Genomic DNA, 61,788 nt, shown 5'->3' on the forward strand with positions numbered 1-61,788 from the left:
AGAAATTGGATAAAAAGATGGAGTTACTCAGGAAAGTTCAGCAGATGCTGGTAGCCTATAGAGTAGACCGTGGTCGGTTGTTGGAAAAGATTAAAGAACTAGAAAAGGGAGAAAATATAGCAGAGGAGGTTGAAGAATTGATTCCCATCCCTATTGGTACGGTGGAACCAACAGAGGTAGAAAATCCTATTGGACCAGTGACTAGAAGTAAAACAAGAGAATTAGCTCAAGCAAACACAGTACCTTCAGAAGTGAAGTTGCAGGTTGAATCTGTGGAGTCAGAGGAAATTGGCAGTGCAGATGGTACTGACAGTCTGCCGATAAGAGACGGAAGTTCTGAAGTGACAGTTCAGGAGGCGGAGACAAGTGTCACAGTCAGTGAAGCAGTTAGTGACACAAACAGAGAAGCAGAGAAAGAGGAAAAGATCTCTACTTCTGTAGAGACAGCTTCTGTGAGTGTACCTTTAGAATCGGTCATTGTTCAAGGGTTAGAAGAGGCCGTATCACAGGTAACACAGGTAGCTAATGCATGTGATGTGGTGATCTCTAAGTTACAAAGAGAGCTACAACAACAAGCAGGGAATAGAATTCCTGCTCCTCCACCCAATGTTACATTAGCACCATATAGAGTAGAAAATCCAGTTCCTTTGGGTGGACATTTATTGGCATTCGGGCAATCAACATTGCCTAGACCCCAGGAATTTCGTGGGTCCTCTACACCCCCGTGGTATATGCTGGTATCACCTAGTGTATCGATAGAACGCCCTACCACGCCAGACTTTAGTGGACTAAGGGATGTCCTGCGTCAGTGTGGAGACACTTTGAATGTAACCCATAGACATTTCATGGAAAATTATCCTAGATACCCAGGATTATCTCCAGTGGAAAGTTTTGATGGTTCAGATGAGGAAAATGTGAATCCAGGTAGAAGGAGGCAAGGAATAGAAATTGTAGATTTAAGCTCAGATGAAAGCTCAGATGAAAGCTCAGATTCAGATCCAGAAGAAGGAACTGCAGGTTCCAATTCTGATTGTCCTGTAGCAGTTGTCACAGATATTAAAACCTTAGACCTGGTGGCTAAGCAAGTAGGAATGATGGAGGATTCTTCAGTTGCTATGCATGCACAACGTGTGCAGGAGACAGCAAAAGTGTTTGGCTTACCAAGGGAAGATTGGGTTAAAATCTTACAACTCACAGTGAATAGAGCATTGTGGAGTACTTTGCCACTTAAGTTTAGGGTAGGAGAGAAAAGTTTTCAAGAGACAGTAGCCCTATTGGAACATAATCAGCACCCAGGGCAAGCTGGAGTAGCAATTCTGTCTAACCTAAAGCAGAAACCTAATGAAACTCCACATCAGTTTCATTTGCGGTTAAGTGCAGCTTGGCGGAGTCATATCAAAGAAGAAACAGATGAACTGCCATACATCAGTTTGCTAGTTAATAATTCTCTTCCTCGGTTAAGAGAAATGGTTAATATGCATATCACTGATGATATTTCTTTAAAAAGAACATTAGCCTTACTGGCTAAAGCACATGCACAGGGAGGCTCTAAATTAGGTCGGCGTGGAGCCCCGGTTGCAGTACTTCAGGAACCACAAACTAATCCTACGGTGAGGATTGAGGGACCTCAACCTCAGCCAGGATTAGGACGAGGAGTTCCTAAATTCCCTAAGTATCAACGCTGGCAAAATGACCCTAACCCACGTAATAACCCTGGACCTTCGAGTGGCCAGGCCCCTCGACAGGGTTATGCGTTTGGATCCTATGCAGGAGCCCAGGATCGTGTTCCTTTCTTTTCAGAAGCTGCACAGAACAGTTCACGTCTGCAGAGATCCAAATCACCGCCTTTGCACAAAACTGAGGACTCAGTTGTGAAAATGTTTAAAACAGTGCAACAGACGCTTGAGGCTCAACGACGGGCTATCTGAGAACTTCATGCCCGTGTGAATGAGCTGATGATGATGGAAGGCCAAGGCTCAGCAACCTTGAACCGTCCAGTGGCCTCCGTCGATCCATCCCCTTTTTCCCAGTGGACAGCCACTCCTCCAGAATTGGCTGCCTCTGAGGAGATAGAGGAGGAACCCCTTGATTATCTGACAGCATATGCTGCATGACTACAAACAACCCCGAGTGTAGTCATAACCCCTGTAGGCAGAGATACAAGTGGAAGACCTACAATATCTGCAGTAATAGAGGGACTAGACAGGAATCTCATTATAGATACTGGAGCAGCAATCAGTATTCTCCATGTCGAGGATCCTAGATCCTCTCCTCTATCATCAGGATGTACCAAGACACTTGCAACCTTTGCAAGTAATCAGGTTACTACCACACTTTCTACACCCCTTGAAGTACAGATAGGTCACCTAAGAAAGAATCATACTTTTGCATTAATGAAGTTAGCAGACCCAAATAATTCCTTATTGGGAACTGATTTCTTATACAAACAGGGATGTGTTCTTGATTTGTGTAACCAATTATTGTGTCTTTCAGTAGAACAGGAAAAGGATGACTCTCCAGTAGTCATACCTGAGTGTGGCATGGTATCTCCAGTGGAGGACTTTGAACCTGAAGGGTATGATTTGGACGAAATAGTGGCTAAACATGCAGACCAACCTGAGTTACAGGCATTACTGTACAAACATGCAGATGCCTTTGCTAAACACAAACATGACTGTGGATGCATGGCCGTCACTATTGTTGTGGAAGGAGGAGAAATTTCAGCCCAAAAACAGTATCCTTACCCAGAACAAGCAAATCCATACATAGAAAAGACTATTAAGTCTTTACTGTCCAACAGGGTAAAAGATGGGCAAGTTTCAAATGCTCGCCTTGCTCACTGGGCATTATTACTGCAAGGAAAAGATATTGCAGTCAAACCTATTAGGACACCATCCTTGTTACCAACAGCTCTATTGTATCAGGGAGAGCCACACAAGTGTCCCAACTTTGATCAATTGGATCTAAGGGGGGAGGAAAAACAAAAGCTCTTTCAACCTTTAATCCAGGAGACAGATCCCATTAATAGGTATAAATTCTTTGTTGATGGTTCTAGTTATTACCATCAAGGCAAACCCTATACTGGGTTCGGAATCTATGCAGTTCCCCCTGAGGGGAAAGGAGAGCCTTGGGAAAAGGCATATTCATGCACTCCACATTCGGCTCAATATGCAGAATTAGCTGCAGTGGCTTGTGTGTTGGAGTACTGTGTGCAGTTCTCCATCACCACCACATACCAAGATATCTGTCTGTTTTCAGACTCTGCATGGGTATGCAATTCTCTCACAGAGTTCCTACCATATTGGGAAACAAATGGTTTTACATCTTCTGATGGCACACCTATTAGGTATGCATCACTGATGAGATATATCCATTGGTTAACAGTAATAGTTACTGTTTCAGAGCGGCCAATCAAAATAAAAAAAGTAAAAGCTCACTGGAAATTAGACCCTTATGCTATGGAAAATGAGAAAGCTGATAAATTGGCCCGTGAAGGAGCCCGATCAGGAGAATTTTGGGAAAGTAAGGATCAGGAGTATTCTGTTATTACCCTAATCCTAAATGTCCTATAGCTGCAACTAAATTGGTACAACCCAATATACCAGATCTAAAAGACATGCAAAAATTGGATAAGGACATAATAAAAGTAATTTTAGAGCTTTCCAAAATAGACAAAGAGGGATCACTAACAATAGACCCTTTGTACAAACGACATGAACAGCAGTTACAAGTCGTAGATGGAGTTCTCATGTATACAGGAGGTCCTTTCCCCGTGTGGGTAGTTCCAGCTCACCTACGAAGGGAAATGATGTACATGGTCCATGACACTCCTACAGGAGGACATCAGGGAGTGGACAAAACTGTCCAACGTCTTGCATCTGTAGGGTGGTGGCCACTTCTTAGGATGGATGTGCAACAATATTGTGAAAATTGTCTGGCATGTGCCCAAGCTAATCCTACTCCATCCAAAAGAAATGCGCCACTAAGATCCCAGGTGTATGAAGGTCCGTGGATGGCTTTGCAGATTGACTTTGTAGGTCCTTTGCCAAGGACTCAAAGAGGTAACCAATATCTATTGGTGATTATCGATCCTTTCTCAAAGTGGATAGAGGCATTTCCTCTTAAAGCCAATACTGCAAAAGCCACTGCCAAGGTCTTGGTAGAACAAGTCTTCTCTCGCTGGGGGATCCCTGCGAAGGTAGAATCAGACCAGGGATCACATTTTACTGGACAGTTCTTTAGGGATTGTCTTAAATTGATGGGAGTCCCGCAGAGACTACATATCCCATACAGACCACAGTCATCTGGGATGGTGGAACGAACCAATCGGACTATAAAAGTGATGTTGAGGAAACTGGTTGATGCCAATGGACGTAACTGGGACACCCTCATGCCTTTAATTTTAATGGCATTGAGGGCAACACCGGCTGCATCTACTGATAAAACACCTTTTGAAGTGATGACAGGCCGAACAATAAGATTACCAGAACATTTAATTTGGCAAGCTAGTGGCACTCAATTAGAGGGAATAAAAATGGATACCTACCTGCAAAATCTGCAAAAACATTTAAATCACATTCATTTGCAGGTAGCTGCTAAATTGGGAAAATCCAGACGTAAGGCAAAGGCTTACTTTGACAAAAACCAGAGAGAGAATACTTGGGAGGTAGGAGATCAAGTAATGTTATTGTCATATAAGTCACCAGAACATGGGTTGTGTAATCGATGGATTGGACCTTTCCAAATCATTGATAAACTCAGTTCAGCAGTATATAAGATCAGAGTAACAGGAGGAAAGCATAATAGAGACAAGATTTATCATGCTAACCAGTTAAAGCTGTATCGATCGTCCAGGTCGCAGGAGCAACTTCCTCCTCAGGACTTAAGTGATCAGACGAAATCGCAACAATTGGAGCCCAGCAGTTTGTAACCATGAAATTGACATTGACATTTTTGACTTATTACACCCTTATTGTTGCTCTAAGGGTAGGACTATGCCAAAATATTAAGTCTGAAACCGAACTATTGCAACCCCAGGAAACCAGACGACCGGATCACACTCAGTTGTCTGAGCCCAAGCAACAGAACATATCAACAAAGAAGGAACGGACTATTATACTTAATCCAGAACTGGTCAACAACCCGATTCAACAGGTTAAGGGAATTGGGGGGGAGGATGTTACTTTTGAATATCAATTAGTAAAAGTAACTGCACTACCCTCTAGTGGTTGGAAAAAGATGTGTTAATTGCTTTTAAAGTTAATTGCTTTAAACAATGATCAGAAAAGAGATCAGCATTTGGGGAAAGAAATTATATGTTCTGCATATGGGGAATATGTTGTAAGCACAATTACTGATGCATTGCGATCCTTAAAATTAGGAGAAGTCCCTGACTTAATTAAGGATGAACAACTAATGAGTTGGTATTGTCCCAAATGTTTTCAAAAGCTGGAAAAGGAAAGATCCACTTGTTTGGATGCATGCCAGCATTTGTCAGTGGGTGCTATGAGAGAGATAGGATCTGTGACACCTCACCCCAACCGAGACAGTTGTTTTCTTACAAAAATTGTATGATGGCACGGTCTTTGTATGTCTCATTCACGGTCTCGTTACCAGTGTTTGACCCAGACAGAGATGTGTACAGGCAATTGGCTGCTATCCATTCTATAGGTCACCTCGAAGATGACATCTACAGGGAACGCGTTAATGCACCTCCCCTGGTAGTCTATCACACTCCAACTCAGACTTGGAAGGTACCACAGATGGCCTGTTGTTCTGAAAAGGGACCCCAGTATATCTGTAGGTGTAATGTGTTTGAAACAGACACTGTTTTGTGTGGACTACAGGGAGAGAAAGCACAGAATTCATCATCGTCATGCCTGGTGAGGCTGACCACATGGAAGACTCCGATGGAGAGGGTGACCTATGCTGGAAGGAACCAATTTTGCGTGGTTACCAACCAAAAGAGGTACCAGTATGGTCCCTTGGAGTGTCCTGTCACAGAGCCAAATTTCTGTTTTACCCCAGAGCAACCCACGGTAATAGGAAATCAAGTTATTTCCCCTATTCCTATTTTTGAGAACATTACCATTATTCAGTCTAACCCTGATTACCAGAATTTAACTATTCAAAGTACACCTACTTTTCTGGTTTATATTCCACCATTAGGGTTGCAACTGAAATCCTTAATGACTCGTAAAGAGACTCACCTCATTCAAATTACTAACAATATGGATGAAGCCCAACAAGTTATTACCCAATTAATGAATGAAGGGAATGAGTCTGCAACAACTTTTAGAGAAAATTTCGGATTAGAAGTATGGATAATTATCCAAGGAATTGGGATTGTGATTAATTTCCTTATGTTAGGTTATATGCTGTATAAACGCAACAAACCCAAGCCAAAAACTAGGCAGAGACCTAGACAGACACCCAGACAATCCCCTAAACAAATGCACGGACAAGCACCATCTGGGGATAAAGATGAATATATATACATGGTGCCCATTCCTGATACCTACCAAAATTTGCCCAGGTATGAAACTAAAAAAGGCCCCACAGATATTAAGTCCTAGGTGACGGGGTTTCTTTATGTAAACCACCCCGTCAAAGGGGGGCGTGTAGCCCTGAGGATTAATCTGTTGGTCTGTATAAAATGTCTTTTTGATAAAAATGTGTAGGCTGCATAGATTAATAGAATTTGCAATAGCTGTAAATGCAAGATACCTAGAAGCTTCTAAACCAGACATCCTGGCCTATTTCCTCTGTGATGCTGAAAGCAACCTTTAAGACCCTTACTCAGAAAAGTGATAATAGGAAACAAACCTACGCAAATTGTCTAGGGACCTTCTGAATATCTGCTAACCTTTCACCTAGTTAGGTGCAAAAGTAGGGTATTTCTGCCCACAAAATATAACAAGTCTACCACAAGATACGTAGATAGTTGTCATTAGTACGTACACAAAGGTCAGCCTATGAAAACAGGTACCCTCACCTTTCCATGGGGGAAAAGCCAAATTTGGGCATAGGAGGAAAGATTTCTCCCTATAAAAGGTGTGATAATCCACCATTAGGGCAGGCGATACACCCATCCTTCTCTTCTCCATCGCCTCACCCTGCCTACACCTACGAAAGCTGTCAACTACTGATAAGTCGTAGTGTTCTGTCCTTTCACAGCTGTAAGTATGAAATAATTCTTAATTTCTACTTCACCTCTAAAGCATCTATGCTAAGAAGGGTTTAATTCATAACCAGTTTCTTTATAACTATACTTCCTCTAGCAGAGGTGTGAAATTCACTCTAGTACAATTTGCTGCAAAGTGCATTAGAATTGTGTAATATCATATCATATCTCTTAAAGAACTGTGATATTTTGTAACTTTGTAATCAAACTGCTTTTAACATTTTACATTTACTTCTTGTTTCATTGATTTTAAATAAAAGGTCTTGTTTGACTAAACTTTGTCTCAGTGTAAATTCCTGTTATACCCCAATCTCCTTGTATTAAATTCTGTGAAGCCTGATTCAAGACGAACTTTTATCTTCTGATCACACATATTGGCGAGCCATACCCATATTATTAATACCTATTAATTATTACTAACATTCTTAATTAATTAGAAAATTAATTATTAAATACAACTAAATTAAGTGGATAAATTCCACTGTCCCTACTAACCCTCCCCAAATCAGGCAACAGCTCTCCAGCTCCTGAGGCTTGTTCCCCGCTCCTGTACTGCAGAGATGGGGTACATGGGTGGGGGTAGAGGAAAACCCTGACATCAGCGCCACCCCCTCCTCCCTGTTCTGCTCAGCCAGCAGGAGGGTCCCAGGAGCAGCTGGCCAGGGGCTCTGAGGCAAAGTGCAGAAGCAACATGGCTGCATGGCTCTGCTAATTAAGTGCTCAGGATTTGATTCACTCCTGGGTGGCCGTGCGTCAATGGTGTCCTTAGCCTCTCTTTGCCAGAAGCTGGGAATGAGCGACAGAGGATGGATCATTGATGATCACCTGTTCTGATCATTCCCTCTGGGGCACCTGGCACTGGCCACTGTTGGAAGACAAGAGACTGGGCTATATGGACCTTTGGTCGGACCCAGTACGACCGTTCTTATCTATCCTTAACCCAGCATCTCCTGGTTTGCTAGCCTTTGAATGTTGAATATTCAGTGCTCCTGTTCTAAAGAGGAATGAAGAGCACAAAGCAGTGCTGACCCCCCTACAATGGTAAAGTTTTTTGCATGTGAATAATGGAAATCCTGGGAAGCTGCACTGTAGACTGATCTGTGCACCAACCACCTCACTGCTAGGGAAGAGTCAGGTGATGACGCTTCCCTTGGGATAAGAGTCTAACTATGCTGAAACCTGCCTTCTGAGAGATGCTAATATACTCTCTCTTCTCCTCCTCCTCCTCCTCTGCACAGCAAATGACCAGAGATCTAGTGTCTCTGCCGTGGCTGCCAAGGGTAAGTGAGGGGGGCTCTAGCCTACGGGTTCACTGCTCTCACTGAGGCCTCTGGAGAGAGACACCTCGTCCAAGTCATTGGACCCCGAGTCTCACTGGCCCATCCCCTCTAGCAAACCAGCTCCAAAGAGCAGAACAGAGAAGTTCTGAATCTCTTATTTCCCTTTTATTCACACGGGGGGTTCCGGAACAGGTTTGCAGCCAAATCCTCCTTGTTTTCTCTGAGATTAATTTAGGTGTGAAAGACACTAGTGAGAGGGATTTCTCTGTGGCTGCTGGTACAGCCTGGGCTGAGATCAGCTTTTGTAATGATAAATCCAACTGCTTCAGATAACAGTCTCCAGTGAAACTGCAGGGAGGGAGCAGCAGGGCTATAGCCCAGCACCTCATCTTCAGGAACACAGGATCTCTGAGGGCTAGTCTACACTTACCTGCCGGGTCGACACGGTGAGTTCGACTTCTCGGAGTTCGAACTATCGCGTCTAATCTGGACGCGATAGTTCGAACTCCCCGCGCGCTCCGGTCGACTCCGGTACTCCACCACTGCAAACGGCGGTGGCGGAGTCGACCTTGGAGCCGCGGACTTCGATTCCGCGGCGTGTGGACGGGTGAGTAGTTCGAACTAGGGTACTTCGTAGCTGAATTTGCGTACCCTAGTTTGACCCCCCTTCTTAGTGTGGACCAGCCCTGACACTGGAGCGAAAAGCTTTGTCAGCAGGTTTAGGAATTTTGTCCACTGAACACTGCAGCAGCTAGAGGGCGACCGTTCCACAGCATATGCACTTAAGCATTGCAAAACATGGCAGTTCTTAATAGACGTTGCCTGTGTTTAATTTCTGCAGCTTAACAGAGCCTGTTGGAGTCTGTGTCACAACCTGAAGGGATCCCAGAGAGGAAGACCCAGGACACCAGACGAGAGCTTTCCAGCAAGTTGAAAGAAGATATAAAAGGAGAAAGGAACACACATAAGTGACCTCACTTTCCCCACAATGCCACACCTACAAGGACTGGGGGAAAAAGACTGAACTGGGGGGGAGTTGCTGGTCTGAGGCAGGAAAGAAGGAAGCCTGCCTGTGTATGCAAAAGCTAACCCGCGTGTACTGGGTAAGACGCTGCTTGATACAAATCCTGTCTAGTGTATAAAACCTAGCTTGCAATTTTCTTTATTTGCTAGGTCATGTACTTTGGTCGGTTTGCTATCTCTTATAATCACTTAAAATTTATCTTTCTGTAGTTAATAAATCTGTTTTATATTTTACCTAAAACACTGCGTGTTGTTTGAAATGCAAAGAGAAAACTCTCAGCCCAGGAGCAAGAATTGGTGCATGTCCACTTTCCCTTGTAGAAGTGGTGAACTGGTTAATAAATTCATACTGGTCGGGTTTTGCCCAGGGCAGGACGGTACAGCTCCGGGGTCCTAGCCTGAGGAGTTTGGGGGTATTTTGGCTGTAGCCTGTCTATTGTGGGTTCATGATTGGCTGGCCAGACCATTCATGAACATAGCTGGGTGTGGTTCCTACCGGTGGATGTTGGTGTGAGTGCAAGCTTGGGGGGCTTTGCAGCTTGTCACAACATCACAGTGTAAGAGGATCCCGGATTGGTGAGACAGAGGGCTCAGCTGTGCCTCAGAACCCCGGAGTCCTGGCTCCCAGACCCCCCTGTTCTAACCCACAAATCCCACTCTGTAGCTGCTGACACAAATCTCCCCCCGACCTCCCATGGGGCTGTTCCCATCTCAGTCGCTGCTTTCCAGCCATGGTGCAGCCTGCTTTGTATCTCCCGAACTGTCTCTGGCCTGCCCGCCTTACCCAAGGAGGGACTGATGGCCAGACTGTCAGGCAAGAGAGGTAGGGAGCCTTGTGTCTCTGATCCCTGCTCAGCCATCGCACAGGGCCTGGTTCACCCACCATCACCCTGCTGCTGGCCAGCGTAGAACGGTGGGAAATGCTGGCACCAGGGTGGGGCTGACTGGGGGGTGTCGATGCCTGGTCTGCAGAGGTGCCACTGGCAGTACAAGGTGCCTGGCAGGGGGAACCCAGGCCTATGGGGATAGAGAGCCATTGGCCTGGCTGCCCCTGGTATCCCTCACTGGCAGGGCCTGCCCCAGGGTGGGACAACATGGGGGGGGGCTGCCCCAGCAGCATGTCAGTGCTAAGCAGGAACATTCCCCCTTGGATCGCTAGACTCAGCCAGACGGGAACTGATGTCTGGGCTCAGACCCCGGGCTCCCCTCAGCCCAGCCCTGCATGACGCCCTTTCAATTATAGGTCTCCCCAAATCCTGGAGTATTGCTCACCTTTAATAATGCCTCCCCCTCTCCACAGCCCCCTCAAGGCTGACGGGGCTGCCATCTGTCTGGAAATGTAACGCAGGGGCAGTAACAGGATGGTCTGTGGTGAAGCTACTGGTCTGGGGATCAGGACACCTTGGTTCAGTTCCTGGCTCTGTCTCCGACTCTGTGTGCAACTTTAGACAGGTCACTGAGCCACTTTGTGCCTCAGTTTTCGCATTTGTACAATGGGGATAAGAATCCTTCCTCTGTCTATTTAGAATGTAAACTCGCTGGGGAAGAAAGTGTCTCTATGTGCATAAAGCACACAGCTCATGGGGCCCTGATCTCAATGGGAGCCTGTGCTGCAGCCGGCACAATGGGAGCTTGATCTCGATCAGGGTCTGTGCAGCTCCCAGCACAACAGGTCCCCAGTCAGGGGCTCCAGGTGCTATTGTAATACAAATAACAACACTACAGGCAGTGAGCAGCAATGTGGAGTTTTAAAAGGCCCCTGGGAGCCCTGTGAAGCTCTGGGTTTGAGAGACAATGTCCCAGCGCTCCCCTCCCTCGGGGATGCCCCATTACAGGCGCTACTCGGATCTCCTGGGCTCAGGCACTCCCAGGCTGCAGCCTGTCAGTGGTGGCTGGAGCTGCCAGTGCCTGGGGCAGGCGGCCAGTGGGTGGCAGTTGCCGGGTTGTGTGTTTTTCACACAGAAGCAGGAACAGCTGAGCACTGTCCATGGCGCACGGGTACCTTGATGTAAGGAAGGACGTGAATGGACAGGGCCGCAGGGGCTCATGGGAATAAAGGCCTGGCCTGTCAGGAACCAGATGACTCTTAAATATGGAACCAGTCGTGTCAGTCACCAACCTGCCAGTTGTTATTGCTGTAAAGGGGGAAACTTTTCTCTCAGCTATGAGGGCTAGAAATGCATGGGGTTTTTCGTTTTTTTTCCCCCTAAATTGAAAGTCTCACATCATCCCATGACTCCAGGAGCTGGGGCTCTTAGGAAAAGGCCAAGTATTGTGAGATTTGCTATACGATAGCCAGAGTTGGCTACACTGGATCCATATTTGAGAATTAGAGCTGGCCTCAGAACCCCTCTCCAGGGGCGGCTCTAGGGCTTTTGCCACCCCAAGGACGCGGTTGGCATGCTGAGGCGTGGAGCCGCCCCTGCCCCTCTCACAGAGAAACCTGCAGCCAGGGCCCAGCCTCGCGCAGCGCAGCGCGGGGCTGGGCCTGAACTGCCGCTCTGGTCATTACAGCCCCGGGGACAAGTTCCCCGCCCCAATTCCGCTTCCCCTTCGCCAACCCGCCCGGCCGGTTCTGCCCAGCGACCGGTGACGCAGGCGGGTCCGTGCGTCGCTATTGGTGGGCTGTTCCCCGCTCAGCCAATCCCCGCAGCGCAGAGGTTCCGCGGCCGGTAGCGGGGTCTCGGGCGCCGGCAGCGCAGCGAGGTTCCTGGGGCCGGGCCGGGCCGGGAGCGGGTCCATGGGCCGAGTCCTGCCGCGCTGCGGGGCGGCGCTGGGCCTGGCGCTGCTGCTGGGGGCTGTAGCCCTGCGGGGGGGCCACTCCCGTGAGTATCGGGGGGAGACCCCGGGCCGGGGGGGCGGGGAGCTGGGTGCCGGGGCGGGGGCTGCTCTGGGCTCTGGTTATCCCGGCACCTCTGCACACACCGCCCCCCCCAGCACTGAGCGTCACTGACAGGGAACAGCGACGTTGCTATAGTGACTGGGGGGGTCCCGGCCCCCTTGTGCCAGGCGCTGCTGGGACAATGTGTGTAGTGGGGGGGGGGGCTGAGAGCCGCTGACCCGAACTGTGACCCCATCATCTAATGCCAACCGCCCCCAGCCAGGGGGTGCGGCATCGTTGGGACCAGCACCTGTGGGTGCTGCACATGCTGACAAGCCCCTCGCAGCCCCGTGAGGCTCCCAGGCAGCGGGGAAATCCCCGGTTCCAGGCGCTGCCCAGGCTGTTTCATTCCCAGCGCCTCAGGGCAGGGCGGGGTTAGTGAGAGGGAGTAAATCACCCCCCAGATAGACCAGGGTTAACTGAAGGGAAAAGGGTTCTTGGATCTCTGACCTTTAATGGCTCCCAGAAGGTTCTTTATGCCTGGAACCTGGGCTCTGTCAGCACCAGTCCAGTGACCCCACGGTCAGTGATGGGACGTGTCTGTAAGAAGTCTAATTCGAGGTGTCGGTTTAGGGAGGGGTTGTGTCCGGTCTCTGATCGTGCATCCAGGGCAAGGGGAGTCCAAGGATCTTTGCATTAATCAGGTCTCGGTTTGGGGGCGAGCTCCCGTTGCAGGGGGTGTAACAACTGCTGTTTGTGCTGTTGGGATCTCGTGTAACTGCCGGATAAAGAGCTTCAGGTGCCAGTAAGGTGGGGAGGGGCAGGCACAGGCACATCCTGCATTTCCTAGCATGGGCTTGAATCTTCCATGGCCCCAGTCTTGGCCCAGAGTTCACGGTGCGGCAGCAGCTCAGGCCCCAGGGAGCTCAGCAGCCCTTATCCAGCTGCATGAAGCTGCGGGTTGGCCTGGGGGGGTTGTGTGAAGTGGTCTCAGGCACATTGTTGCCCTTGCATCACCTCAGTAACAGGCTTGGTTTGAGGTAAACAGCGTTAGGACCAGTGCAGCCTGGGCCTGCGGAGTTTAGTCAGGGGCCAGGAATGAAAGCAGAGAAGTGTGTGTGTGGGGGGGTGTCGGGTTATCCCTGCAGCAGCGAGACAGAAGGCCCCCATCTCAGGGGGTCACTCCCAGTCCCGGTGTAACTCTAGTGGTGCAGAGCTTTGGCCTGGGACCTGCAGGACTATGTGTGTGCGTGGGCAGAGAAGGATGTTGACGATGATCACAGAGGGTCTGGGCCAAGTTCACATTTTCACTGTCTGGTTTAGCTTTTTTAATGCGTTACATCCAGCACCAGCTCCCGTCGGTGCCTGGCTGGGCCTTTGTTGAAAGAAAAATCCTCTGTGCTCAGTACGTTCCGAAGAAGTGAGCTATAGCTCACGAAAGCTCATGCTAAAATAAATGTGTTAGTCTTTAAGGTGCCACAAGTACTCCTGTTCTTTTTGCGGATACAGACTAACACGGCTGCTACTCTGAAACAGGTGACCTGAGAAGGGGGAAATAGGGTGTCCATTTCTGTTGCTTCCCAAAGGATAGCAAAGGCCCGAAAGGGTTTTTTCCCCTCCTTGTTTGCCCTGTTTTGCTGGAGGTCTCCTTGGAATATCGGACACTTGCAGTGGGAATTCTCAGTCCTCAAATGAAGGGCCCGGGGTGTTGAGTCTTTACCAAGGACAGCTTTTCTTTCTTCTGCTCGGCAGGTGCTTGATTTAAATAGGCCTTTGCTACACACAAATTTGCTCTGGTTTAATTAAACCGGTTTAGTTAAATGAGTGCAAACCCCCTTGTGGACCCTCTTATTTTGGCATAACCACGGCCTTTTTTCAGTTTAGCTTAAACTGGTTCCCAGCATCTTAACCTGAACTGAAAAAAGCGTCTCTTACATCGGAATACAAATGTCCACGTGGGGCTTTGTACAGTTTAGTTGAATCACTTGTGTTTAGTTACACTGGTGCAACTCTCCATGTGGACCAGGCCTAACCGACTTAAGGTAAACAGAAAAAAGCCATTCTTAAACTGGAAAAGAAGTGTCCATAGAGCCTCTTGCACTGGTTTAACTAAACCAGTTTAACTCACATCTTAATTTAAACTGGTGTGAATTTGTGAGTAGAGAAGGCCAAAGTGTTAACAATGAAGTTTAAACAGGTGGAATAAACTTTTTAGGGCTGGTCTATATGAAGTGTTTGTACCACTTTTGTACAGTTTGAAACCATCCTAGCTAAGGGCTTGTCTACACTGGCAATTTACAGCGCAGTAACTTGCTGGCTCAGGGGGGTGAAAAATCACCCCCCAGAGCACAGCAAATTTCAGTGCTGTAAAGCGCCAGTGTAACCAGGCTCCCAGCGCTCGGAGCTATTCCCCTCGTCTCCCTGGTTTACCAGGAGTGCTGGAAGAGCTCTCTCCCCCGTGCTCGCGGGTGACCACACTGTCAGGTCAAAGCACGGCCGTGGGAGCGCTCCTGCGGCAGCATTTTGAACTGTCTAGTGTAGACTTAGCCTAAATCACCACTGGGGCTATGTCTCCACTGCTCACCTGACAGCTACAAGGCACTCAGTGTAGCCGCTCTTTGTCGGCAGGAGAGAGACTCTCGCTGACAAAATAAAACCACCCTCAACGAGGGGTGATAGTTGTGTCGACAAAGTGCTGTCTGCACCGGCACTTTTCACTGGTAACACTTTTGTTGGTCAGGGTGTTTTTTTCACACCCCCGTGTAGCAAACATTTTACCGATGAAAGTGCAGTTCAGATATAGCCTTAGTGTGGACACAGTTATACTCAAGGCTTAAATTGCCATCGAGTATTTCCTGGAATGCCCCAAAGTTCCTTCTCTGTCCCCCCATTCAACAGCATCAGGCTGGAGTCAAGGTCTGAAAATATTTACCTGTGCTCCACTTTGGACAGCTCCTGCTGAATTTAAGCCCTGGTTATACTCATACAGATTGTTCCCCTACAATTACAGCAATAAACTACATTGGTGTAAAGCACGGCTTTACCAATAGAACTGCACTTGCACTAGGGGGTTTATTTAACTATTTTGGTAAAAAGAAACAAACAAGAACACTTAAATAGTTAAAAGCGGAACAAAAACTGGGTAGAGGTGGCATCAGCATAGGGTTGCCAACCTTCCAGGATTGTCCTGGAGTCTCCAGGAATTAAAGATTATGTCATGTGATGAAACATCCAGGAATACGTTCAACCAAAATTGGCAATTACAATAAGTGTAATTGGTTCGGGGCAGGGACTGTCACTTGCTCTGTCTGTACAACACCCAGTACAGTGGAGCCCCAGCATGATTAAGCTAGAATGTGCTACTATGACATGAAATAGTAATTCCTTCCCCTCTCATTTTCTCGGGTTACACGTCCACCTCTCAAGTTCTCCAGCTGGCCATAGAGTCTTTCATGTAAAACAGGGCCAACAAGACGGGGATGTCTCGTGGGAAGAGCAAGCCAATTTAAAAAAGTAAACCTACCTGCCCTGCTATCATCGTCATCGTTATTTATTAGTGTTTTATGGCAGCACCCAGGCGCCTCAGTCCTGCTCCTGGACCCCCGTGTGCCAGGTGCTGTACAGGTACAAAAGAAAATACGGTCCCATCGGAGTATAAGACAGGAGACGATGGATGGATATAGACGGATGGGGCATTATAAGGAGCCAGCACTGGCTAGTGTGACAGGCTGTGGTCTCAGAGCACCAGTGCCCTAATATCAGAGGGGTAGCCGTGTTAGTCTGGATTTGTAAAAAGCAACAAAGAGTCCTGTGGCACCTTAAGGACCTTTAAAGACTGTTAGTCTTTAAAAAGCCCTAATGGTTATCTAAGTTTTTAGGCACCCTGGCAAAGAAGGCCATTGAGGAGGGTTTTGGAGGATGAGGTTGGTTTGCAGCCATTTACCAGGAGCTCCTCCCAGGCGTGAGGGGCAGCATGGGACAAAAAGGGGCTTTTTTGCAAATGTAAAAAGTGGGTAATGGAGGCTGGAATCATGTGCAGATCGGAGGTGGGAGTCGACGTTTTGGTAGCAAATGAGAGATGACGGGTCAGATGGGGTTAGGCTGTGAAGGGCCTCACAGCTGAAATCAGGCAGTTTATATTTGATACAGTGGAGAAGGAGGAGCTAGTGGAGGGAGGCAAAGGGAGGTGACATGGTCTAATCAACGGGCTAGGAAATGATCTTTTCAGCATCTTCTGAATGGATCTAAGCGGGATGAGCCTGCGTTTGTCAAGGCCAGAGAAAAGGATGTTGCAGCAGTCGAGACACGAGATGCCGAGAGCCTGGAGCAGCGTTTTAGCTGTGGGAGTGGACAGGAAAGGCCGCATCTTAGAGAGGTTCTGCAGAAAGAGTCAGCAAGATTTAGACATAACCTGGATGTGAGGACCTAGAGAGAGATCCGAGTCAAAGATGACGCCCAGGTTACGGTCCTAAGTGACAGGCAGGATGGTGGCGTTATCCACAGTGACTGACAAAGGAGGTAGCAGGGAGATCTTGGGGGGAAGATTGGGAACTCTGTTTTAACCACATGCAGCTTGAGCTGATGATGAGACATCCACAAGGAGCCATCAGAGAGACAGGCCAAGATTGTAGTTTGGGCAGGAAGAGACAAGTCTGGAGTAGATAGGTAGATCTGTGAGTCATCAGCATGGAGATGGTAGTTGAATTTGTGTTTGCAGATGACTTTGCCCAGAGATAAGGTGTAGGGGAGAAGAGAAGGGGACCAAGGACGGAGTCCTGGTGGGGACAGAACCCCACAGAGGGCTGGAGGGGGGATGAGGAAGATCCTCTGATGGACATGGTGAAGGAGTGATTAGAGAGGTCAGAGGGGCAGAGTTAAGCCAAGGAGGACACGAGTTTAAGAAGAGTGGTGAATGGTGCCAGAGGCGGCTGGCAAACCAAGGACGGTGGAGCGCTGAGTCTGAGTGCTAGCTAGGAAAAGTCATTACAGATTTTGGCAGGAGCAATTTCTGTGGAGCGCAAGGCATGGCAGTCGGTGGGGTAGGGTCTAGGATGGAACCGGAGAACAGGAACTCCAGGCAGCAATTGCAGAGGCACTTTCAATGAACTGAGAAATGAAGGGGAGAAGGGGCGGTAGCTGGGGAGGCAAATGGAGTCAAAGGTCTTTCTGATGGAAGATGCTGAAGTGTGTTTGTGTTGTGAGGGGAAAGAGCCGGAGGAGAGTGAGAGGATAAAGAGGGAGGGAAGGAGGAGAGTGGGTGTGAAGGAGATCAGGAGATGGGGTGGGGTGAGTGGAAGGTTTAGGAGAAGAGCAGATGAGAAATGTTGGCATCTGTGAAGGAGAGGGAAGTGGGAATTGAAGGAAGGGAAGGGAAGGCGGGGGGGAGAGGAGGGGGAAGGTCACATTTCATTGTGCGACAGGTGCAGTCACACAGCTCTAACCCCCTTAGGGTCACACACTCTCACTGGAGTAAGGTGCTTGGCTTCACCTCCTCCTGGGACAAAATTTCAGAGCCTTCAGCACCCCCACTTCCTGCCATGAGCTCCCCTCAGTGGCTCCACCGAAATCAGACACCTGGGGAGACCTGCACCCCCAAAGGGGACAATGTGCTCCCGACTTCCGGACTCGGGGGTGACTCTCAGCCAGTGCTGTACAAACAGGAGGGTTTGCTGGGTGTCTGGAACACAGTGTAGAAAATCTTTAGTTAACGTAGAGAATGGAAAGTTACAGCAAAGACCTGGGTCATTCCAGAACCCAGAGCTCTCTCTCTAGTCCCAGTCCAGATGCTTCTCCTCCTTCCAAAAGCCCACACTTAACCCGAAGGGCCCCCACCTGCCCAGTCCTTTGTTCTAGGCAAACACTGTCACCTGGCCTCCTCCTCAGCCCTTTGTTTCCCAGCTGGTCACAACCTGCTTCCTGCAAAGGGTGGGTCTCACTAGTTGCTAGGTTCCAAATGTCCGGGCAGTCCCCACCGGCATGGGGCTAGTTTACTGGATCTCTGCAGAGTAAACAACCTTTCCCCTACCTCTCTAAGCATGCAGCTCATAGGGGAAACTGAGGCACACTCATTACAAATCATGGGGAGAGGTGATTGGTGGGTGATGCTGAGAAAAACCAGCTGATGGTTGGAGAGGGGGAATCCGCACCGGAGAGCTCAGAGAGCAGGGCTTGGTGAACTCAAGTCCAGTGCATGGCCCTTTTGGAGACTGGGGGAGCTGACCCAGGGCGGCCGGGTGAATGCAGAGGGGAGGGTGAGGAGATGGGAGCAGAGGGTCGGATGGGCCATTGCCTTGGAAGCTGAAGTTACCGAGGACGAGTGTGGGAAGCTGAGGAAAGGAAGGGAGAGCTGGGGTGGGGATCAGAGAGGGTGACTGAGAGGCAGGAGCGGGATCAGACTCTGATCCATAGTGTCCCTGTTGCTCCCATCACTGCAGTGTCCAAGGGCTGGAGCTGTAAAGGGACAAAGGTGCCTAAATCACAGAATCAGGCCCCCTGGGGTTCACAAAGTCATCCCCACCCCCGGGCTGCTGCCAAGCCCTGTAGATGCCTGAACTCACTTGGCACCTCGGGATCTGTGTTCCTGCCTCTGGGCTTGTGCCCCGCAGCTTCCCCGCCAGGTGCCCAGATGCCTGAGTCCCAGAGCGATGCGTGGACCGAGGGACAACAGGTGTCCTCCACCTAACTCGTCTGGGGGCCCAATGCAGTGGGTGTGCTCAGGCCGCTTGCTGGATCGGACCTGCACATGAGCTCACACAACAGTGTGGGAGGAGCCAAGTAGTTTGGGCATCACCTGGGGTGAGGGAGACTCCTGGTTCCAGGCCTCCTCTGACCAATCCCCAACTAAATCATCCCAGCCAGGGCTTTGTCAAGCGTGACCTTAAAAACCTCAAAGGAAGGAGATTCCACCACCTCCCTAGATAACCCATTCCAGTGCTTCACCACCCTCCTAGTGAAAAAGACTTTCCTAATATTCAACCTAAACCTCCCCCACTGCAACTTGAGACCATTACTCCTTGTTCTGTCATCTGGTACCACTGAGAACAGTCTAGATACATCCTCTTTGGAACCCCCTTTCAGGTAGTTGAAAGCAGCTATCAAATCCCCCCTCATTCTTCTCTTCTCCAGACTAAATAACCCCAGTTCACTCAGCCTCTCCTCATAAGTCATGTGCTCCAGCCCCCTAAGCATTTTTGTTGCCCTCCGCTGGACTCTCTCCAATTTATCCACATCCTTCTTGTAGTGTGGGGCCCAAAACTGGACACAGTACTCCAGATGAGACCTCACCAATGCCGAATAGAGGGGAACGATCAATCCCTCGATTTGTTGGCAGTGCTCCTATTTATACAGCCTAAAATGTCATTAGCCTTCTTGGCAACAAGGGCACACTGTTGACTCATGTCCAGCTTCTCATCCACTGTAACCCCTAGGTCCTTTTTTGCAGAAACTGCTGCCTAGCCACTTTGTCCCTAGTCTGTAGCGGTGCATGGGATTCTTCCGTCCTAAGTGCAGGACTCTGCACTTGTCCTTGTTGAACCTCATCAGATTTCTTTTGGCCCAATCCTCTAATTTGTCTTTGAGCAGGGCATTGGACTAGATCAGTGGTCCCCAACCTTTTTGTCTGGCAGGCGCCAGACGAAGGACCGGGGCGGCGGTGGAGCATCCGCCAAAATGCCGCCGAATTTCGGCAGCGTTTCAGCAGCGACGCCTCTTGATGACGCCGCTTGCCACCAACAAGCGATGTCATCGAGAGGCGTTGCTGCTGAAAGGCTGCAGAAATTCGGCGGCAACGCCGAAATGCCACGGAAATTCAGCGGAATTTTGGCGGATGCTCTACCTCCGGCCAGGACGTGGGTGCATTCATGGCGCCCGTGGACACCACATTGGGGACCCCTGGACTAGATGATCTCCTGAGGTCTCTTCCAACCCTAATCTTCTGTGATTCTATGATCTTACAAAACTGGGTGACTGGGCAACAAAATAGTAGGTGAAATTCAGTGTGGATATGTTCAAAGTAATGCACAATGGAAAACATAATCCCAACTATACATATAAAGTGATGGGGTCTAAATTAGCTGTTACCTCTCGAGAGATCTTGGAGTCATTATAGATAGTTCTCTGAAAACATGCACTCAGTGTGCAGTTTCAGAGGGGTATCCGTGTTAGTTTGTTTCAGCAAAAACAACGTTTAAAGACTAACAAATTTATATGGGCATTAGCTTTCATGGGCTGGAACCCACTTCGTCAGATGCATACACGAAAGCTTATGCTCAAATAAATGCATTAATCTTTAAGGTACCACAGGGCTCCTCGCTTTTCAATGCACAGTGGCCATCAAACAAGCTAACTGAATGTTGGGAATCATTATGAAAGGGATTGATAATAAGACAGAAAATATCATATTGCCACATCTTGAATACTGTGTGCAGATGTAGTCATCCCATCTGAAAAAAGATATATCGGAATTGGAAAAGGTACAGAAAAGGGCAACAAAAATGATTGGGGTGTGGAATGGCTGCTACATGAGGAGAGCGTAATAAGATTGGAAGTTTTCAGCTTGGAAAAGAGACGACTAAGGGAGATATGAACGTCTATAAAATCAAGACTAAGGCTATGTTTTTTTCACAGAGGTCGCAGAATTCACGAAATCTGTGACTTCCAGCAAACTCCATGACTTCAGCCCGTGGCGGCCGAAGCTGTGGGGTCCCCCTGCCACCTATAGCAGCTGGGAGTGGTGGGGGGGCTCCATGGGCTGTGAGGGGACCAACCGCTCCCAGTTGCTGTGGGCGGCAGAGGGACCCCGGAGCTCTGAGTGGCCTGCAGTTGCCTAGCCCCAGCGGGTGGTATGTGGGTCACGCAGCTGAGCTCCCCATTTTGCCATGGATATTTTTAGTAAAAGTCACAGATAGGTCACAGCTTCCGTGAGCTTTTCTTTGTTGCCCGTGACCTGTACAGGACTTCTACTAAAAATATCCATAACAAAATCATAGTCTTCATCATGACTGGTCTGGAGAAAGTGAATACCCAAGTGTTAGGTACCCCTTCATGTAACACAAGAACCTGGGAGCAGCAGATGAAATTAATATGCAGCAGGTCTAAAACAAACAAAAGGAAGTATTTCTTCACACAACGCACAGTCAGACAGTGGAACTCTTTGCCAGAGGATGTTGTGAAGGTCAAGACTATAACATAATTCAGAAAAGAACTAGTTAAGTTCATGGAGGATAGGTCCATCAATGGGTATTAGCCAGGATGGGCAAGGATGGTGTTCCTATCCTCTGTTTGCCAGAAGCTGGGAATGGGCGACAGGGGATGGATCACTTGATGGTTACCTGTTCTGTTCATTCCATCAGGGGCACCTGGCATTGGCCACTGTTGGAAAACGGGACACTGGGCTAGATGGACCTTTGGCCTGACCCAGTATGGCCGTTCTTATGTACTAAATAAATTATAGTAAATTGTGTGCACAGCCGGTGTCCTGGCTCCCACCTGTATCTTGGACACATCCCTCTGCCCACCTTGACTTCCCCAGCTTCAGCTCCTGCATCTCCTGTCCCCCGGTCCTCCTGCCCCACACTCTCCCATAACACCCCCTTCCTTTTCCCCACAGGGCACTCCCGCTCTGCCCCTCCTCCGGGGCCCTCTTTCCTTCCTCATACTCCCCTGTACCCCCAGTACACTCTCCCCATATGCTCCCCTACTCCTCACACATGCTCCAGCCCCTCTGTACCTCCCCACCCCGTCCCCTCCTCACTCCCCCTCCAGCCCTGCCTCCCTTTCTCCTTCTACCCCACCCTCTCTTTCTCCCCGGTCAGGCCGTTCTGTGAGCCCTTTCCCAGGTCTCCCTCCCACAGGAGCGCTCCTGAGGGCCAGCACCACCTCTTGTGTATTGCCAGGGGCTCCCTGGCAGGGTGTGGTTGGGTCTGACTCTTCCCTTCCCTCCCCCCCCCCAGGCCTGCACTCCAGGCGCGTATTCGACACGGTGGTGTCGGAGCCCGGCCCGGGGCTGCCCTGGTACAGCCGTGTTGTGTTTGTGGACGATCAAGTCATCTACGTCTACACCAGCGGGATGCAGAAGGTGGAGCCTCGCCCAGTGTGGATGGCGCAGAACGAGGGCCCGGAGTTCTGGGACGAAAGGACCTGGTGGGCACAGCGCTACCAGAAATGGTACAACGTGAGTCTGAACACCCTGAGTCAGCTCTACAACCAGAGCGAGGGTGAGTGAAGGACATGACCAGACCTAGGGATGCAAGGACATGGGGTGTGTGTGTGGGGGGGGGGGGTGCAGTTGATGTAAACAGGGTGAAGGGACACAGGGATGCGTGTTGGAGATTTGGGGGGAGGAACAGAGCCCAGAGGGGCATTTTCTCGATGGAGTCAGTATGAATGTGGGGGACAGAGGGGCATGGGGCGGGGGGAGGGGCTGCAGGATGGAGGTTCCATGCGAAAGACATTTTCTGACACCTTCCAAAGTGGGACTCTCATACTGTTCCCTCCCCAAACACCCCAGATTTCTGCTACAAGTCCCACTTGCAGCTGCCCCTGCCCCCATGTGTGGTTATTTCCTGGGCAGAGTGACAGAGGTGAGAAGGCCAGAAGTCCTCATCAGACTCTGCTAATCTGACCTCCTGGTGACCCAGGCCAGAGAATCGCACCCAGTGATTCCTGCACGGAGTGGTTTATTCCTCCCGGCTACGACAGTGACACTGTCGGACCCTATAGCTAGAACAGGGCTCTGAGACGTCTTGTCTTAATTACCAGACACCGTGTGATGGGGAATCCCAATATCGACAGCCCCAAGTGTTCAGACATCACGAGTCAGACCCCCAAAATCCTGAATTTGACTTAAATGTTGTGAGTATTTTGGGAATAATATTGGAGGTTATTTTTATTTACCCTCTGGTTTGAGCCTGTAGGAGACACATTTCTAGGGTTTTCCCTGCTCCTAGGAGAACTAAAAGTTACTGCTGTAAGAAAAGAGAGCTGAGACTCTCCTCTAATCCCATGAGTCCAGGAACTGGGGATTTAATAAAACCACCTGCTATCATGAGATGCACAATAAAGTCACAGGAGCAGGCAGTGCTGCATTCACCCAGCCCTTGGGAGAAGCTGCTCACCCGTGAGCCTCCTTAGAATCATAGAATCTCAGGGTTGGAAGGGCCTCAGGTCATCTAGTCCAACCCCCTGCTCAAAGGGGAACAAATCCCATGACAGATTTTTGCCCCAGATCTCTAAATGACCTCCTCAAGGATTAAACTCACAACCCTGGGTTTGGTAGGCTAATGCTCAAACCACTGAGCTATCTCTCCCCTCATTGTTCGCTTTGTGTTGTTTCCAGAGTGAGTTTATTGAAGGTCAAATTCCTCCTCACTCCTGAGGAGGAGGGTCTGACATGGATTTGGGCTGGAGAGTTAGTGAGAGAATCAGCCCCTCTAATGTGCAGAGACTCCCGGGCTTCCTTACTCCTGGCAGCACAAACCCCAGCACATGTCCCCCGGTTGGAGCCCCCGGCGTCAGGCAGGTTCCCCTGCACACTGTTGATAGATGTGTAAAGAGCTGTTCTTCCTTGTGGCGATGCGAGACCCACTGGTATGCCTCCTGCTGATCGTCCTGGGAATTAGCTCTGTTTCCAGCTCCGGAGCGCTCTCTGCAGGCTGGTGTCTCACCTGTCGCTGGCCCCGGTGCTCCTTCTCTCAGGGTTCTGCCCTCTGCAGTACCCCACAGTCTCTCAGTCTCTCCTCCTGGGGAACCCTCAACTCTCTATCCCCACCTCGCCTCAGTCTACGGCTGCTGCCAGTCACCCTCTAGCTCCCCCTCACTGGGGCAGATTGCAGTATACGAGCCATTCATCATTGGCAAAGTTGGGGTTGCCTTCGCCTACCCTGGGTTGCACCTCTGCAACCCCAGTACCCAGCCTGGCCTCTCACAAGGCCTGTAGCCTCGGGGGTTTCCAGGCTGGAGCTTCCCAGCTCCTCTCAGCTTCCCCCAGCCCTGCTCCACTCCTGGTACCTTGCTTAGCTCCCCCACAGCAAGGCCCATCTCTCTCAACAGCCAGAGAGAGACTGCGTGAGCTCCTGGCCCACAGGCTTTTATAAGGCCAGCTGGGGCCTGATTGGGGCGTGGCCTCAGCGGAGGCTGTTTCCCCAATCAGCCCAGCCTTCTCAGCTTTCAGCCCCAGCCCTCTCTAAGGGCTGGCTTTTAACCCTTTCAGAGGAGCGGGGTTACTGCCCTGCTACATTCTTGCTCGGTCCCCAGTGTGCGGGACTGTAGCCACCTGGCCAGGCCCCCGGTTGTGCTGTCTCACTTAGCTCGGTGATGATCCGTAAGCGTTCAGTGCCTGGCACTGCTGAACTGTCCCTGGCAGGTGAGGGTCTCTCTGATGTAATTGCTCTGCCCTTCCTGACAGGGGACTGGCGAGTGACAATCCCTGATTTCCCCGTTTCAGTGATACTGGCCTGTCACGTTGGTCCTCACCCAGGGGTGTCCCCAGCCCCTTCTTGTAACAGCCCCCCAATCCCTCCTGGCTCCCAGCACTGAGACAGCAGCAGTGAGAACTAATTCCCATCCTGCCCTGGACACCTGGGTTCCTGGCGGCCCTGCCCCAGGACTAAGTGACAGGGCAGAGCGTTGCCAAGTGTCTGCCCCCCTAGCGCAACCCCTCTGTAGCTAGTTTAACCCTCTCCTGACTAGTCTCACCCATTGGTCCCCTGCTGCTGAGCCTGTCCAGCCTGACCTGCTCACATGGGCACCGGCCTCCCCAGTGCTGAGAGAGGGGCTCTGCTCCCCGGCCCCTAAGCCTGCGCTGGGGAGCTGCTGTTCTGTCCCTGCTGCCCCCTCCTCCCCCCATTCACCCCCTCCTCACAGTCCTGGGGCTGCCAGCTCGCCGGAGACTGTCCTGAGTCCTGCATCTTGGCCACCAACAGTGTTCCCCTCGCTAGCTGCGTCTGCCCCCAACACGCACATGGGGGAATTCGGGGTCTGGTTCCTCTGGGACCCCATCGGTGCCCCCACCTCGCTCATCCCTGTGGAGTGCAGCACGGAAGAGAAGAGGGGTGGGTGGGGAGGCCTGACCCACCTCACTCCTCTCGGGTGCCTGGCTTGGGATGTCTGCGTGTTCTGTGACCAGCCGCCCAGCACCTCTCCAGAGTCTCAGTGGTTCTCTCGTTACTCCATCCCTTTTCCCCAAAGTTGTTTTCTCTCTCTTTGACTTTAGTTGATTGGAATAAATAGTTATTTGGACTCTCGTAGCAGAGTTTCCTCCACTCCTGGAACTGGGCATGTCTTGGTCTCTGGGCTTCAAACCCGGAGCCTCCTGCGGCAAGCCCATGCCTTTGAGCGACCTGCACTCTAGCTGTCTAGAGTGCTTGGGTGAGAATCCTGTTGTGGATCGCTGTCAGCTCTGCCACCAGATCAGTTCACATATGAAAAAGGGTAGGGAGGCCAGGCTGAAGTCCCTCCTGATGGAAGCGGTGCTCAAACCTTCTTCAGACACGAGCCAGTCAAACTTGGCACCGTGTACCTCAGTGTTGGTATGAAGAGCTGCTGCAGAGGGAGTCCTTACGAGACTCCCGGCACCGTTCCCCATGCCAAGTGCCAAGAAAGAAACATAAGAAGCAGCTGTCTGAGAGGTTCCCCATCTCTAAGAATGGACAATCATGGGGAGTGCAGGGGAGCGCAACCTGTGTCTGGCCACTCCTCTGTCCCTGCTCCACAGGTGATACCATCAACTCCGTCCTCTTCAGTACCTGACCAGCCGCTGGCACCAGAGGGGCAGTGAGGCACCAACAGGGTTGCGGTACCATCCATCCCGGAGGTGTTTGTTGTGGCCAGGGACTTGCTGATATATTCGCTACCACCATTGCTGGCAATTTAACAGTTGGTGCCAGCAGTGCGGGCAAGCAGAAGGGAGCATGTTGCCCTGAGCTCCCATTCAGTACCAGACCCCTTGCTCTCTGCTTATGCCGAAGCAGGCTTCCCCATCTCAGCACCGATCCCTGTATCCACAGCACCGCCCCTTGGAGCCGACAGGCGCCACACACCCCTCATTCCCACAGGATGACTCATCATCCAAGTTGGAGTTTGAATCTTGCACCCAGCCGAGGGACTGGTACCGTACCTCACCAATCAACCCTATGCAATGGTGGATCCCAGGGTGGAGGTTCCTTCGAGCGCCTGTCCTAGTGGGCAATGGCCCATGCAGGTACAGTGCCCTTTTTGGAACCCCTGGGGTTTTCCTCCGCTGCCTGGCCCACCGTCTACGCACTCCTACTCAGTGGTGTCTGAGAGAAGGATTCCTCTGTCACACCAAACAGCAGCTGATCCCGACTACGATATTGAACCAGGTACTGACTCTCAAAACCTGGAGCTACGGGATCTGGTTGGTGCAGAAGGAGAGGAGGAAGGTCCTATGCTGGTGCAGGCTGCCTCCTCCTCCATCCAGAAGAGACAGGAAAGGGTGTTTCACTGCCCAAGGACACTTCAAGGCTCACCAGGAGTTATGGAAGAAGGTGACCTCAAACATAGGGCTGGAAGTGAAGGTATTTAAAAAATCCTCCAACAGCCTGGTCAACATCTGGGCTGCAGTGGCCCTGTCGAAGGTAGCTCTGCCTCTCAATGAGGCCATCATGGGTCCAGTTAAAACCCTGGGCAGACCCCTTCCTCTCTGTCCCGATGTCAAAGAAGGCAGATAGGAAATACTATGTCTCTGCCAAAGGGTAGGAGTATGTATGTTCCCATCCCCCTCCCGGATCCATGGTGGCCTCGGCAGCCAATGAGAGGGAAAGGCCAGGGTAGTAAGGGGCAACGCCCAAGTCAAAAGACTCAAAAAAGCAAGACTATTTTGGTAGGAAAACGTATTCTACCAATGGTCTACAGCTCCAGCCAACAGGCACTGCTGGGCAGATATGATTTTCACTCCATGTTGAAATGTAAAGACTCGCTTCCTCAAGAGTCCAGGCAGGAGATTGTTGCTCTGGTGGAAGGGAAGGCAGTGGCCGGGTCTTTCCCACAAACTACCCTTGGCACAGTGGATGTGGTGGCCAGGACTGTGGCATCACCAGTGGCCACGAAAGGGGCTCCTGACTTTAGTCCTCTGGTGTACAGACAAAGGTCCAGCAGTCTCTTCAAGACCTTCCATTTGAAAGGACTTTGCTCTTCTCAGAGAAACAGACACCAAACTCCATGGCCTGAGGGCCTCCAGAGCCATCCTCAAGTCTGGGTTTATTAATAAACAAAAGTGATTTTATGAAGTATAAAAAGTAGGATTTAAGTGATTTCAAGTAATAACAGACAGAACAAAGTAAGTCACAGAGCAAAATAATACACGCAAGTCTAAGCCTAATACAGTAAGAAACTGATTACAAGAAAAATCTCACCCTCAAAGATGTTCCAATAAGTTTACTTCACAGACTGGACTCTTTCCTAGTTCTGGCCCAATCCTTTCCCCTGCTACAGTCTTTGTTAGATCCAACAGACATCTCAGGTGGTGAGCAGGGTTTTCTCACAACTGGCACAGGAAGGCTTTTGAGTAAATAAACCACTTACCATCAATTGTCCTAATCAGTGGGAGCCATCAAGTTCCTAATGCCCCATTGATGGCCCTCACCTGGTGTGACTACAACAGTGATACAAGTTTATCTTATTTCCCCAACTCCAGACATAGAAATAATACATGCAAACAAATAGGATGAACACCCTCAGTAGATTACAAGCTTTCTAATGACATCATACAAGAGACCTTTTGCATAAAGCATATTCCAGTTACATCATATTCACATTAATAAGCATATTTCCATAAAGCATATGGAGTGCAATGTCACAATTCCTTAATCCTGAGTGCCAAAGGGGGTCTCTGACCCATTCTAGCTCCTCAGGCTCCATCCTCTTCCCCTTGATCTCACCTGCTGCAGCACCTCAAAGGCTGAAGTTGTGCATTGTCTCCCTGGCCTCCATCATTCCTGGTACGCCACCCTTGATTTGAAAGATGCCTATTTCCAAAACTTTATTTTCCAAGGCCACAGAAGGTTTCTCGAGATCATTGTGAACCTGGCTCATTCCCAGTTTACCGTCCTCTTGTTCAGCCTGTGAGCAGCCAAATGGGTCTTTATGGAATGCCTGGTAATAGTGGCAGCCTTCCTGAGAAGGTGAAGGGTGCAGGTGTATCCGTACCTCAGTGACTGGCTGGTCAAGGGCCAGTCCAAGTCCCCAGTAAAAGCCAGCGTCACCTTGTACAAGCAACATTTCAAGCACTCAGCCTGCTGATAAACAACCAGAAATCAACACTCCTCCCAGCTCAGAGGATAGAGTTTATTGGAGCGGTGCTCAATTCTACCCAGGCCAGGGCCTTCCTCCCAGAAGCCCACTTCCAGTCAGTGTTGTCACAGGTCAAAGCCCCCTCAGGCTGTTGGGTCAAATTGTCTCATGCATATACATGGTGCAGTATGCGAGGTTGCACCTCAGATCCCTTCAGGCTTGGCTGGCCTCAGCGTACCAGCTAAACTGCCGTCAATGGGACTCATTTCTCACAGTGTTTGCCCCAGTCCTTGCCCCCTCGACTAGTGGACGGATCCCTGGTTCGTAGGCTTGGGTATTCCCTTTGTCAGGCCCCAACCCTCAGTATCCATAATCTCGAATGCATCCAAGCTCGGTTGGGGGCCCATCTCGGGCACCTCAGGACACAAGATCAGTGGTACAAGCTGGAACTCTTGCTACAGATAAACGTCAGCTCAGGATGGTCCGCCTAGCACATCAGGTGTTCTTACCCCACGTCGCAAGCAAGTTGGTGCGAGTTCTTACAGACAACATGGCAGCCATGTTTTACATCAACAGGCAGAGAGCGGCCCGCTCTTCTCCCCCCCATGTCAGGAGGCCATTTGCTTGTGGGAGCTCTGCATAAAGCACTCGATCCACCTCGAAGCTTCTCACCTTTTGGGAGCCCAGAAGGAGCTGGCAGATCAGCTATTCTCACCACGAATGGTCCCTATGCCCCGACATAGCAAGGACCATTTTCCAGTGGTGGGGTGCTCCCCTCGTAGACCTGTTCACAACCAGACAGAACAGGAAATGTCAGCAGTTCTGCTGTCTGTGTGACTGCAACCCAGGCTTGCTCCCGGATGCCTTCTTACTCCCTTGGAGAAATCACCTGTTCTGTGCCTCCCCCCCCCCATTCCTTTAGTGCACAAGGTCTTGTTGAAGGTCAAGGGTGAAGGTTATTCTCATAGCCTCAGCCTGGCCACATCATCACTAGTTTGGCTTATTTCTAGACCTGTCAGTAGCAACTCCAATGCTGGTCCCTCCCCTTCCAGACCTGATCTCGCAAGATCACGGCCAAATGTTCCATCTACCTGACAGCTCCACGGTTAAACCTGCAGAACTGGCCTGTTCAGAGCAGGTCTGCTAGATCTTGCTAGGCAGTAGGAAACCATCTACCAGAGCTACTTACCTGGCCAAGTGGAAGCGTTTCTCCATTTGGTATCCCCAGCAGGGCCTCTCACCAGGGCGCCAGAACCTCCCTGTGAGTGGGGGGGCCACCGGTGCTGAAACTGTGACTCCACCTCTTCCTCTGACACACACACACACACACACACACACACACACACTTCCACCTCTTCTCCTCAGGCTCCATCCTCTTCCCCTTGATCTCACCTGCTGCTAAAGTGGCAGGGCCATGGCCCTTCGTTCCCCCTGCTCCAGCACCGCTGCCTCTCACCCACTGAGTCATCTCTCAGATGAAGCAGATACTCCAGAACAGTCTGGAAACAGCCAGGTCTAGTGATTTCCTCTGTTAAGGCACACACAGCCGCAATCTCCGCATTCTACCCCCTGCTGGGTGGTCGATGAGTTTTTTCACATGAAATGTCCATTCACTTCCTCAGGGGCTTTGAAAGGCTCTACCCCCAAATCTGGGAACCCATCTGTGTAAACGAGGGTGGGTAGGGTTGTATCCTTCCTGGAAGATCACCTTTCTTGTAGCAATTACCTCAGTCAGGAGTGTCTCGGAGATAAGAGCTCTTATGTAAAAACTTCAGTATACAGTGTTCTTTAATGACAAGGTACAACATCGCCCCCACCCTGTGTTCCTCCCAAAGGTAGTCTTGCAGTTTCATAGTAATCAGGCTGTTTTCCTGCCCATTTTCTTCCTGAAGCCACACAAGAATAGGGAGGAATGACATCTCTTACTGTGGATTTTAGGCACGCCCTAATGTTCTATCTTGAGAGGACTATATGGAAGGTTGATCCGTAAATCCATACAGCTCTTTGTGGTAGTAGCTGATAGGATGAAAGTCCTACCCATTTCGCCTCAGAGAATTTCATCCTGGATCACATTGTGCATTCACATGTGCTATGAGCAGGCAGGTGTCCCACCACCTGCCTTCCTGACGTCCCATTCTGTGGGAGCACAAGCTTCCTCAGTGGTGTTCAAGGCCCAGGCCTGATCCAGGACATTTGCAGAGCAGCGACCTGGGCATCAATACATACTTTTTCTTCCAACTATGCCATCACCCAACAAGTTACAGATGACAGTGCATTTGGTTGGGCAGTGTTCACCACACATTTCAGTCTTTCTCGTGATCCCCACAGTGTTCTTTGTTCACCACAGCCTTCCTCTCTGTCCCCTAAACTCTCCTTCCTGTCCCCATCCTCACATCCCTCTGTTCCCCCCAGTCTCCCTCCCTGCCTCCTCTCAGCCCAGGGGTGGCTGCATTAACTGAATCTGCTCTTGGTTGTGTGCGAGATGGGGGCCGTTGTTTTGAAGATTAGCCTGGCTGTAGGAAAATGGCTGTCAATGGCCTGATCCTTACAGGGAATCACCTTGAGACAGTGGCCATGTGAAAAAGAGGCCAAGCATCCGAAGTTGGTTCTTTGCCATTTCTAGATTGAGTTGGGGGCACGGGAAAGATGGTGCAGGGAACAGAGTGACCCTGGGGATTCTTTGAGGTCATTAAACCAGAGCAGAGGTTAGTGTGGGGGACACCTCCTGTACCCCCTACCCACAGGAACATGGGGGTACTGTGAATGGAGGAGGTGGGGGACCAAGTGACCCTGAGGACTCTACAAAAACCACAACCAGAGCAGGAGAGAGGGGATACAGACCCTCTGCATTCTCTCTCTCTTTCCTAAAATGACCCTGACTACCAGAACTGGGGGAATCCTCAAAGAGCAGAAGAGAACTGGAGGAGATACACACCTGCAATATTTGGAGTACACCCTGCACCCCCTGCAGGGAGCATTCAAGAACAAGCAGCAATGAGGTTGTGAACTCTCTGCAGTGGGAGGTCTTTAGTGTACAAAGACTCCACATATGGAGAGGGCACCTCCTGCGAGTTTGGATTCCCTCCTGAAAGGAGCTGGGAGGGTGTAGGACCCAACAGCATAAGGGGAAACTCCATTTCTCAGGGGAGGGAGGGTCCAGTAGCAAGGAGAAGAACCACTGGGTACCTGCAGTGGGGTCTTGGTGAGATTTTCAGAGACAAGCTGCTGCTGACCCTCAGCTGTGTTTCAGGGTTTCACATTATCCAGACAATATATGGCTGTGATATCCGGGAAGATGGCATCATTCAGGGGTTTTACCAGGATTCATATGATGGACGAGACTTTCTTACCTTCGATAAGGAGACCATGACTTGGGTAGCAGCAGATATTGGGGCTCAGATCACCAAGAGGAGATGGGATGCTGAAGTAGATGACAACCAGGGATGGAAACACTACCTGGAAGAGGAATGTATTTCCTGGCTAAGGAATTGTCTAGAGTACGGGAAGGAGACTCTGCGGAGGAAAGGTAAGATGGGGGACAAGCCCCACCCAGGGGACACTACAAGTTACATCTCCATTCCCCAGCCCCAGTTCCAAAATGGAGCAGGCAGGTAGGGGGCCGTTCAGCTAACCTTGCACCAGGGATGGGTGGGGAAACAACCCCTCCCCCCCCAGCTCTGCTGGAAAAAAAGGAACAGAAATTGAAAATGTTAAAAGCAGCTCACTGTAGAGAAGCTGCATCTCCAGAGCCACTTGACCAAATGAGCCCAAATTTGCAGCACAAATTCTACCTCTTCCCCTGGTGTGATGCAGCGTTATCAAGGCAATCTGCCTGTACGTGTGCATGATGGAGCACTCTGAGAAATAGACTCTGTAGAGAAAGCTCCGCACCACCTTAATTATGGAAGTGCCACCAGTTCTATGGACACCAGCTTCTTTCACCATGTAATTCTTCCTCATTCACTGTCTGCACCATCATATTTGTTGTTACCTCCGGCTCCTGTGTCCCACCAATGACTGTAGCTTTGTCCTTGTTGCCTCTTTGTCCAAACTTCTCCCACAGTCATCTGTGTGCTTTCTTCCATGCCATCTTTGAGAAAGTAACAGATTTTTTAGACAAGGGAAATGCGGTGGATCTAATATACCTTGATTTCAGTAAAGCGTTTGATATGGTACCGCATGAAGAATTACTGGTTAAATTGGAAAAGATGGGGATTGAAATGAAAATCCAGAGGTGGATAAGGAACTGGTTAAAGGGGAGACTGCAGCAGGTCGTATTGAAAGGTGATCTGTCGGGTTGGAGGGAGGTTACCAGTGGAGTTCCTCAAGGTTCGGTTTTGGGTCCGATCTTATTCAATCTATTTATCACTGACCTCGGAACCAAAAGTAGGAGTGGGCTGATAAAGTTTGCGGATGACACGAAGTTGGGAGGTATTGCCAATTCGGAGAAGGATCGGGATATCCTCCAGGGAGATTTGGATGACCTTGTAAACTGGAGTATTAGTAATAGGATGAAATTCAATAGTGAGAAGTGTAAGGTTATGCATTTAGGGATTATAGTTATAATATAGTTATATATTTTAATTATAAGCTGGGGACGCACCAGTTGGAAGTAACGGAAGAGGAGAAGGACCTCAGAGTCCTGGTTGATCGCAGGATGACTATGAGTCGGCAATGTGATGTGGCCATTAAAAAAGCTAATGTGGTCTTGGGATGCATTAGGCGAGGTATTTCTAGTAGAGATAAGGAGGTGCTAGTCCCGTTATACAAGGCATTGGTGAGACCTCATTTGGAGTATTGTGTGCAGTTTTGGTCTCCCATGTTTAAGAAGGATGAATTCAAACTGGAACGGGTACAAAGAAGGGCCACTAGAATGATCCGAAATGGAATGGAAAGCCTGTCGTATGAAAAGAGACTTGAGGAGCTCGGTTTGTTTTCCTTAACCAAAAGAAGGTTGAGAGGAGATATGATTGCTCTCTTTAAATATATCAGAGGGATAAATACCAGGGAGAGAGAGGAATTATTTCAGCTCAGTACTAATGTGGACACGAGAACAAATGGATATAAATTGGCAGTCGGGAAGTTTAGGCTTGAAATTAGACAAAGGTTTCTAACCATCAGGGGAGTGAAATTCTGGAACAGCCTACCGAGGGAAACAGTGGGGGCGAAGGACCTCTCTGGCTTTAAGATTAAGCTTGATAAGTTTATGGAGGGAATGGTTTGATAGGATAACGTGATTTAGTCAATAGGTCAATAACGTGCCGCCACTGGTAATTAGTACCGAGGGTCAATGTTGGGATATTGAAAGTCTTTTTCCCGAGTGTCTGGCTGGAGAGTCTTGCCCGCATGCTCGGGGTTCAGCTGATCGCCATATTTTGGGGTCGGGAAGGAATTTTCCTCCAGGGTAGATTGGCAGTGGCCCTGGAGGTTTTTCGCCTTCCTCCGCAGCATGGGGCAGGGGTCGCTTGCTGGAGGATTATCTGGTACTTGAAGTCTTTAAATCAGGATTTGGGGACTTCAGCAGCTGAGTCAAGGGAGATAATTATTTCAGGAGTGGGTGGGTCAGCTTTTGTGGCCTGCATTTTGCGGGAGGTCAGACTAGATGATCATAATGGTCTCTTCTGATCTTAAGGTCTATGATTCTATGATCCCCTACACATTTGCCCTCCCCATACTAATCTGGAAGAAGGCTCCCCATGTCCTTAAAGTTTTCCCCCTCAAACCTACCTTTGCTGCAACACTTTCTTACTTCTTGATTCTTTTAACAATAAGACATCAGATAATCACACACAGTCAAATTTATTTCCAAATATTTTTAGTTAAAGATTAATCAGCACAAACATAGAAGGGAAGAGGTTAAATGCTTTAACACTCCGACTCAGGAGGACAGTTGCAGCGTAGTCTGCTTCAAAATGTTAATTCACTATTACCCATGTATGTAACTTGTCTGTTACCATGGACACAAATTTCCCAAATTAGTTAGCATCATTTCTCACATTTCACATCTCTCCATTCCCAAACAGTTTGCACTTGCTAGTCAAGGTTACTTGACATTTGTATCCATTTTTTTGCAACATACTAATTGCTTATTTCTCTCACAAACCTCAGCAGAATGTTATCTTGTCCTTTGCCATCTTTACAAATGCCAAGAAGAAAAAGCCATACACCACAATGTAATGTGTATTCTTCTTCGAGTGATTGCTCCAATGCATTCCAGTTAGGTGTGCGCGCCGCGCGTGCACGGCATCTCGGAACTTTTTTACCCTAGCAACACCGGCGGGCCGGCTGGCGCCCCCTGGAGTGGCGCCGCTATGGCGCTAAATATATACCCCAGCCGGCCCGTCCGCTCCTCAGTTCCTTCTTCCCGCCCGTGACGGCCAGTTGGAACTGTGGAGCACAGCTTAGCTGACCTCCACTTCCCTAGCTACTCGTAGGTTTTTCTCGTTCTGTTTATAGTGGTAGTTAAATCTGTTTGTTGTAGAATAGTATAGTGTATTTATTTTACAGGGGTTGGGGTTTATCCCCTTCCCCTCTCCCGGGGCCGGGGCCAGTGCCCGGTCCACAGGGTTTTTCTACTGCTCGGCCGGCCACAAGCCGCTGCCGGCAAGAGATCTTCTCTTAAGTGCCTCGAGGGATCTTACCTCACAGATAAGTGCCGCGTTTGTGAGGCCCTTAATCCGTGAACAAAGGGGAGCGGGGCTTTCGTTTTGAACAGCTCCTGAGGGAGGCAGCTCCTGCTCCTCCGCTCTCGGCGCCGACCGCTAGTTCGCTTTCACGGCGCGCTCCCTCGGCACCGGACCGCCGGTGCCGACAAGGCCTCCTGGCACCACCGTCGCTGACTCCGACGTACCCTCGGCATGGACCTCCCTCCTGGAGGATGAAGAGTTACTCCGGCCAGGCAAGAGCCGTTGAGTCCGGTGCTGGAAAGCTCCCCGGTATGCACCGTGGTCGAGCTCGCCCGGAAGCTGCGACCGAGCCGCCTGCTCCGCAGCCGAGCGCTATGCTCCGTCGGATCGCCCGGCACCAATGTCTGCCGCGGCACCGACGATATCCGCACCTTTCACTCCGGCCAGGCAAGAGCCGTCGAGTCCGGTGCTGGAAAGCTCCCCGGTACAGACCGTGGTCGAGCTCGCCCTGACGCTGCGACCGAGCCGCCTGCTCCGCAGCCGAGCGCTATGCTCCGTCGGATCGCCCGGCACCAATGTCTGCCGCGGCACCGACGATATCCGCACATTTCACTCCGGCCAGGCAAGTGCCGTTGAGTCCGGTGCTGGAAAGCTCCCCGGTACAGACCGTGGTCGAGCTCGCCTGGAAGCTGCGTCCGGGCCGCCTGCTCCGCAGTCGAGCGCGATGTTCAGTCGGATCGCCCGGCACCGGTGTCTGCCGCGGCACCGGCAGTATCCACACCGTTCGCTCCGGCCAGGCAAGGGCCGTCGAGTCCGGTGCCGGAAAGCTCCCCAGTACGGGCCATGGTCGAGCTCGCCCTGAAGCGGCATCTGAGCCGCCTGCTCCGTAGCCGAGCGCTATGCTCCATCGGGACGCCCGGCACCGATGTCTACCGCGGCACCGACAATGCCCGCACCGTTAACTCCGGCCAGGCAAAGGCCGTCGAGTCTGGTGCTGGAACGCTCCCCGGTACGGACCGTGGTCGAGCTCGCTATGAAGCTGCATCCGGGGTGCCAGCTATGGTCGAGCTCACTGTTCCCTCCACGCCGGAGACAGTGTCCACGGCGAGGGGGCTGATTGCAACGGCAGCATCTACGCTGCCGCAACCCCCGGCACTGCCGGGGGGGGGGTTGCATAGTCGATGGGCAAGCCTGCCTTCATCAGGCCACCCTACCTCGGCACCGCACAGCAGCACCGTTCAGGGTCGCGGTCCCGCAGATGTTCTCGGTCCCGTCACCGATCTAGGTCTGGGCACCGTTCTCCATGTTGGTACCAGTCGTGCTCGCGGCACCGGTCAGCGTCCCGTTCGCCGGTCCGGGACACTCAGCACCGATCGAGCCCCGGGCACCGGGGCACTCATGGCCACTCCTGATTATCGAGCCTCGCACCCTCGGTCGACCGCCCGGCACAGCTTCGGTGGCAGGTCCCGTTCTCGGTACCAGTCGATCTACCGGTACCGATCCCCGGTGCCGCATCGAGCGACGTCAGTTACAGACGGTGACTCTCCCAAGAGCTTGCTGCTCCTCCAGGGCCATCCAGCCGCGCATTAGTGTCGTCCCGTGCAGTCACTTCATATGCGCGGCACTCTGTTTTCCGATGTGCCCTCCAAGGTCTTCCAGGAGGCCTATGAGTGGTCATTCTGGACGCCGTTGGTGTACTACCGCGCCAGAGGCGTGCGGTGATCCCATCTCGCCCATTCCTCCGAGCTCTGGGGCCAGAGGTGACAATTAGTTGTCCCCGTCCGACCGGTTCAAAGCAACCCCCGGTTCGGCACCAGGCTCCCAGATCCCGCCAAATCAGGAGGTTGTCCAGGAGTTCGAGCCCACACAGGACCCGCTTGTCCCGGGGCCTTTCTTCTTCCTCCTCCCCACATGAGGCGGGGGCAGGAATATGCCCCTCCGGCCCTCCTCTAATGAAAACGCAACCAGCCGCTGAATCCAAGAGCCTGGGCGTGTGGTCTTACCGGGCCATATGATGTACCCGGAGGGGGCCCTGCACCTTCGTGTAGCGCACCAGCAAGCCCTGCTTATCCGCTACTGTGGATGGCGGTGGGCAAATTTTCAGAGTCGGTTCTTCGGAACTCCCGTCACGAGTTCGATGCTCTCCTGCAGCAAAAGACGGAGCTGGAGAGAGCTTACCTCCAGGCCTCGTTGGACGCAGCTGACTCCGCTGCCATGACTCTGACCTCGGGTGTTGCCACGCGGCGTGTTTCAGGGCTCCAGTTATCGAGCCTTCTCTCGCGGCTGCAGCACGCTATACAGATCTGGCCCTTCAATGGCACAGGCCTGTTCTCTGACAACGCTGGCCCTAGGCTGCTGAACCTAAAGGGCAGCAGGGTCACTTTGCTCTCTCTCGGCATGCACACGCCGGTGATTCAGCGCCGACGTTTCCGTCCCCAACCTCCGCTCTTACCGTACGCCTGGGCAAGGTCGGGACATGACCAGCGGGCGTGGCTTACACGGTCATGGCCACCATTCCGCGCCCCAAAGGAGCCGGAATTAGGGTCCTTCTGACCACCAATGGGGCAAAAGCCTGCCCATCCTCGCCCCTCCTAAGGACCCCCTCATAAGCGAAGGGAGGTCTCAGACCCATCCTAGGCCTGCAGGAACTCAACAAGTCACGATGCAGTTGAGTTCCACATGGTACCCAGGGTGACCGTCATCCCATCCTGGGATCCCGGAGGCTGGTACGCCGCCCTCGATATGAAGGGCACGTGTTTTTCACGTTGTCTGTCTCTTCCACTCGGAAGGTACCCTCGGTTTGGGGCCTACCATCGTCATTCCCAGTATACGGCCCTCCCGGTTGGCCTCTATACAGCCCAGGGGTATTCAAGGTGCATGGCTGTAGTCGCCACCTTTCTTCACCACCGTCTGATACACGTTCTCCGTGTCTAGACTAGTGGCCCATTCGAAGAACCCCCAGGCCCAAAGTACCAGTCATATGGGCATCGACACGAACCTATTCCTGTGTCTAGGCCGGATGATCACTAGTAAAATCCACTCTGATTCCCATACGGGGAAAGGGATTCGTTGGGACCGCTCCGGACTCGCCAGAGCCTGCTTCCATCACCCTTGGTTTCAGGCGGGGGTAACGATTGTACAAGGTCGACGGACCTTCCCGACAGCTTGGGCTCGCCCTTGCCTCGGTTTCCTGAGTCACGTGGCTGTCTACATGTTGCAGCCAAACATACCAGGCTTCGCCTCTGTTCACTTCGATCGTGGCTCACCTGGGTGTGCCACCTGGGCAGAGGTGGCATACTCGTGGTCGTCTCGTTCCCCCCGAGCAGCCTAGGCTCCCTCCACCGGGAGTCGGCGTCCTCCCCGGTGTATCCAGGGTTGTTGTTTCATTCACCCCTCGGGGTCCCTCATGACAGACAGCCCATCTCTCGGCTGGGTGCGCACCTGGTGTAGTTTCGCACTCATGGCCTTCGGTCAGCGCAAGGCCTGGCCTTCCACATCAATGTCCGAGAGCTGAGAGCAGTCTGCCTTGTGTACCAGGCAATTCAGCTGGCGGATCGTCTCAGCAGATCCTTCCTGTCTCACAAGTGGTGGTTTCCTCCCGTCTTTATCTCTTCCGTTTTCCAGAAGTGGGTCGTCCCCCGCATAGCCTTCCTCGCTCTCGCAAGAACGGAAAGAGAGAGAGGAACTCTCCTCGTTCCAAGGCCTCTCCCCAGGCTCGGTCTTGGAGGATTTCCTGAGGCTGTGGGTCGGCCATCTGCCGTCCGCTGTCCACTCTCCCCGCTGGTTCATGAGGTCCTGCTTCAACTCCGCAGGGACAGAGCGCCCCTGATCGGGATCGCTCCAGTGTAACCTGGGCGGCGCTGACACACCCTGTTGCTACACCTGTCGGTAGCAACCCTCTTGGCACAGACCCCATGACGCAAAATCGCGACAACCTTCACCACCCGGTCGTATGATTCCGGCACCTCACAGCAGGACTCCTGCGTGGCTAAACCGATCCGAGTTACGTTGTTCGGCCTCGGTTCTGCGACATTCTCCGGGGTGGTAGACAATCGTCCATTCGGTTCAAGTATCTAGGCAAGTGGAAGCATTTCTCATACTGCTCCGAAACGCGCGATGTTTCTCCCGCCAAGATCCCGCTCCATTCCATCTGGTTCCTCAGGGCTTGGAGCGTTTATACAACTCCCCAGTGGGGCCCCGCCATACAACTGACTCTTTATGCTGGTTCTGCCCAGTTTTACAACTGCCCTATTCGAGCCAATGTCAACATGCTCCTTGAAATACTGTGTTCCTCAAGGACAAGGGCAGTTATAACCACGTCCGACCTGCCTCCTTGCGGAGGTGTCTGCCTTTTATATCTACCGGGATATCTTCCTTCCGGTGGAGAGCAACAATTGCCCTCCTTTGACATCCGTAGGGCGTCTGCAATCTATATCTAGCAGGCAGAGCCCGCTTGTAACGCCCCCAAAACCTTCATCGTACCGCCATACCGGACGAAGGGCATACCTGTCTCCTCCTAGAGGATTTCATCTTCAATGATGTTGTGCATACGCACCTCCAGTGTTTTGGCCCATGTTCCATAGCACCACCTGACTGCACATTCTGCCAGGGCTCAGGCTTCTCTGCGGCCTTCCTGGCTCACATACCCTTCCAGGGGATGTGTCATGCTACTACCTGGTCCTCTATCCGGACCAGTTCTTCTTTGGTCCAGCAGTCCAGAGCTGATGCAGCCTTTGGCTTCGCAATTTGCATTCTGCGACATCTACCTCCGACCCCACCGCCTAGGTAAGGCTTGGGAATCACCTAACTGGAATGCATTGGAGCAATCACTCGAAGAAGAAAAGACGGTTACTCACCTGTAGTAACTGTTGTTCTTCGAGATGTGTTGCTCCAATCCATTCCAGACCCGCCCTCCTTCCCCACTGTCAGAGTAGCCGGCAAGAAGGAACTGAGGAGCGGACGGGCCGGCTGGGGTATATATTTAGCGCCATAGCGGCGCCACTCCAGGGGGCGCCAGCCGGCCCGCCGGTGTTGCTAGGGTAAAAAAGTTCCGAGATGCCGTGCACGCGCGGCGCGCACACCTAACTGGAATGGATTGGAGCAACACATCTCGAAGAACAACAGTTACTACAGGTGAGTAACCGTCTTTTTTAGTGCCAAGGGGCTGGGAAACTGATTTTTCAACAGAAGGGTAAATCCTTTTGAAATCCATAATATTGGGTTAATAAATTTGGTAACAACCTACAAGAAATTAGCCAATTTATATTAGCTAGTTTGAGGGGCAGTTTAGCACTGTGTGTCACTTTTTGTTAAATGGGCCCTTTCCAAGTATAATTGGTCAGTTTATCCAGTCCATTTTTTGCTCCCTGGCCAGGGCAAGATTTTTCTGCTTTTCAAATCCAGGGACTGAGAGGAGATGGGCACAAACCTAGCACATGATTGACACCTGTATCCGGAGCTTAGTGAAGCCTTTCAAGGTACTTGTGTCACTGTGGTTGGGAGCCGAGGCCAGGTCTGGGACCTCGATTCAGGATTCGCCATTGCTGATGCTGTGAATTTGGCACAGAAATTCTCTAACATGATGGTTCTCTCTCATAGGAGGGTTTCCATCTCGTGGACTCTCATCCTCTCCCACTGCCGGGGTCTCAGAATTTCATGTTGCAAACCTCCAGCAAAGACTGCCTGGATTAGAGCTTGAAAACAACTAACTTCAGTTTCTTCTTTTTCCCAGTGCGCCCAACAGCTAGAGTGAGTGACAGGTCATCTCATGACGGCCTCACCACCCTCTCCTGTAAGGTCAGTGGGTTCTACCCCCGGGACATCACCGTGACCTGGCTGAGAAATGGGGAGAGCAGACAGCAAGAGGCCTACTCTGAAGGCATCCTACCCAGTGGGGATGGGACCTACCAGACCTGGGTGACAATGGAGATTGATCCCAAGATCACAGCCCATTATTCATGTCACGTGGAGCATGAAAGCCTGTTAGAGCCGCTCTCTGTCCCCTGGGGTAAGGAGTTTGTGTGTGTGTCTGTTTTCCTAGTGGGAGAGGGGGAATCCATTAAACTCAACCTCTGAAAAATTCTCAATCAGATTTTTAGGCTGAAGCTGGAATTTCTTCAGGGGTCTGTGAGGCCCCGTCCTCTTTGGCCCCGTCCCTCTACAGTCAAGTTCTTATGCTAGAGTTGGGACTCACAGTGCCTGGGGCTCATGTCTTGCTCTCCAGTTTGCTGCCTCTGGGGCTGTTGGATACGTCTCAGCAATACAGTGTCTCTGAAGGGAGAAGATTAACAATGAGACATTAAGGCCTGAAGGGACCTTTTTTTATCATCGGATCTGAGCTCTTGAATAGCCCAGGGCAGGGGGGAATCTCACCAGGGACCCCAGCATCTATTCTGGTCATGTGGGGACAAACTAGATCTGATCCTTCAGAAGGAGATGCCCATTCCAGATGTAAAGTCTCCAAGGGATGGAGAATTTACCACATCCCAGGGGAAGCTCAAATCTGCCCCTTATTTCCAGACAGAATTGGTCTGGCTTCAGCTTGCAGCCCGGTCTCAACTTCATGCACTCGTGGTCCTGCCATGAGTGCAGGGGACGGGACTAGATGACCTCTTGGGGTCTCTTCCAGTCCTATGATTCAGCAGGTTCTCAGAAACATGGCTCTACGGGTCCTTCATTCTTGGCCCTGTGGCCAGAGAGAGATGTTTAATTTTGGGAGCAGCTTGTTTCTGTGTGCAATGATGCTGGAAGAGAGGGTGTGGCCTTGGAATGGAGTGAGGAGGGAGATTAGATCCTGCATCAGCGGGGAGAGTCTCCTATGCCCCAGCACAAGAAAGTCTAGGAAGAATTTATTACACATGGAGCTGCCTTCCAGCCATCTTTTTGCTTGGTTAATCGGGATGTGGAAAAATGCAGCATTTGGAAGTGCAAACAATTTCTAAAAGGGCAGCCTGCACTGGAAATCTGGTCATCAGATGGTTTCACAGCAAAATCCTACCACCATGTCCCCTGCCAATTTTGTGTCATAAACCACATTTCCTTATTCTCTTAGAAATATTTTTTCTTTGTGCTGTATTATTATGTGGATCTTTCAGACAACAGTAAGGAGGGAAATAGGCTTCTAGGATGGAGGCTGGCACAACTGATTAAGAGAGCTTTAAACTAGGAATTTGGGGGAGATGGTTGGGAGATGTCCAGGTAATGGAATTCAACATTGAGAGGGAAGAAAACAAACTAAGAGAGGATGCAGCCATGGGCAGAAGAATGGACATAAGGAGGAAGGGTAGTGTAGATACCAGTCTAATCGGTGATACTGGTGGTAGAATGTCTGTGCCTAACCGGGTAAAGAATGTCAGTGAAGCCAAATGGCAAAAATTAAGCTGTCTGTACACTAATGCAAGGAGCCTAGGAAACAAAATGGAGGAACTAGAGCTACTGGTGCAGGAAGTGAAACCGGATATTATAGGGATAACAGAAACATGGTGGAATAGTAGCCATGACTGGAGTACAGGTATTGAAGGCTATGTGCTGTTTAGGAAAGACAGAAATAAAGGCAAAGGTGGTGGAGTAGCATTGTATGTCAATGATGAGGTTAACTGTAAAGAAATAAGAAGGGATGGAATGGATAAGACAGAGTCGGTCTGGGCAAAAATCACATTGGGAAAGAAAGCTACTAGAGCCTCTCCTGAGATAGTGCTTGGGGTGTGCTACAGACCGCCTGGATCTGATTTGGAGATGGATAGAGACCTCTTTAATGTTTTTAATGAAGTAAACACTAATGGGAATTGTGTGATCATGGGAGACTTTAACTTCCCAGATATAGACTGGAGGACAAGTGCTAGTAGTAGTAATAGGGCTCAGATTTTTCTGGATGTGATAGCTGATGCATTTCTTCATCAAGTAGTTGAAGAGCCAACAAGGGGAGATGCCATTTTAGATTTGGTTTTGGTGAGTAGTGAGGACCTCATAGAAGAAATGATTGTAGGGGACAACCTTGGTTCAAGTGATCATGAGTTAATTCAGTTCAAACTAGATGGAAGGATAAACAAAAATACATCCGGGACTAGGGTTTTTTATTTCAAAAGGGCTAACTTTAAAGAATTAAGGAAATTAGTTAGGCAAGTGGATTGGACTGAAGAACTTGTGGATCTAAAGGCAGAGGAGGCCTGGAATTACTTCAAGTCAAAGTTGCAGAAACTATCAGAAGCCTGCATCCCAAGAAAGAGGAAAAAAATCATAGGCAGGAGTTGTAGACCAAGCTGGATGAGCAAGCATCTCAGAGAGGTGATTAAGAAAAAGCAGAAAGACTACAGGGAGTGGAAGATGGGTGGGATTAGCAAGGAAAGCTACCTTATTGAGGTCAGAACATGTAGGGATGAAGTGAGAAAGGCTAAAAGCCATGTAGAGTTGGACCTTGCAAAGGGAATTAAAACCAATAGTAAAAGGTTCTATAGCCATATAAATAATAAGAAAACAAAGAAAGAAGAAGTGGGACCCTAAACACTGAGGATGGAGTGGAGGTTAAAGATAATCTAGGCATGGCCCAATATCTAAATAAATACTTTGCCTCGGTCTTTAATAAGGCTAATGAGGATCTTAGGGATAATGGAAGGATGACAATTGGGAATGAGGATATGAAGGTAGATATTACCACATCCGAGGTAGAAGCCAAACTCGAACAGCTTAACGGGACTAAATTGGAGGGCCCAGATAATCTTCATCCAAGAATATTAAAGGAACTGGCACATAAAATTGCAAGCCCATTAGCAAGAATTTTTAATGAATCGGTAAACTCAGGGGTTGTACCGTACGACTGGAGAATTGCTAACCTAGTTCCTATTTTTAAGAAAGGAAAAAAAAGTGATCCGAGTAACTATAGGCCTGTTAGTTTGACATCTGTAGTATGTAAGGTCTTGGAAAAAATTCTGAAGGAGAGGGTAGTTAAGGACATTGAGGTCAATGGTAATTGGGACAAAATACAACATGGTTTTACAAAAGGTAGATCGTGCCAAACCAACCTGATCTTCTTTGAGAAGTGTGATACAGTATGGCCAGAGGACAGCAGGAGAGTGTTAGCAGGGAGCCTTATTCCCTGCAATGGGAGGAAGGTTTGCTATAGATTAATTAGAGCACCTGAAGCCAATTAGAGCACCAGCAGTCAGTCACATGATATAAACTCCTGCTTCAGGTCAGACAGTGTGGGTTGTTGGAGCAGGAAGGTTTGGTTGGAGCAGAGAGCGGTTTGAAGGAGTTGAAGCAGAGAACAGTTTTGAAGAGAGACAAAAGGAAAGTTTGGAAGAGTGCTGCAGTGAGAAGTCCAAAAACCCTAGGTAAGGGGCACCTGGCTTGTGTAGAAGGAGAGCAAGAAGCCCCTCCACAAGCTGAAGGGCAGGAGAGGGAAGTAGCCCAGGGGAAGGAACCACCAGTTCAAGTGGGTCACCACTAACCTCAGGGCCCCTGGGTTGGGACCTGGAGAAGAGGGCGGGCCCAGGTCCCTCCCTCTCCACTCCACTCCTCAAGGACACTAGTGGGGTAATTAAAAATACCAGTTCAGAGGCAAGCAATGGTGCCCTGAACCTTCCCCAAAGAAGAGGAAGCGCGAGATCCAGCATAACAGTACTGGCAATTTGCCGCAGAAGGTAACAGATTTTCTAGACAAAGGAAACGCAGTGGATCTAATTTACCTCGATTTCAGTAAGGCATTTGACACGATTCCACATGGGGAATTATTAGTTAAATTGGAAAAGATGGGGATCAATATGAAAATTGAAAGGTGGATAAGGAACTGGTTAAAGGGGAGACTACAACGGGTCGTACTGAAAGGTGAACTGTCAGGCTGGAAGGAGGTTACTAGTGGAGTTCCTCAGTGATCGGTTTTGGGGCCAATCTTATTTAACCTTTTTATTACTGACCTTGGCATAAAAAGCGAGAATGTGCTAATAAAGTTTGCGGATGACACAAAGCTGGGAGGTATTGCTAACACAGAGAAGGACCGGGATATCATACAGGAAGATCTGGATGACCTTGTAAACTGGAGTAATAGTAATAGGATGAAATTTAATAGTGAAAAGTGCAAGGTCATGCATTTAGGGATTAATAAAAAGAATTTTAGTTATAAATTGGGGACACATCAGTTAGAAGTAACAGAGGAGGAGAAGGACCTCGGAGTATTGGTTGATCACAGGATGACTATGAGCCGCCAATGTGATATGGCCGTTAAAAAAGCTAATGCAGTTTTAGGATGCATCGGGCGAGGTATTTCCAGCAAAGATAAGGAAGTGTTAGTACCGTTATAAAAGGCACTGGTGAGACCTCATCTGGAATACTGTGTGCAGTTCTGGTCTGCCATATTTAAGAAGGATGAATTCAAACTGGAACAGGTTCAGAGACGGGCTACTAGGATGATCCAAGGAATGGAAAACCTGTCTTATGAAAGGAGACTCAAAGAGCTTGGCTTGTTTAGCCTAACCAAAAGAACATTGAGGGGGGATATGATGGCTCTTTATAAATATATCAGAGGGATTAATATTAGGGAGGGAGAAGAATTATTTAAGCTTAGTACCAATGTAGACACAAGAACAAATGGATATAAACTGGACACTAGGAAGTTTAGACTTGAAATTAGACAAAGGTTTCTAACCACTAGAGGAGTGAAGTTCTGGAACAGCCTTCCAAGGGGAGTAGTGGGGGCAAAAGACATATCTGGCTTCAAGACTAAGCTTGATAAGTTTATGGAGGGGATGGTATGATGGGATAGCCTAATTTTGGCAATTAATTAAAGATCAATTGCCAAATTATCAGCAGGTAAGTATGCCCAGTGGTTTGGGATGGGATGTTAGATGGGATGGGATCTGAGTTACTAAAGAGAACTCTTTCCTGGGTGCTGGCTAGTGAGTCTTGCCCATATGCTCAGGGTTTTAACTGATCGCCATATTTGGGGTCGGGAAGGAATTTTCCTCCAGGGCAGATTGGCAGAGGCCCTGGAGGTTTTTTGCCTTCCTCTGCAGCATGGGGCACGGGTCACTTGCTGGAGGATTTTCTGCAGCTTGAGGTCTTTAAACCACGATTTGAGGACTTCAGTAACTCAGACATAGGTTAGGGGTTTGTTACAGGAGTGGGTGGGTGAGATTCTGTGGCCTGCTTTCTGCAAGAGGTCAGACTACATGATCATAATGGTCCCCTCTGACCTTAAAGTCTATGAGTCTATAACAGGAGAAGCTGATGAGTGAAACTGAAAGTGTATACAGAACTCGGGGTTTAACAGGTGTATACAAACCAAGAACAGTATTAAAATATCTGTATTGTCCCCTTTTCACTTCCTGCCTCCTCAAAAAATACGCATTGTGTCTGTAACTCCAGTCATGGCAGGGAAATCCAGAGCTTTGAGGTCAGTTTCCAGGTTGTCACCAGACTCCCACGATGGGACTGTGTTCCGTTAGTCATGAAAGTCATCATGGTCAAGGGGGGGTTAGGGGCTGGGAGTCAGGACTCCTGGGTTCTGTCCTTGGCTCTAGGAGGTAAGTGGAGGCTAGTGGATTAGAGCAAGGGGGCTGGGAGCTAGATCTCCTGGTTCTTTTTGAGTGCTGTCCCTGTAGGTGCTCCACTCCAGGTGATGGTGCGTCCCAGCACCGTTCATTGGAGATCTTTGGTAACAGTGCCTGGTCAGGACTCATGTGCTCAGATGCTGTATCGCAGCATTGTTAGGGTCTTTCTGAGCACGCGCGTCCCACACACCCCTCAGTTCCTTCTCAACCATCCTCTGCTGAAGACGGGACTCGGGGCAGTGCTGAATCTCTTCCCTGGTCACTGAAGGAGATAAGTACAAAGACATAGAAATAGTCAGTTAAAAACATCCCAATTATTTCCCTTCCTTTAGAATAGTTACCTAGTTTAAAACAAACAAACAAAAAAATCTTTTTTTTTCTCAAGTTTGTCTCCTGTTGAGACACTTGACCCAGGCATTCCTAATGCAATAATGCCAGGGTCTTCAGGGATTTAAGAAATGTGACTCCTGTCAGGAGCCTATGCCAGGATCTGACGGACACTCACGCTGTGTGAAGTGCCTCGGCGAGACACATGTCCCTGCCAAGTGTGTCCATTGTACCAGCCTGAAAACCAGGGCTCGTTGTGAGAGGGACTTGCAGCTGAAAATGCTCTTGATGGAGAAATCCCTACAGCTGCCTATGGAGACAGGCAATAGCAAACCCTCTCCCTCATGCTCCCCGTTGGAACCGACTGGGAGCGCGGCTTCACCCTCTCAAGCAAAGAGGCAGGAAGCCCAACTGTCTCTGTGCAGAGACGTTCAAAAGGGGGTCCTTACCGTCCGTGCTGACAGCGCCAAAAGCAGGTGCCTCTGATCGTCCCAGCACCTCAGCCATGGCTCCCGCGGAGCGCAGAAGCAGGGACCCAATTTCCCATAGTGGGAAGCTCTCCTCGGCACCGAAAATAGACCCGGTGCCGACAGCACGTTCTACCCCAATGTCAACAAGAATGTCGGCACCAAGCCTGCCTATCACTCCAGCAGCAGGAGCGGACCTCCTACAGGGCATCTACAAATGGCCCGTGGTACCCGCAAAAGCAAAGCAAAAGTCTATATGTGCTTCTGATCACATATTCCGCTCAGCAGGATCACAGCCCATGTAGCAGCAGCAATTCTTCAATCAGGATGACATCTCAGTGGCCCTTGAGCCTGACTCTCCGCTCCTTGATGCACAGCGCTCACTGTTTGACCAGCCGCTCCCCACCTGATCTGGCCACCTTCACTGACAGTGAGCCCGGCATGCAGCAGCAGTTCTCCCTGCCTGCCTCTCCTCCTCCACCAGAACCATTTATATCTCAGGACATGGCTCACAAGTACCACCTCAGTTTCCCTACTTTGTTCCCCCGCGGACAGGACCTCACTTCTCTTATCCCATACCTTGGCCTCAGTGATACCCTTGGCTGGCTCCTGCTGCCACTCGTCCTCATGACTCTTCCTCCAGACCACAAGCTTGTTCTGCGTCTATCTCCAGCTCCATCTACATCTAGAGCACCTGAACTCCCCTCTGAAGAGGTGGGCTGTGAACCATACCCTGATTCACCGACTCCTAACTCTCCATTAGCTCCAGACGGAGCCCTCATGCCTCCACCTCTACAGAATGTGGACTACTTTAAGCAATTCCAGGAACTTTTCAAGAGAGTGGCACTCAGCCAAGACATCCCTTTAGAGGAAGTCCAGGAGACACAACATAGACTCCTCAAAATCCTCCAACCCTCTGCACCCTCAGAGATCGCGCTCCCCATAAATGAAGCCCTCCTGGAACCAGCTGACCCCCTCTGGCAGACCCTAGCCTCTATCCCAACCAACATGCAAAAAGGCTGAACGTAAATATTATGTTCCTGCTAAGGATGTAGATTTCTTATTTTCATCCACAATCAAATTCTCTTGTAGTGAATGCAGTGACACACAGGACGAAACAGCCACACTACCAACCCACCCCACAGGACAATGACCTCAAGGTCATGACTCCTTGACCTTCTGGGCTGCAAGGTTTATACCTCCTCCACTTTGCAATTCAGAATTGCAAACTATTCCGCCCTCCTTGCAAACTACGACTTCGACAACTACAACAAGCTCTTTGATTTTACTTCCCATATCTCGGAGGACAGGAGAACAGACTTTAAGTCAGTCCTTGTCAAGGGCCGACTGGTGTCCAGGACGGCCCTACAAGCATCTCTGACATGGCGGACACAGCAACCCTGCAATACCGCAACTGCGGTGGTTATATGCAGATCTTCCTGGCTGTCTGCATCCGGTATCCCCAAAGACCTGCAGACCAAAGTGGAGGACCTCCCCTTTGATAAAGATAAGCTTTTTTCCAAAAAAATTGATTAATGCAGTAAAAGTCCCTCTAGTTTCAATAAGTCCCTCTAGTTTAAGTGCTAAATATTTATTATGAATTGAAGTGGTAGAGGCTGGGTCTAGTGTCCAAGACTTTCTGTGGTGGGGAGCAATGCATGGTAGCTGCACTGGAAGGGGTGGAGGGTTCAGGACTCAGCCCTAACCTGGAGAGCTGACTGACTTATGCCTGCAATGGGATGAAAGGAGGGTTTTAGTGCGGGGGGTGGGATTTTTCCTCACTGATCATTCTCTCCATTCCATTTCAGAACCAAATAACAGTCTGATTCCCACTGTGGCTGGAGTTATCACTGCAGTTCTCCTGATTGGTGGTATAATTGGAGTAGTCGTCTGGAAAAAGAAATGCCCAGGTAAGGAGCCTAGAATGGGGGGATTCCCTGGACTTGCCGGGCCCTGCCCGTACTCCTAAGGGCAACAGCAATACAGGAGCCAGTGTCAGTGCGGTGTAACTGCCCCACTGTGGGACTGAGCTAATGACACCCAATGGGAGCTGCTGAAGGGCCAGACCCAGAAACTGGGTGTGGGTTACAGTTAATATGGGGTTAGGTTTTCCAAAGAGCTCAGCAGCCAGTGCACCAAGGTCTTTGGAAACAGTCTCATTGTGTCTTTCTCTCCTGCTGATCATGAGCGCCTGGGATCTTGAGTCCATTACTGAGTGCCAGGGGTCTGTGCTGGGCCAGGGGCCCTGTTTCTGAGCTGCGGACACTGATTGCAGTTGGTTCCTGCCTTGGGAGCTGCATTCACTGACATTTGCCTTTTCTCTGCAGGGAGAAAGGAAGACGGCTACACTGTAGCTCAGGGTAAGTGACAACAAACCCATCGCCTCTTTTCAAGTGGCCACCTCCGAACAGCCATCAGTATTTCCTTGTGGATTTTAGCCTGGAGCCACTGACAGGAGATCCTCACTCACACTCATAGGCCTTGTCTGCACTGAGGATTTTAGGGAAATCTCCAACTATTGCTGTAGTACCATAGAATCGTAGGACTGGAAGGGACCTCGAGAGGACACCCAGTCCAGTTCCCTGCACTCAGGGCAGGACTAGGTATTATCTAGACCATCCCTGACTAACCTGCTCTTAAAAACCTACAATGAGGGAGATTCCACAACCTCTCTAGGCAATTTATTACAGTGCTTAACCACCCTAACAGGATTTTTTTCCTAATGTCCAACCTAAACCTCCCTTGCTGCAATTTAAGCCCATTGCTTCTTGTCCTGTCCTCAGAGGCTAACGAAAACATTTTTTCCCCATCCTCCTTGTGATTACAGTTTGCAAGTACATAAAAAGTTGTTACATCTCCCCCTCAGTCTTCTCTTCTGCAGTCTAAACAAACCCAATTCTTTCACTCTTTCCTCATAGCTCAGGTCTTCTAGATCTTTAATCATTCTTGTTGGTCTCCTGTGGACTTTCTCCAATTTGTCCACATCGCTTTGGCTACACTTGCACTTCAAAGCGCTGCCGCGGCAGCGCTTTGAAGCGCTAAGTGTAGTCAAAGCGCCAGCGCTGGGAGAGAGCTCTCCCAGCGCTGTCCGTACTCCACCTCCCTGTGGGGAATAACGTACAGCGCTGGGAGCCGCGCTCCCAGCGCTGGGGCTTTGACCACACTGACGCTTTGCAGCGCCGCAATTTGCAGCGCTGGAGAGGGTGTGTTTTCACACCCTGCTGCAGCGCTGCAAATTTGCAAGTGTAGCCAAGGCCGATCTTCCTAGACACAGTACTCCAGTTGAGGCCTAATAAGCGCAGAGTAGACTGGAAGAATTACTTCTTGTGTCTTGCTTACAACATTCATAGAATCATAGAATATCAGGGTTGGAAGGGACCTCAGGAGGTCATCTAGTCCAGCCCCTTGCTCAAAGCAGGACCAATCCCCAATTAAATCATCCCAGCCAGGGCTTTGTCAAGCCTGACCTTAAAAACCTCTAAGGAAGGAGATTCCACCAGCTCCCTAGGGAACCCATTCCAGTGCTTCGCCGCCCTCCTAGTAAAAAAAGGTTTTCCTAATGTCCAACCTAAACCTCCCTCACTGCAACTTGAGACCGTTACTCCTTGTTCTGTTATCAGGTACCACTGAGAACAGTCTAGATCCATCCTCTTTGGAACCCCCTTTCAGGTAGTTGAAAGCAGCTATCAAATCCCCTCTCATTCTTCTCTTCTGCAGACTAAACAATCCCAGTTCCCTCAGCCTCTCTTCGTAAGTCATGTGCTCCAGCCCCCTAATCATTTTTGTTGCCCTCCGCTGGACTCTTTCCAATTTTTTCCACATCCTTCTTGTAGCGTGGGGCCCAAAATTGGACACAGTACTCCAGATGCGGCCTCACCAATGCTGAAGAGAGGAGAATGATCACATCCCTCGATCTGCTGGCAATGCCTCTACTTATACAGCCCAAAATGCCATTAGCCTTCTTGGCAACTAGGGCACACTTTTGACTCATATCCAGCTTCTCATCCACTAACCCCTAGGTCCTTTTCTGCAGAACTGCTTCCTAGCCATTCAGTCCCTAGTCTGTAACAGTGAATGGGATTCTTCCGTCCTAAGTGCAGGACTCTGCACTTGTCCTTGTTGAACCTTGTAATGGGTTCAGGACTCACCCCAGCGGCGCCTCCTGCTGGTGACTCTGGGAATTAGCTCTTTCCAGTGGAGCGCCTCCTCCTGGTGGAGTCCTGTCCATTGTTCTGTCCTCTGTTGTTGTTTCTGGACCCGCGTTGCTGCGTGCTCGGCGGCGTCCTCTTCGAGGCCACTGCCCTCTGGCATTGCCCCTTAGTCCATCTGCGCCCCTTTCCGGGGGGGTCAGTGCTCAGCGGTCCCACACCCCAGTCACTATGTCCAACCGCCCTCTGAGTCTAATCCCTCCTGTCAGGGATCTGGCGTAGCAATATGGCCGCTCCCTACGGCCAATGGCTGGGTGCATTGCAAGGAGTGAAGGGGGGGGAGACCCAGGCCTGCCCTCTACTCTGGGTCCCGGCCCAGGGACCCTCTGGCATCAGCCTCGCTGTCCTTCTCTCCCCTTCGGCTGTCTGTTTCCCTGGGCCGCTTCCCCTACGGCCCCTTGCACCCGCTAGGCCTTTCCCTTCAGGGCCTGCAGCCTGGCAGGCTACGGGTTCAAGCTCCCTAGCCTCCCTGAGCCTGGCCAGCTCTGTGCTGTCCGCGGTGCTAGTCTCCTCCCTTGGAGACTGACCTTCCCCTGTCGAAGGCCTGGGACAGACTGACTGCTCCTGCTCTGGGCAGCCTTTATATACCCCTGAGCCTGGCCCTGATTGGCTGTCTCTAATCTGGGCCCTGATTGGCTCACAATAAGCCCCTCTCTGATTGGCTCACTGTCTGCGCAGGCGCCCTGGCCTGCCGCAGCCCACTCTCACAGGGAGTGGGGCAATCCGCCCCACTACAAACCTCATCAGGTTTCTTTTGACCCAATCCTCTAATTTGTCTAGGTCCCTCTGTATCCTATCCCTACCCTCCAGCATATCTACCACTCCTCCCAGTTTAGTGTCATCTGCAAACTTGCTGAGGGTGCAGTCCTTGCCGTCCTCCAGATCGTTAATGAAGATATTGAACAAAACCAGCCCTAGGACCGATCCGTGGGGCACTCCACTTGATACCGGCTGCCAACTAGACATGGAACCATTGATCACTACCCGTTGAGCTCGACCATCTAGCCAGCTTTCTATCCACCCTATAGTCCATACTTCTTTAACTTGCCGGCAAGAATACTGTGGGAGACCGTATCAAAAGCTAATACATCCCAGAATGATGTTTGCTTTTTTTGCAACAGTGTTACACTGCTGACTCATATTTAGCTTGTGATCCACTGTGACCCCTAGATCCCTTTCTGCAGTACTCCTTCCTAGGCAGTCATTTCCCAATTGTTTATGTGTGCAACTGATTGGTTCTTCCCAAGTGAGGTAATTTATTGTCCTTATTGAATTTCATCCTATTTACTTCAGACCATTTCTCCAATTTGTCCAGATCATTATGAATTTTAATCCTGTCCTCCAAAGCACTTGCATCCCCTCCCACCTTAGTATAGTCCACAAACTTTATAAGTGTACTCTCTATGCCATTATCTAAACCATTGATGAAGACATTGAAGAGAACCAGACCCAGAACTGATCCCTGAGGGACCCCACTCGTTATGCCCTTTCAACATGACTGTAAACTATTGATAACTACTTTCTGGGAACGGTTTCCAACCAGCTCTGCACCCACCTTATAGTAGCACCCTCAGGCTGTATTTCCCTAGTTTGTTAAGGTCCTGTGAGACCGTATCAAAAGCCTTACTAAAGTCAAGATATACCACATTGTAGCAGGGTGGACCCTGCTCCGGCCCTGAGGGCTTTGAAATGCTGCCTGACAGGGCTTGAGAGGCGTGGCTCTGGAAGCTGGGCTGATTAAACAAGTGGCTGCAGCTGGGGGCCACGCCCCAAACTGAAGCCCTGGGGCTTATAAGAGGAAGGGAAGCCAGAGCCCAGGGAGAGTCTCTCTCTGGCTTCGGAGAGAGATGGGCCTGGCTGCTTAGGGCTTGAGTATAGGTATCTGAGTGGAGCAGGGCTCGGGGACAGGCTGAGGAGCTAGGGAAGCTCCAGCCTGGAAAGCCCCAGGCTGCAGCCTAGCTATAGGCCAAAGGTACTGGGGATTGCAGAGGGCAACCTAGGGGTAGGACAAGGCAGCAGGTCCAAACCCCCTTTGCCTGTGATGAGTGGGCTGATACTGCAGTCTGCCCCAGGGCGTGGGGCTAGACCATGACTGTCAGTAGCCACTACTGAGGCAAGGCGGGGATAGTAGCGTGGGGTTCCCCTGGGAGGGGGAGACCCAACCATAAATAGGGGGCACCGGGTCCAGGGAGGGACGCCGGGGCCAGAGAACAGGCGGGTCACCAGCCTGCCGAGGGCGCTCCAGGGCCGGACCGAGGGACATTCCGGGACCGACCAGCAGGAGGCGCGGCAGGGGTGAGTACCACCCGCTTACACACATCTACCATTTTCCCCCATACACAAGGCTTGTTACCCTGTCAAAGAAAGCTATTAGGTTGGTTTGACACAACTTGTTCTTGACAAATCCATGCTGACTGTTACTTGTCACCTTATTATCTTCTAGGTGTTTGCAAATTGATTGCTTAATTATTTGCCCCATTATCTTTCTGGGTACTGAAGTTAAACTGACTGGTCTGGCATTCCACGGGTTGTCCCTAATCCCCTTTTTATAGATTGGCACTATATTTCCTCTCTTCCAATCCTCTCTCCCATCTTCCATGACTTTTCAGGGATATTGGCTCAAATATCTCTTCTGTCAGTTCCTTGAGTATTCTAGGATGCATTTCATCAGGCCTTGGTGACTTGAAGACATCTAACTTGTCTAAATAATTTTTAACTGGTTCTTTCCCTATTTTAGCCTCAGATTCTTCATCAATTTCACTGGTGTTCACTATGTTAGACGCCCAATCACTATGAAACGTTTTGGTGAAAACTGAAACAAAAACATTATGTAGCCCTTTTCCCATTTTCATATGTTCTGTTATTGTCTTTTCTTCCTCATTGACTAATGGGCCTACCCTGCCCTTGGTCTTCCTCTTGCTTCTGATGTATTTGTAGAATGTTTTTTTGTTACCGTTTATGTTTCTAGCTAGTTTGGTCTCGTTTTGCACCTTGGCCTTTCTCTTTTTGCCCCTACAGACTTGTGTTAGTTGTTTATGTTCCTCCTTGGTAATTTGACCTAGTTTTTACTTTGTGTAGGACTTTTTTTTTATTTTATTTTTAGATCATTGAAGATCTCCTCATTAAGCCAGCCTTTTGTCTTCCCATCCTTCATTTCTTTCCTGTGCAGTGGGATAGTTTGCACTTGTGCTTTTGATAATATCTCACTGCGAACTTTCCAACTCTCCTGAACTGTTTTCCCCTTATACTTGCTTCCCATGGGGTCTTACCTACCAGCTCCCTGAGTTTGCTAAAGTCGCCTTCTTGAAATCCATTCTTTTATTGTGTGTTTTCCCTCCTACCATTCCTTAGAATCATGAACTCTATCATTTCATGATCACTTTTACCCAAGCAGCCTTCCACTTTCAAATTCTCAGTCATTTCCTCCCTATTTGTCAAAGTCAAATCTAGACCAGCCTCTCCCCTAGTAGCTTTCTCCACCTTCTGAAAGAAAAATTGTCTCCAACTTGTGCCCTACTCTCTTATTTTCCCAACAAAGGTCTTGTTCAGTAGTGTAGAGTGGCTTTAGACACATGTTCTATAACCTTGTTCAGAGGAAGTCTAGATGATACAAGTATCAGAGGGGTAGCCATGTTAGTCTGTATCCACAAAAACAAGAAGTCCAGTGGCACCTTAAAGACTAACAGATTTATTTGGGCATAAGCTTTTGTGGGTAAAAAGCCTCAGTTCTTCAGATGCATGGAGTGAAAGTTACAGATGCAGGCATTATATAATGACACATGAAGAACCAGTGGAGAACCAGTGTTGACAGGGCCAAAGATACAGTGATTAAAAACACCTGAATCCCATCTCTTCAATTGCTCCACCTTTGCTGTCACTGGTGGAATTGCATTGCTTGTGGTTATGGGTCCAAATTTTGCTTGTGTAGACAAGGGGATAGTCAGGAATGTATATGGTGGTGTTGGGCTGAATTATTATCCCCCTAGAGCTGTGCTGTGTGTGGCTGAGTATGACCCTGAAGGTGTCTGACCTGCTTTTAATTTTACACTTCTTCTGACCTACCTGAAAGTTGCTTTTGTGCTTGAATGCTGGGCATGATTCAAAGCCTGTTGAAGCCAATGGGAGTTTTTCCATTGATTTCAGATCAGCACCTCTGCCCCCTCGATGACCACAAGTTCAAATCCCCTCCTCAATTGTCTCCTGTAATTAGCTTTAGGAACAGGACCAAAACTAAAACTATGGGAAATATTTACATAAATGATGGACTGCATCTGAGGCCATCTAATGCCTGGTAGCAAGAGACGGTATAATGTGCACAGATCTGCTGGGCCCCGCTAGGATGTAGGAGTCCAGCTCTCTCTTTATCCAACAAAACCTCCTCAGAACATCACCCTTCCTCCTACAGTTGGCCCTCAGTCGCGCCTCCCTCCCTCCTCCTTGTTACTCGAGAACAACAGAAATTCACACTCAAGAACTTTGTTAACATGGAGTTAAGATTGCAGGTGCTCAGCCCTTTCCTGGGCTCCCTGTGCCCTTTCAGAATGGGAGTGTTGAATTCCCAGAAGTCAAAGGTTGGCAAACCAAGATATGCAGAGGTATTATGGCCAAATTCACAGCCACAAAAAACGCATCACGGACCATGAAATCTGTACAGATTTCACAGGGGGAGACCAGTGTTTCTCAAACTGGTGGTCCTGACCTAAAAGAGGGTTGTGGGGGGCGCAGGGTGGTTGGAAGGTTATTGTAGGGGTTCACAGTATTGCCACCCTTACTTCTGTGCTACCTTCAGACCTGGGTAACCAGAGAACGGTGGCTGCTGGCCAGGCACCCAGCCCTGAAGGCAGCGCCCCACTTGCAGCAGCATAGAACTAAGGGTGGCAGTTCCGTGACCCATCTACAATAACCTTGCCGCCCCCCGGCCCCTCTTTGGGTCAGGACCCCTACAGGTACAACACTTTCTGAAACTTCAGATTTAAATAGCTGAAATAATGAAAACTACAATTTTTAAAATCCTATCACTGTGAAATGGACTAAAACGGACTGTGACTTTGGTAAGGTCTTAATTATGATGCTTCCAACGCAACTCAAAAACTCTGCCCCAGTGGGTCTGGGAATAGGAAGTAGAACAGCACCAGGCCAAATGAAACTTGCCCTTGTCTATGTGCCCAGCACCACCCCAAATCAGCATTCCTCTTCATGAGGTAGGTTCAGGTGCTAAAATAGGGAAAGAACAAGTTAAAAGTTGCTTGGACAAGTTAGATGTCTTCAAGTCACGTGGGCCTGTTGAAATGCATCCTAGAATACTCAAGGAACTGACTGAGGAGATACCTGAGCCATTAGCTATTATCTTTGAAGTCATGGAAGACAGGGGAGATCCCAGAAGACTGGAAAAGGGCACATATAGTGCCTATATATAAAAAGGGAAACAAGGGCAATCCAGGCAATTACTGACCAGTCAGCTTAACTTCTGTACCCGGTAAGATAATGGAACAAATAATTAAGGAATTAATTTGCGAACATCTTGAAGATAATAAGGTGATAAGTGATAGTCAGCATAGATTTGTCAAGAATAAATCATGTCAAACCAACCTAATAGCTTTTTTTGACAGGGTAACAAGCCTTGTGGATAGGGGGGAAGTGGTAGATGTGGTATAGCTAGACTTTAATAAGGCTTTAGATACAGTCTCTCACAGGACCTTCTCATTAAGGAACTAGGGAGATACAACCTAGATGGAGCTACTATAAGGTGGGTGCATAACTGGTTGGAAAACTGTTCCCAGAGAGTAATTATCAGTGATTTGCAGTCATGCTGGAAGGGCATAACAAGTGGGGTTCCGCTGGGATCAGTTCTTGTTCTGGTTCTTTTCAATGACTTCATCAACAATTTAGATCATGGCATAGAGAATACACTTATAAAGTTTGCACATGATACTAAGCTGGGAGAGGTTGCAAGTGCTTTGGAGGATAGGATGAAAATTCAAAATGATGTGGACAAACTGGAGAAATGGTCTGAGGTAAATAGGATGAAATTCAATAAGGACAAATGCAAAGTGCTCCACTTAGGAAGGAACAATCAGATGCACACATGCAGAATGGGAAATGACTGCCTAGGAAGGAATACTGCAGAAAGGGATCTGAGGGGTTTAGTGGATCACAGGCTAAATATGAGTCAACAATGTAATGCTGTTGCAAAAGAAGGAAACATTCTGGGATGTATTAGCAGGAGTGTCATAAGCAAGACACGAGAAGTAATTCTTCCGCTCTGCTCCATGCTAATTAGGCCTCAAGTGGAGTATTGTGTCCAGTTCTGGACACCACATTTCAGGAACGATGTGGACAAATTGGAGAGAGTGCAGAGAAGAGCAACAAGGATGATCAGGAGTCTGGAAAATATGACTTATGAAGGAAGATAGAAAGAACTGTTTGTTTAGTCTGGAAAAGAGAAGACAGAAGGGACATAACAGTTTTCAAATACCTAAAAGGTTGTTACAAGGAGGAGTGAGAAAAATTGTTCTCCTTAACCTCTGATGGTAGGACAAGAAGCAATGGACTTAAATTGCAGCAAGGGAGGTTTTGGTTGGACATTAGGAAAAACTTCCTAACTGTCAGGAAGGTTAGGCACTGGAATAAATTGCCTAGGGAAGTTGTAGAATCTCCATCATTGGAGATTTTTAAGAGCAGGTTGGACGGACACCTGTCAGGGATGTTCTAGATGGTGCTGGTCCTGCCATGAGTGCAGGGGACTGATTTGATGACCTCTCGAGGTCCCTTCCAGTTCTCTGATTCTATACAATCCACACTGTTCTGCGCAGCGCTATTGATTAAGGCGGGAATTGCTGTTGATAGGCAGGGGTGAGGGTGGAGACTCTGGTCGGCTTAAGGGGACCCATCTGGGCACAGACCGAAGGGGACAGAGTTGAGGTTGTTTGGCAGGAGTATCCTTAACCCAGCATCTCCTACTTTGCTAGCCGTTGAATGTTGAGTATTCGGTGCTCCCATTTTGAAGAAGCATGAAGAGCACAAAGCAGTGCTGACCCCCTACAATGGTAATGTTTTTTTGCATGTGAATAATGGAAATCCTGGGAAGCTGCACTGCAGATTGATCTGTGCAACAACCACCTCACTGCTAGGGAAGAGTAAGGTGATGACTCTTCCCTTGGGATAAGAGTCCCCGTATCTACTAACTACGCTGAAACCTGCCTTGTGAGAGATGCTAATATACTCTCTCTTCTCCTCCTCTGCACAGCAAATGACCAAGGATCTAGTGGCTCTGACGTATCTGCCAAGGGTAAGTGAGGGGGGGCTCTAGCCGAGGGGTTCACTGCTCTCACTGAGTTTTCTGGAGAGGGACACCTAGTCCAAGTCATTGGACCCTGAGTCTCACTGGACCATTCCCTCTAGCAAACCAGCCCCAAGGAGCAGAACAGGGAAATAAGAGATTCAGAACTTCCCTTCTGTTCACACTGGGGGTGCAGGAACAGGTTTGCTGTCAAATCCCCCCTTTCTCTACAATGAATTTAGGTGTGAAAGACTCTAGAGAGAGGGATTTCTCTGTGGCTGCTGGTACAGGATGGGCTGAGATTTGTAATGATAAATCCAGCTGCTTCAGAGAACAGCCTCCAGTGAAACTGCAGGGAGGGAGCAGGAGGGACAGAGCCCAGCACCTCAGGCTCCAGGAACACAGGGTCTCTGACACTGGAGCTGAAAGCTTTGTCAGCAGGGTTAGAGATTTTGTCCACTGAACACTGCAGCCACTAGGGTGACCATCCCACAGCAGTGTGCACTGGCATTGCAAAACATTATGGCAGGTTCCCCTTAATAAACATTGCCTGTGTTTTATTTCTGCAGCTTAACAGAGCCTGTTGCAGTCTGTGCCACAACCTGAGGGGATCCCAGAGAGGAAGATGGATGAGCTCTGCTCTATCTCCCTAGAAGAACCAATCAACCTCTCCCTAGCTTTTCTCTGGCACTTGGAGCGTCCCGTGTGGGATTTCTAGCCTCATCTCTCTGCTCACTGGACCACTTTTTACTTTTCAGATGTAATAGTTTTCTGTAATCATGTTTTATTTTCAGAAAATAATTTCCAAAATTTTAATGGATAAAAACTTTTAGTAAGAGTTTAGTATTTGCTACATTTAGTGTGTGCACTCAGTGCTCTGTGCTGTGCTGTTTGCACACCATTTACCGTACGCTAGATATGTGAGCAGTAACTGATTGTGTGTATATGGTGGGGGACGTGTTTTTTTTCTGTAGAATTTCATGATTATAACATGATAAATTGCCTCGTATACTCACAGCTGGTAGCGCTGTTGCCATCCTCAGCTGAGGACGTCTGTTGGACAGGAAGAAGTGTCTGCGTTTAGTTTATAAGTGCCTCTAATGTCCTTTTCACCATTCATAGAAATGCTGGGTTAGTAGGGCCCTCAAGAGGTCATCAAGTCCAGCCCCGATCTCAGGCAGCACCAAGTAAACCTAGACCATCCCTGGACCCTGACAGGTGTTTGTCCAACCTGTTCTTAAAAGGCTCCAATGATTCCACATCCTCTCTAGGCAACCTGTGTGGTGAAGTGGGATATTTTCCTAACGTTGCATATGTATCCTGTGTGTGCCTCAGTCTCCCCATGTGCTGCATGTCTAACCAAGGTGGAAGGGGGGTGTCTGTTGTTGCAGAGGACCAGGTGTGACCCAGTCTAGCAGCCTGGACCCCAGGCCGTGGCCTGGACACTTTGTAACTTAGCAACTGATGACCCGAAGGCCCATCCCAACTTGGAGCCAGCCAGTTATGGGCAGCAGAGAGATCGGTTTGCCCGGGAAAGAAGACAAAGGATGGAGGTGGGGCCTTGGAGGTGACACAGGATGGGCCGCAGAAAGGAGGAGTCACTCCTGGGCTGGGAACAAAGAGCGGCCTGAGCCCACCTGGACGGGGACAGACCCAGATGGACGCCCCTGAGAACGTCTTGTGCTGTGCTCCAGACATACACTAAACACATCTGTGTTGCGCTGGCTGAGAATCACTGCAGGCTAGAGAGAGGCAGGCCTGCTGGAGGCTCGGACGTGCAGTACTGGGAGGCAGAGGAGAACCCTACAGCTTAAACCCCGAGCAAAGAGTGTGACCTTACGTAGGGTCAGTACTCTGAAGGGCGGTTCCTTCCAGGGACCATACGGCACCAAGAGAGCACTGGCCTGAGAGTCTGTGACAACCTGTTCCACAGTGAACTGTCCTTATAGCTGGAAAGTTTTTCCTAATGTCTAACCTAAATTCCCCCTTCTCCTACTATCAGTGCAATTGGAGAACAATTGATCACCGTTCTCTTCATAGCAGCCCTTAATGCAGGGGTAGTTAATTATTTTTTGTCAAGGTCCAAATTTCTTGGTCCAGATATAGTCACGGTCCAGAATCAAGAGAAACATTTTTCACACCACAAGTGCCCCTGTTCAATGAACACATACAATGCTGTGAAATATACCCAGGGCCTATATTGTTTATATTTTAGTGCATTAAATGAAAAATAAAACCAAATCCTTGTACAGCCTAAAATAACCTCCAAGAAAGATTTAGTTTATCTGAAACTTTAAGTATTTAGAAAAATGTCAAATAGATGCAAATATTAGCATTAAAAATACTTTCAGGCAACAGTTTTAAGTTTTCTGAGTTTTGTCAAATACAGTTATTGTAGGCATATCTGCATAGAGATAGATAATCAAAGCTTTTTCAGCATTTTGGGGTTTATTTACCATAAGTATCAGAGTTTGAAAGAAACACTTACTACACATGAACGCTTTATCTTTTATGATTCAAGCCTTTCCAATAACAAATACACACCCACCACAATTCCCAGATCCTTCTCAGCAGTGCTGCTGCCAAGCCAGTTTTCCTCATTCTGTATTTGTGCATTTGGTCTTCCTTCCCTACATGCATAGGCACCAACTTCCCCTCTGCCTGGTGGGTGATCGACCACCTCCCTCTGTCCCCTGGCCCCACCTCTTCCCGCCCCTGCACTGCCCTTGCCCCACCCCCATGCCACTCCTTCCTCAAAATCCCCACCCCACCCTGCCTTTTCC

At 49.7% G+C, this 61,788-nt stretch overlaps 1 protein-coding gene across 1 annotated transcript; it reads left to right on the forward strand.

Annotated features, from left to right (window-relative positions):
• Nucleotides 1–12,153: 12,153 nt before the first annotated feature.
• Nucleotides 12,154–60,524, forward strand: LOC120408016 (class I histocompatibility antigen, F10 alpha chain-like). Its single transcript, XM_039544480.1, has 8 exons — nt 12,154–12,311; nt 22,258–22,521; nt 31,806–32,081; nt 40,913–41,188; nt 49,327–49,428; nt 49,846–49,878; nt 58,973–59,014; nt 59,575–60,524. The coding sequence occupies exons 1-8, from the start codon at nt 12,227–12,229 to the stop codon at nt 59,577–59,579; spliced, it is 1,083 nt and encodes a 360-aa protein (XP_039400414.1). The 5' UTR covers nt 12,154–12,226; the 3' UTR covers nt 59,580–60,524.
• Nucleotides 60,525–61,788: the final 1,264 nt, after the last annotated feature.

The sequence above is a fragment of the Mauremys reevesii genome, linkage group 6 (assembly GCF_016161935.1).
Source record: "Mauremys reevesii isolate NIE-2019 linkage group 6, ASM1616193v1, whole genome shotgun sequence".
Taxonomy (NCBI): domain Eukaryota; kingdom Metazoa; phylum Chordata; order Testudines; family Geoemydidae; genus Mauremys; species Mauremys reevesii.

Excerpts from the sequence above, each read along its gene's own strand:
- LOC120408016 (XM_039544480.1), top strand. The coding sequence starts at position 12,227 with ATGGGCCGAGTCCTGCCGCGCTGCGGGGCGGCGCTGGGCCTGGCGCTG. Across the intron at positions 22,522-31,805 it reads GCTCTACAACCAGAGCGAGG|GGTTTCACATTATCCAGACA; the intron begins GTGAGTGAAGGA and ends GCTGTGTTTCAG. Across the intron at positions 49,429-49,845 it reads CTGGAAAAAGAAATGCCCAG|GGAGAAAGGAAGACGGCTAC; the intron begins GTAAGGAGCCTA and ends TTTTCTCTGCAG.